Below are 72,089 nucleotides of genomic sequence, written 5' to 3' on the forward strand. Positions count from 1 at the left end.
GCTTTACTCACTGTTTTTGTGAAAGGAATGGTCAGAAAAAATGATCAGAGCAAGTTGTGGACTCACTGGCCAGACAGGCCAAAGTATTGAAAATATTATAGGCAAGTTGCTAATGTTGGACTTGGTGGAGAAGGCACTACCATCAACCTAACTCAGCAGCTCACTGGAACCATAGGTTCAGTGGATGTAAGACAACTAGATATGCATACACCAACCAGATAGGGAACAAATAATTGGATATGTAAGATGGAAGCCAAACTAGTATATATGCATTTCCTCTTTTTTACTAAGCCTTTTATTAGAGAAGGGTGAAAGGGTCAGTTCACTGGCCGAAGGAGGTAGTAGCTTGCATTTTACAAAATGATCACTTTTTTAGTAGTAAAGAAAGAGGTCTGATTAACTATTTGGGTTGGGTGCATAAGTTCCGATTACCATATGGAGCCAAGGTTGGTTTATGAAATTTCATACCAGACTAGGACCCGACCCGAGTTTTGGTTAAGATCCACAAATTTTTAATGTAAAAACAATAAGAAATGATTATTTTACTGGGTTTGGCCTCAGTCTGGTTTACTCTAACCTTATAGGAATCATGTATGGTCTTTTAACTATGGTAAGTCTTGTCAGAACGGTACCCGGATTCAGACAGAGCAACAGCACCTCAGAGAAGGTCCCACTCATGGACACACCTAAACTGCATACCATAAAGAGAAAAAAGGTGAAAAGACTTATTTTTCTTTCTTGAGGAATTATCCCATGAGCACACTTTTCATGCTTGTTGGAGTATTAAACCCTCAATCTTGGGTAATCAACTACCTCGAGGTACTTCTACCTCAAAAAACCAATGTACATGGTGGAGGCGTGAAGCAAAGCTTTATAAATAATGATATATTCGGTATCTCTTAGGACATGATGCCGGGGTGATTCAAAAAGAAGAAGAAAGGCAAGAAGAAGCTAGCTTGACTACTAGTTTTATGATTCATTTGGATCCACTTCAGGTCTATTTTATTTTTGGGTTATGTTTAGATTTTGAATTTATCCAAGATCCAACATAGGGCTAGAGTTTTCTTTTTCAAGTATAAATAAGTATTTTTGAGGGCTTTTGTAATTAGCTTGTTTTAATCATTCTAAACTTGGTTTCTCTTGTTTTTTTGAACCCTATTCTCTACTTTCTTTTTTGTAGTTGATAGTGTAAACCTTAGATTGTAGTGTAGATCTTTGCAAATCGGATAACTGATTTGCATCAAAGTGGTATTAGAGATTTCGATCGTCCAATCAAGAATCATGATGGTTCCTATTTCGAGAGGGAACTCATAGAATCTATAGATGAGAATGTTGATCACCTTGATCAAAACATGCAGGAGCTACGATAAAGGTTCGAGGAGAAGAGTTTGGTTATTGATTGGAAAATCGATGGGTTGATTTGGCGATTCGACGCGATGGATCAAAACTTTTTGACGATGGTGGAGATGTTCAGGGAATGATTTGAGCATCTAAAACAATGAATAAACGAGTTTGGCCTTTTACCTTTCAATACTGCCATCAATGTTGAACTTGATTTTGTATATCCACTTGCACCCCATGGTTTATTTTCCTTTGGGTAATGGGACCATCTCCCATGTTTGGTTTTTTTCAGGGCTTTTAGTTCATCTTCCATAGTTTTCTTTCACTTAGGGTCTTTTGAGGCCTCTTCAAAGGTAGAAGGTTCCTAAGACGAGTATGTGTGGAAGATATATGACTGATAGGAGGGTGAAAGGTGGTCAAAGGATATATAGTTTTATATGGGATAATTGGTGGACTGAGTTGACAGGTAGGTGTAAAAGTCTTTTAGTTTAGCGGGTTGACGAGTAGGCCTGGAGTATCTGCGGAGGATGGGAGGATTGATGACTGGGATATCCGGACTGAGTGAATCACCCGAGATGATCGCAGGGTCTTGGTTTTCAGGACTTTGGTCACGATTGACTGTCTCAACTTGATGGAGATTTTGGTGAGGAGAGGATAGATTGACTATATCATCCGACTGAAGCATGGGAAAAATAGGTTTGGGTTGTCTGACTATAATCTCCCCCTTACAATATAGATTGGATAGAAAGTATGGTTCATCTTCAAAAAAATTTACATCCCTGGAGACAAATAATTTTTTAGAAAGAGGATTATAACACTTATATCCTCTCTTAGTGGTAGAGTACCCAAGAAAGATGCATTTTGCAGCTCTTTTTTCAAGTTTGTACTAAAATTTATCTCGAATATGAACATACGCCTTGTAGCCAAAGACTCTCATATGTTTGATCAAAATCGGCCTCTGATATAGAATTTTGAGTGGAACTTTATTGTCAAGATTCACACTTGGGGTTCTATTTATAATATAGCATGCCATGGATATGGCATCGGCCCAATAACTTTTAGGAACATTTATGTGAAACACAAGTGATCTGGCCACATTTAGGAGGTGACATTTTTTTCGCTCGACAACTCCATTTTGTTGTAGGGTACCAATACATATATTTTGTGGCTGGATCCCTTTTTTAATCATGAAATCATGGAGGGCGGTATTGACATATTCACCCCCATTGTCAGACCGAGACTATTTTATCTTAACTTCATACTGAACAAGAACCATATTATAAAATTCTTCAAAAAGTTTTGGCACTTCACTTTTATTTTAAAAAAAAAATCCATGTATTTCGAGATTTATCTTCTATGAAGGTAACATAATACCGATACCCATAGATGGATTCAATAAGAGCGAGTCCCCAAACATTAGAATGAACAATGCGAAATAATGCATCCGACCGTCTACTAGTTTCATGAAATGGTAGTCTTGTGGCTTTGGCAAATTCACAAGCATCACATCCTAACGAGGTAGGAATCAACTCAGGAAAAAATATTTTTATGACATGTCTGGAAGCATGTCCTAGACGAGAGTGCCATCGGAAAAAAAAAATCATCACCATGAGTTATGAAGGCTGCAGCATCGACTTGGTTGAACATGTACATACCATTGCATTCTAATCCTCTACCAATCTTCTTCCTCGTTTTCATGTCCTGAAATATCACGTTCTTGGGAGAAAAAATAGCCAAGCAGTTGTGAGTTTTAGTAAGCTTACTAACTGACAATAAACTTGACGTGATTCAAGGTACATATAGAACATTTGTTTTACCTCATGATTCAGTAACTTATACATGTCAGTTCTTCTAACTGAGATTGGTGAGTTATTTGCAGTAAAAAACATTTTTTTACTCACCAAGGTCAGCTCTTTCAGAAGATTAGATCAATTTGTCTTATGGTTTGTAGCTTCGGAATCCACAACTCATTTAAAATTATTGTCATAGAGTGTAAGTGCATGATTTATACCTTTATTGTGTAGCTAAACGGGCTGATTAGCAAAAAGATTGGTCATGGTAAACTGTTCAAAAAATTTTGCAAGATCATCCTTGGTGACGAAATTTGCAGCTTCTAGTTTTTGTACACTCATTTTTAATTTAGGTGGTCTGCCGACTAGATCCCAACAACGTTCACACGTGTGGCTAGTTTTTTTGCAGTATGAACACGTCAGCCGACTTCGGTTCTTGGATTTGCCTTGACCGTCATAACCTTTACTGGTAGAAATCATGGCTGACAGCAGTGCGATATGAGACTTGAATGCCATCCGGTCTTCTTATTCCTCAATTGGTTTGAGATCTGGATTCATGACTCTCCTACGGGCCACTTTTCGTTGGATAGTTTGACACACCGTATTGAAGTTGGACAGCAAAGTAGTCATAAGAATCTGACTTTTAAGACCTTCGAAATCACTGCTAAGACCAACCAAGGCTTTGAAGACTTTATCTTCTTCTGTAAGATGGTTAATGACATCAAGATTGGAGGTGGACGGTCGGTATTGACCCAGTTCATCCCACATGCTAGCCAATGTGCTAAGGTACAAATTGATGGGTTTATCTTCACACATATATTTGGCTATGTCTTGCTGGAGTTGAAAAACTCTCGCCAAATTGTTGTGTTCACTGTATCGCTCTTTTAGGGTTTTTTCAGATTTTTTCAGCTATCTCTTTGCACAAAAGAGATTCAACGATATGTGGTTCCATGGAATTGAGAAGCCATGACATCACTAAGTGATTCATGGACTCCCATTCATCATATGCAAAGCCACATGATAATTTAGGGGCTTTGTTTTTTCCTGTGACGTATCCCAATTTTCCTTTCCCACTTAAAAATAAACTGACAACTTTAGATCAACTCATATAATTGTAGCCATTCAACGATGTATAGGTAATTTTTAAGATTAGGTTTTGTTCTTGACTCACCATCTTGTTGGCAGGATCAACCATCTAGACCTCAGACACAAGCGACAGAACAAACGGATGAGAAATGGTACCTTCAATGAAGAGGGACACAGTCATGCACAACCGTGAATGATCACCAGATCTTTTTCACGAGGGTGTTGAATGTCAAATGCTCTGATACCATATGTTACGATTTGCAAGTGACACCATATCACGATTTGCAACATGTTACGATTTGCAAGCCAGATTTGCTATCGTATCACGATTTACATGTTGTGGCTACTAGGGTTGTAACGATTTGTAAACAGTGTCATATCAACACGGAATATAATGTGGTTCGGTCAATATGACCTACATCCACGAAGGAAGCACTGGCGATGATTATTTTTTATTATTCTCAAGGAAGAGAGCACTCATATAAATACACAATATCATAATCCTGATAAGGATTAGAGGATAACCGAAAAAGGAAAGATCGATATCCTTGAGACTTAGATGTAGGAGAGAATCACGCTGGATAACAGTAACACAAATCTTATATTTTTGAGAAATTCGATTGTGTTATAATTCTTAATGTAAGTCAAATATATCAATACACTCTTAATGTAGAGCAAACACAAAAAGAGTAATGAAGCTCAACGTGGCATATCAGACTTTTTCTCTCTGTATAAGAAAACTCATCCAACCCAGGGAGCGAGTTCCTATGATTAGAAAGCTTCAAGACAAACAGATCATAAACAAGCACCACAAGTTGAGCGATCAAGTAGCATTGCTTCAGGTGTGATGGTATTGAACATCTCGCTTTCCAGTGCCCTACCTTCAACAAGTGCGTCCATCATGATGCTAACGGTTGAGAGGATGTTGTGGTTATTCGTGGCAATGATATTTACAGATTAATGTTTGGTTGTCCTCACCCAGATCCCCATTGTTCGTCGAAGCTGATCGCTACCCAACTCGAGGAGAATGATGCAAGGGTAGAGTGAGACCTGGATCACTCAAAAAAGAAGAAAGGCAAGAAGAAGCTAGCTGGCTGACTACTAGTTTTGTGATATAAATATGTTATTTCGAGGGCTTTTGTGATTAGTTCTAAATTTAGTTTTTTTTTTCTTTCTCTGGACCTATTCCCTACTCTTTTTTTGTTGTTGATAGTGTAGACCGTAGATCGGAGCTTTGATCTTCGTGAATCGGGTAACCTATTTGCATCAAGCCAGTTATAAACATAATATTATCATTAATGTTAAGATTACATTTTTTTCCAACCGAAATTTTCATGAGTTGACCATGAAAATCTCCTAACCGCATTAAGAAATATAAATCCATGGAATAAAAAAGTGATGAGTTGTAATAAAGAAATAGTTTGACTTTCAAAAGAGATTGTTTTTTAATTAACTACAGAAATCTTATAAAGAAAAGAATTAACTACAGGAACCAATGTGTCCATCCCTATGCATTTGTATATTTACCTCATACGCACGGTATGGGCCGACGGGGTCCGTTGCCCATTGAAATTAGAGAGTAAAGTGTTCCTCAAAAGTTCGCTTGAAATTTAAAGTATAAAAGAGAAAGTTCCGTTTTCATTTCTGCAGGAAAAAAGAAATCTATCTATGCGTTACTGGAGCTTCTTTTCCGCAGGGTAAGAGCCAGACCAGTTTATAATTCTCATGTCTGAGGGCTTCCCATTTCGAAGAATCCCAAAATAAGTGATGGGTCGTTCTTATTTTCTCTTCTCTCTCCTCCTCTTGTCACTGTTGGCTCTCTCTGCTGCTCAAAGTAAGCCTGATTTTTACCTGTTTTGCTTCTCTAACTTGGGAATTCTCTTTCTTTTTGTTTCTTTTTTTCCTTTGGTTTGTTTCTATTATCTATTTATTTCCTGTTTTCTCTTGTTCAGGACACGGAAGAAAAGAGATGAAATTCAAGAGAGATTCGTTCCTTCTCGCAAAGGTAGGCCCCCAGTTTAGTATTTCTTAGAATGAATTTGCAAATCTTCAGTTATTTGAGCATCCATCAGAAGTATCCTTTGAATTGCATAATTACAGGGCATCCATGCATGTGATTTTTCACGGTGCTGCATGCCTCTGGTGTTAAAATTTTTGGCACACCTTTCGGTGGTTACCTGGAATCCTGCCCTGCACTAGAGTAATCAGGGGTCCGATTTTGGAATTGCGAAACTGCCCCTCGATCCTTCTTTTCAATTCACTCATGTCACCCTCCAGTTGTTCTGACACCCTTATAGCTAGGGTGTTTTTTGTCATTTAAGCAAAATAGGGTTGCCCAGTATGGTTCATCTTCATTTTGCCCAAAGAGTTCATGTACGAAACTTTGATAAACTTCCAGATTTGTTTCGGTCGTTTAGAATTAGGCAGCCACCTGACCAAACTGTTTCAGTCAGCCGATTCTTTGTGGACTGGAGACTCTCTCTCTCTCTCTCTCTCTCTCTCTCTCTGCCCTTATGAGGCAAGCAAAATGACCAACTTCCCTTTTGTTGAACCTAGCAGGAAATTGAGATGCCAGAAAAGATGGGATTGAATTTGTACGATGAAGCAGGTAAGCTAGGAAGGCGAGAGCTGATTGCTTCTGTGGAAGATTATGCTGATCCAGGGGCCAACACCAACCCCAGAAATGGAGCCTTCACGTCTTCCCCGCCTCCCCCTTGAAAGAGGGAGAAATACATTTCCATTTGGTTCATGCCGTGCGCTACTCCTTTTTGTGTTTCTTCTGTTGTTACCACCCATGTACCACTGATGCATGACAGTGACCGCACTAGTATTGTTATATAAACAATAAGGGGTTGAAGTTTGCTTTGGGACTTGGTTTTAATTTGGGTATGGATTTTTGCTTTTTGGAAGGCATCTGTGTTTGTTTTCAATCTAAAAAGTGAATACGAAATTAGAATCAGATGTGTTGCACCAAAACCTCTCTCTCTCTCTCTCTCTCTCTCTCTCTCTCTCTCTCTCTCTCAATGTGTTCTGGTGCAATGGCTCTGCATAATATTGTTCAACGAATGAGTTTGTTGGGTATGTTATTTCTTCTATGCCATTGATGGAGTAACAGGAGTGAGTGGAAAATAGTGGAGCCAGTTACGGAAAGTCTTCATTGCTAACATGCACCATGATGAATGAAAACCCAGCATTCACACACAATATTATGATTAATGCTAACAAGCTTGCACACTCCTTGACAATGGAGTTTTTTTTTCAGCAATGCCTGGTTTGCTTTTATGTATGAATGCACCATGGATGGCATTTTACAGTTTGAACAGCTCCCACCTCTCTCTCTCTCACGCGCACACATTTTTTTTTAAAAACAGGTGTTCTTGGCACAAAGTTGTTGGAAACTAGCAAACCTTTCTTTACCATGGAGGGAAACATTTGTAAGCCACGTAAAATACTCTACTGTCGTTGTGGCTTTACTTGCAAAAAAGCTCAAAGGAGAGAGAGAGAGAGAGAGAGAGAGAGAGAGACGTGTAGGCCAAGTCTGGATATTTGGAGACTTAGTGGTGCATCTCAAATGAAGGTTGAGCACAACAGGCTTGGGTACCAATCTTGATTCTTATCTTCTTATTCTCAGCAACTTGATTTTTTTTTTCTATGAAGGATGGGGAAACCATCGCACTGGCTTAACCTTCCTGACAGTGTAAACCCATGGCACACCCCTTGCCCCACCGAAGTCGCCCGGCTTCAGCTGAGCAAGGGCCTTGCCCTTAATGCAAGGGGTTTGTCACTCATGGGAATGGAACCCTGACCACCCGTCTAGTGGCAAGGCCCCCCTCCACTGCAGTAAACCCCTTGGGGCTGAGCAACTTGGTTATTTTTAAAAGTGGCTACTATATAAGGTGTAATTGACGCATCAACAGCCACTGGAGCCGTCTATAGGACGAAAACATTTCTAGCTTTTCTTTGCTGAATTTGAATTCTGCCTCTGTTCCTGTCAACCTCAAAATGATCTATCCATCCATGCTACGAAAAGGTAACAGAAAGATTCCCAAATGAATTGGAGTTCCTAGGCAATTCAATATCAAGGACATATATTAAACTATTAATGTTTCAAAACAAGGCTACAGTCCTCTTACCAAAGATTTGCACCCCTAGCAAAATGAAGTGAACATATAGTTAGCAATATGTGAAATGACAAAAAATCACTAAACCATGAGTAGATGATTAAAAAGGTTTTGCATTAAAAAAGACATGAAAAAGCAAGGCATAAAAAATGAGTTACAGAAAGTCAACAAACAGTTTAGACAAGTATAATTCTATTTCATTTTTATATAAGGCGGCCAAGAAATGGACACAAATAAGATTTTTCCCTGAGAATCAACTTAAGATATAGGATCTATGCGATTCAAATTCAAGACTCAATATGAACCAAACTTGAGAACTGGTAAAATAAGATAAAGATTGAACTTATTTGAAAATGTTGTTTTTGTAAATATGATTTAGTTTTATTCTAAACGTTTCCATCAAAAGAATCAAGTTTGTTTGGTTCACTTTCTTTTTTTGAAAAAGACGGTTTCATTTGTCTTCTCGGTTTTCAAGGTATTATTGAAACATGTTTCAAACGGAGTTTCGATAACTAGGGTGAAACCTGGACAAGCGTGGGCAACTATGTGACTCGCATGGATACTCCATTTTGTCCCCTATATTCTGTCCCCATATATAGTCATATGAAAAACTTCATAAAAAGTAGCAGTATCTATGTGACATGGGTGGGCAACGAACTGAGTAGGTCAAGAAATGAAACTTGACTTAGCTTGGCATGAACTCAACTGGCTTATTAAACAAACTGAGCTGGAGTTAAAAACTGACCATGTTAAGCATGCATACAGGTACACATGCACACATAGACATGAACATTCAGATTAACACCATATTGACAACAATCAGTCTCACATATTTCAGATATCAACTTTGGTGAAAAGAGATTTTTATAACCAGCATATATCACTCACATATCTGCAAAATATATCACTATAAACTTGTATAACCAAAGTACAAGACCTTTGAAAGAGTACCTATGTAAGATCATAATACTCAATATCTTTTGAGTTTGTTAAAAACTCATTTTTAAAAATGATATATAACTACTTGATAGGAACCATTGTTAAATTCATCACTATATAGATATAGTGGATTTCCAAATGTTCATGGTTAACGAGCTGAAAAAACAGCTAGAGCTTGCTCGTGCAGCCCTAAACCTGCATTATTAGATTTTTAATTTATAGAACTTGAAATGAATTAAGAATATGCAGTATTAAACAGACTAATGCAACGTATGTAGCAAACAATTCAATACTTTAAATTGGTGATCGAGAGTGGGAAGGATAACCACCTCCCACATAACGGCAATTCCAGACTGATGAATGGCCTCGTGCAAACACAGATACGCACAACAAAAGGTCATGTTACTTCACCGACTGCTTCGGTTCCAGAGTCTTGCCACGATGAACATTTCCATAACAGAGTTCTATGATAATTGATATCCATGTCACACCCTGAAGCAGTTATAATATTGGGTTGCCGGAAATGGGTCAGTTTACATTTGGTATCTGCAAAAACAATAAAAGTTTCAAGCGCTTGAGACTTGGCAGAAGGCACTCTTCTGAATGAGAACCGCTTTGGATATGTCTGTCTGCTCCCGTTGGATTGATTTATTGATGCCTCGTAACACCACGGGAAAAGTATACAAGCAAAGAAGTCAACATAATTAGATACTTGTTCTAACACACTGTAAAGACAGGTGGCCAAAAGAAGCAGACATTATATAAGAGTGAGCAACAAACACAACATTTAATGCCAGCGGATCAATTTTGATGGGATCATAGTTGTCAAATATCAGAGCCACCAATAATAATCAGCCAAGAAAACAAGCAGAAAGTGGGACATGCATGCACATGTGCACATACACATACACCCACTTCAAATGATACACCACAGACTTCTCCAAGGAGCTCAGCGAAATTCAGCTCTTGATGAAAAGAGACTAAAGCGCTACATTTCTTGTTTTTTCAATTTGGACATTTGGTGTTGAGGTTACGCCAATAGTCCCATTGGGCAGCTTTGAAACCAAGCCCTCTTGATTGGAATTTGCAACGGACCAGAAGAAGCTGAAAAAGGTGCATAGGATCTGACCCGATCCATGTAACATGTAACCTGATCCATGTAATGACCATGTAACCATGTAACTATTTTAACCTTTATCGGGTCTAGATACACCAGACCCGGACCCATACTGTAATGTAACTTAAATACACAAGTTAGGTCACGCCGAAATCGATCTCTCTCCCTCTCTCTCTCTTCTCTTTCTCAATGCAGGTGCAGAGGAAAACTTTCATGGTATCAGAGCGTAGATATCCATCTAGGGGTCGAAGAAGATTCCAAAAGTGCGACAGGTCAAAGGTTTGAGGATTCGTTCATCTCCCTTCTTTTCTTCTTCAGATTTTTTTCTCTACCTCCATCCCCAATCTCCATCTCTCGTTTTCCCTTTTTTTTTTCTGTTTCTCTTCAGTCTTTTCTTTTCTTTTTTTGGTGGATTCACGCCTCACGTGAATCCCTAAGCTGTTCACGAAGGGAACCACGTGAAACCTGGTTCACGATATCCCTTATTCTGGTTCACGATATTCCTTCTTCTACTGGGCTGGATATCCAAGTCTGATCGTGCATTTCGGGGCAGACCTACGACATCAAATCTGTGATTCTAAACCCTTTTGATGTCCAACCTGCTGTGTGACAACCTCTTTTGATTCGACTCTCAGAACCCCTTTCTCGTATTATATTTCTTTTGACTGTTATGAGTGGGATCCACATTGAAAATACACTCTGAATTTTTTTTTCCTTTTCCTTTCCTCATTGCTTCCACATTGAAAAATACAGTTTGAATTTTTTTTCATTGCTTAAATATCCGACCTTACAAAAGTAGAAGAGAAAACTCAGTCTTGGAATACAATCTGAATTTCTTTTGACAGCCTCTGGTCGCCAATTTTCGAGTTTCACAGCCGCAAAAAAAAAAAACTCTCTGGCTGTAGACTGAGCAATCTGTGGATACTCTGGTAACACAAAAAAGGAGTTCCTTTTTCTTGTTAAAACTCTTGTTCATGGATCTTCATTCCTCTTCATCCAATCTTTCTTCAAGTTTTCTCACTCAACTCGTTTCTGAAAAGTTAACTACCTCAAACTTCTTGATTTGGAAGAGACAAATCATTCCTTTTATAAGGAGTCAAGGTCTCTTAGGTAACCTTGATGGAACCACTCCCGCTCCACTCGAATTTGTTACGAGAGAGGAAAAAGATGACAAAGGAGTAAGTTCAATTGTGTATGTCAAGAATGTAGAGTACCTCAACTGGGAAAGGAGAGATCAGTCGGTGGTTGCATATATCACTTCCACCTTGTCCCAAGAGGTCCTTGTTGCGATTCCCGACAATTGTACTGCTCTGCAACTTTGGGAAAAATTGGTTCAAACATATTCACAAGTTTCGCAGGCACGAATGGTTTTTCTCAAGAGGGAATTTCAAATGATGAGAAAAGATTCCATGACCATCATGGAATATTTGAACAAGATGAAGACTATCACAGACCAACTTGCAGTTATAGGATGCGCGGTGACCTTTGATGAGTTGCGAGCAAAATTGATTCAGTATGAGATGACTCTAAAAGGGTTCTCTGATGAATCTCACATTCACACAAATTCTCAGGAAGTTTTTGCCACAGGAGTGACTTATGGTAGAGGACAAGGGCGCAGTGGACATGGAGGGCGTGGTCTGCTACCCACTCCAAATATGTTAGCTCATGCGCAGGGATCAAGATTCATTCCTACTTGCTTCCTTTGTAACAAAAAGGGCATATCAAGGCGAATTGTTGGCATAATCCAGAGAATAAAGGAAAGGGTCCACAGACTAGAAAACAAAAGGAAGTTATCAAATAGTGGAGAGATTAAAGATCTGCTGATATCTGCCTTGTCAAAGCTGAAATTGAAACAGAGTGATGAAGGCGCTTGGTTTGTCGACTCAGGGGCAGCGACTCATGTGACAGGTGATGCAGGTAAGATTTCTAATCCCATTCCTTATTTTGGAAAAAGTAAGATTGTCACTAGAGATGGATCCCACCATCCTGTTTCTCATGTTGGAAAAACTGTCATTCCCATGTCATATTCCACTCTTACTCTTTCAGACGTTCTTCATGCTCCTGACATTAAGAAAAATATTGTCTCTGTCTCCAAACTTATTGATGATAATAATGTTTTAGTTGAATTCACTCTCTTCTCTGTGCAGGTCAAGGACCTACGCACGAGGGAAACATTCGCTGAAGGAAAAAGACGAGGCAATATGTATGTCTTTGAAGAAGCTCCTTGTCATGTTGTTCGCCCTGTCCACCTGAATTCAAAGCCCTCATTAGAGTCGTGTTCATCCTCTTCTGCTAATGTTTTTAGTATTTCTGAATGTAATAAGTCATTCTTATGGCATAGTCGGTTAGCACATTGTGGGAGTCATTTTATTGAGAAACTTGTATCTAATAATCTCATTCCAAAAGAAAGTCTCAATAGGGATGAGAACAGTCACAAATGCTCCAGTTGTCTTTCCTGCAAGAGTCATGTATTGCCTTTTCATTCCATTAATAAGAGAGCTTCAAAACCTTTTGAGATAATCTGTTCTGATGTATGGGGACCCGCCCCAATTGCCTCTGGATCTGGAAGCAAATACTATCTAATATTTGTTGATAACTATTCTCGATACACTTGGATATATTTCATAAAAAATAAGTCGGAAGTCTTTTCTTTGTTTCAAAATTTTCTTTCCCTTGTCAAAAATCAATTTTCTGAGTCCATTCAATTTTTTAAATGTGATGGAGGTGGGGAATTCTCATCCCGTGATTTTATTTCTTTTCTTCAAAATAACGGAATAGGAAGAAGGGTGTCCTGTCCTCACACCCCTCAACAAAATGGAATTGCTGAACGAAAACACAGGCATATCGTTGAAAGTGCATGACAGCAATCTTCCCATCAACCTATGGACAAAAGCTTTCCATTCTGCCGTGCATGTGATAAATAGACTGCCTATGGTTGTTCTGGAAAATAAGTCTCCTCACCACTGTCTTTTTGGAACTCATCCTAGTTATTATGATCTGCGTGTTTTTGGATGTGTCTGCTATGTGCATATCGATCAGTCCCTGAGAAACAAGTTTCAAGACAAGGCCCAAAAGTGCAGATTTGTGGGATATGCAGATGACTACAAAGGATATAGGTGTTATGATCCTACCAACAAACACATCAGAACCTCAAGAAACGTTGTCTTTGATGAACAAAATTTTGATCACGGAGCTGACACAACGAATATGCCAACTGAAATTTACTATGCTTGGCTGAGCTTAGAACTTTTTGCTGACTCCAATGAAGCATGTTCCTCAGATTGTGTGCAACAAGGAGAGGTGTTTGAGAACACTAGGACGTCGGGGTCATAGAATGCAAAGGAAGTACCGGGCAGATACAAAGGTATTGTCTATTCTAGACAGAGACCGACAACATCAAGCCATTCAGATTATGTCTCAGTCGCCAATCTTGCGCCTTCTCATACTCTTGCAGGCAGAAAATCAAACCGCATACGACATCCTATTGACAGGTGGGTCAGTTATAACAACTTCTCCTTGGATCTTCAACTGTTTTTAACTGCCATCAATAAGGACGAAGAGCCCATCATGTATTATCAGGCAGCCGCTTCTATGAAATGGGTAGAAGCCATGAATGATGAAATGCAAGCTTTGCATGAATGTGGAACATGGGAAGTTGTCCCCAGACCACCTGATAAAAATGTTGTCGGATGCAAATGGGTCTACAAAATCAAGTACAAGCCAGATGAAACCATTGAACGATATAAGGCAAGGCTTGTAGCAAAAGGATTCACTCAAGAAGCAGGGCAAGACTATGATGAGACTTTTAGTCCGGTTGTAAGAATGGGAACGATTCGAATCATCATCTCCCTGGCTGTTGAACATGGATGAAAGTTGAGTCAGCTTGATGTAAAAAATGCATTCTTACATGAGAATTTGAAAGAAGAAGTATACATGGAACAACCCCCTGGATATCAAGAACAAAATTGTAAAACCCATGTATGCAAGCTAAAAAGAGCCATCTACGGCCTGAAGCAAGCATCTCGCTCTTGGTTTGATAGCTTCTCGCTAGAGATTCAGAAACATGGGTTTTCACGTTCCATGCTGGACCACTCATTATTTATTTTTAAAAGCCCGCCTGTGACCACTCTATTATTAATTTATGTCGATGATATTATCATCACAGGAAACTTTGCGGACCACATCCAAGAAATAAAAGACTTATTAGGTCAAAGGTTCAAAATGAAAGATCTTGGAGTTCTACGTTATTTCCTTGGTGTAGAAGTTGATAACCAGGCTCATGGCTTGACACTCACTCAACACAAGTACACCGTAGATGTTCTCAGCAAGGCAGGCATGAAAGACTGCAAACCTCTAAGAACTTCGCGTGTACTTCATAAAAAACTTAGCGCTCATGATGGAGATCTGTGTGATGACCCCACCAGGTATCGTAGCATAATATGAATGTTACAATACCTCACTTTCACTAGACCTGATATTGTTTATTCAGTCAATCAAGTGTCTCAATTTATGCATGCGCCACGTACTGGACATATGAAAGCAGTCAAGAGGATCCTTCGATATCTGAAAGGGACTATTGGGGATGGATTGATATATTTACCACGGTCATATGGCCAAGACGAGCACGAAATTACTGTATATTGTGATGCAGACTGGGCAGGAGATCCTGACGAACGAAGATCTACATCAGGATATTGTGCCTTCATTGGAAGAAATTTAGTCTCTTGGAGCAGTAGAAAACAAAAAGTTGTCGTTAGATCAAGCACTGAGGCTGAATATAGATCCATGGCTGCTGCCACTGCCGAAGTCACATGGATCAGGCATCTTCTAACTGAAGTAGGAGAAAAGATCTCCCACACTACCTTGCTCTGTGACAATCAAAGTGCCATCAACATGTCTTTCAATCCAATACATCACAGTCGTGCCAAGCACATTGAGATCGACCAACACTTTGTGAGATAGAAGGTTGAAGAAAAAGAGATTGAGCCTGAGTTTGTCAACACTGAAAGACAGGTTGCAGACATATTTACCAAAGGGTTAACCAAGGACCGCTTTTGGATGCTTAAAAACAAGTTGTTCATGGTTCAAAACCATAATCAACTTGAGGGGGGGTGAAAAAGGTGCATAGGATCTGACCCGATCCATGTAACATGTAACCCGATCTATGTAATGACCATGTAACCATGTAACTATTTTTACCTTTATCGGGTCTGGATACACCAGACCCGGACCCATACTGTAATGTAACTTAAATACACAAGTTAGATCACGATTTCATTTTACTGAAATCGTGACAGCCGAAATCGATCTCTCTCCCTCTCTCTCTCTCTTCTCTTTCTCAATGCAGGTGTAGAGGCAACTGTCTACTAATTGCTTTTCTGCAAATCTTCAGCAAGTATTTCATGCCTAAATTATCAAATGTTCACAACACAAGTTCTGAACAGATAGGCTATCAAACAGAAGTTTTGAACAGATCAACTTTCTCTAAAATGTTTCGTGCCTCCTTCCAAAAGGTGCATCCGCAAAGCTTCCTATGTTATAAAGACCATAAAAATCTTAATGATTTGGTAAACAAAGGAGCCTCCTTGTTGTTTAAGCTCCTGCTAAAGTTCAAACATGTGTAACCACAGAATTGACCCTCAAAATAGAAGAAATGGTATTCATCTTGAATATGATTCACCAAATGACCCATACCCTAGGTTTATTCAATATCTTAACCAAACCAAGAGAAGCCAAATATTACACCAGCTTCTGGTTCACAAGTTCTCTAACATCTTTGTGGACTTTTACCAGCAAGGACTTCTTACATATCGTTTACCACATCAACTGCTTGATTAAAAGAAATGACACCCAACTATGATATGCTTTCTTATCCATCAGCAAATTTTGAGGCTAATAAAATCACCCATTTGACTAAAAATAATAGCTCTATAATTAGCCAGGTGTATGGTTGACAAAGGCTGCATATCTGAGAATTACTCCCTTTGATCAAAATCCATATGCTTTGGAGGAGAGATGGTGAGAGAGGATAGGAGTCTCACTCATGGTGGACACGGTAAAGAAATGAGTTTCTATGAAGATGTTCACTAAATCACCAAAAGTGGACACTTAAAACAGTTTCACCAAAATACCAAAATGAACACAAAGAACCACAAATAGGTTCACTCACAATCACCCCCCTAAAGAGACAAGAACAAGAGCTAAAAAATAATATTTTTTATTGATCTCAACACATGCAAGAAGCATACAAATGAGAGGGGGTTACACCCTTATTTATATACAAGAGTCTCCAAAAGAGACATTGGGAGAGATCCCAACGGCTCTAAATAGAGTTGTTGGGTACACTCCAATGTCTCTTGCTTTTAGTCAACAAGCGTTGACTTTTAACTAAAAAGTAAAGAAAAAAATAAACTACAAACTAACCTAGTTCTAGCTTAGTTACCATGTATATATACAAATATGTATATGTATACACATGTATGTATATATACATTATATATATTTACATTTTTAATACTCCTCATCAAACTTGCATTTCGATAACCGAAAGTTTGCCTAAAAGAAAGTGAAATCTATGAGCAGTGAGAGGTTTGGTGAAGAAATCCGTCAATTGATATTCGTGACATATGGAAGATCAATAGTGCTATGTAGATACTCCTCTCGTACATAGTGACAGTCTATCTCTATATGCTTGGTACGTTCGTTAAAAGTTCGGTTACTAGCAATGTCACAACACATCCATAATGCTCCGATAATCTAGACTCCTATGTCAGCCCACAATCTTCTTATCCAGATCATTTTCATAGTGGTTGTATCCACGACTCGATATTCTACTTCAGTCGAAGAGAGACACAATGCTGCAACTTATACCTTCATGAAATCAACGAGTTACCTAAAAACACACAAAAACCAGTGGTTGAGTGTCGGTTATTGGAATCGCTTCCTCAATCAACATCAATATAAGCAATTAAATCTAATGATGAATAAGTATACAAGAAAAGTCCTATAAAAATATAAGTTTTAATATATCTAATAATCTGCAAAACTGCTTTCATATGAACAGAAGTGGGAGCATGCTGAAACTGACTTGTTGTATGAACTGCATGCGCTATGTCAGGTCTTGTAATTGAGAGATAAGACAATGCTCCGATAAGTTGTTTGTATGGTGTTAGATTTTAAGTGGTTTTTCATCATCAATCTTCATTTTGACATTGACAACTTCGAGAGTATCAACCTTCTTATTATTTGAGATACCCTGGCAACAATATCTAAAGCAAATTTAGATTGAGTCAGTAAATAACCTCTAGAGGAATAAGCAACTTTTATATCGAGAAAATATTTTGCAAACTCCAAATCAGTCATTTCAAAATGCGTTTTGAAAAGCTTCTTAATGTGTTCAACTCCTGTGATGATCATGTCTCTACGTAGAGAAGAAGAATAATAATACCTGCTTCAAAAATCTTAACAAACAAAATTGTGTCAGTCAAACAAGATTGAAATTCAACATCAAACATAACTTGACTAAACCTGTCATACCAAGCCTTTGGTGCTTATTTAAGGCTATACAGAGCGTTATCTAAACGAAGAGTCTTTCCTTTAAGGATAATTATACCAGGCGGTATTTGCATATAGACTTCTTCAACCAAGTTTTCATTAAAAAATACATTCTTAACATCCATTTAATATATACGTCATTTCTTTACAGAGGCAAGGGCTACTACTAAGGTCCTAATTGTGGTCATCCTAGCAACTGGAATAAATGTTTCCTTATAATCTATTCAATACTCTTGGGAATATCCCTTGACAACTAATTTGAATTTGTATCTTTCAAGAGTTTCATCACTCTTAGTTTTAACCTTATATACCCATCGACAACCTATAGGTTTTTTTCCTGAAGAAATATCTTGAACAGTCCAAGTATTTGCCTTTTCTAAGGCATCTAATTCTACTCTCATGACTTTTATCCATTCAAGATATTCTTTTGATTTAACAGAGTTGAAGGGTTCTATATATGAATTTATTAAAGCAATATAGACTTGATACTTAAGTGAAAAGGACTTATAAGACACAAATTTCTCAGGGGGTTTTGATACTCTAGATGACCTTCTAGTTTATATTTCTACATGGTTTTCATCATTGGTATATTTTTCAAGAGCATATGGATGTTCAGAATTACTATGCCTGGTAGATCCTTATGAGATTGTTCTTCACTCATGTCATGAGATTCTTCTTCACTTACTATATCATTTTTAACTTTCTAATCTTCATTAATATCACAATCACCAATCTTTGGAATTAGTTTAAACAAAATAAAATACTCAGTTATTTCCTTAGTTTTCTCAATTTCAAAAAAATATTGGATATAGCCTTGATCCTTATGAGATTTTCCTTCACTCATGTCATGAGATTCTTCAATTACTATATCATTTTAAACTTTTTGGTCTTCATCAATATCACAATCACCAATCTTTGGAATTAGATCCAACAGAAAAGAATACTCAATTATTTCCTTAGTTTTCTTAATTTCAAAAAAAAAATCTTTTTCTAAAAATGATACATTCCTTGAAACATATAGCCTTTTATTTTTAAAATCAAAACATCTATAGTTTTTTTTATTATTTGTGTACCATAACAAGACACAAGGAATAGCACGAGAAGAGAGTTTGTCATTTTTATCGGTAAAAACAAAACATTTACACAAAAAACTCTTAATCTAGAGTAATCGGAGACTTGATTAAAAAGTTTTTCAATAGAAGATATGTTTTTCAAATAAGAGCATGACATTCTGTTAATAGGATAAACTACAGTTAATGTGGCTTCAGCATAAAATTCTTTAGGTACTTGATTTGTAATAAACAAAGTTCTTGTTTCTATAATATGTCTATGCTTTCTTTCAGCTAAACCATTTTGTTGAGGGGTGTAAGGACAAGATTTATGATCTATGATACCATTTAAATCTAGGTACTTTTTAATTTTTTTTATAAAATCCTCCTCCTGAATCAGTGTGAAAGATGAAAATATCATTCTTAAATTGGTTTTTGACCAAATTGTAAAATATTTGAAAATGTGATAAAACTTTAAACTTGTGTTTGAGGAAATAAATTCAAGTGTGTCTTGTAAAATCATCTACAAAAATTACATAATACATAAAACCACCCTTAGATATAACATGTGTTGGCCCCCAAACATCATAATGTATTAATTCAAGTAGTTGGGAAGAAACAAATGTTCTTTCTTGAAAAGGTAATCTCTTCATTTTGCCAATACAATTTTCACATGTGAAATTTTCAGAATTACAAAAAAAATTCATCTTTGGAAAATACTGAATCTTGAATATATTAGGATGGCCAAGTCTCTTATGCTATAAATCCAAATATAATTTCAGAACATTGAAACAAAATGTATTCTTGGGTATTTCCAAAAAATCCATGGAGTTAAGCTTCATTCTCTATGGCCTTCCCCAATCAACTTTCCTGACTGATGATCCTGCACTCGACAACCATGAGAGGAGAAAGAAACATTATGCCCATGGTTAGATAATTGAAAAACAGATAAAAGGTTTAAATTTAATTTAATAATATATCTAATTTTTTTAATAAAAAATCTTTTTGAATTTTGAGAAATATTTTCAAAATTTCCTATTCCTTTTATCTCAAAAGATGTTGCACCAACAATAAACACATCTGACTCACTTGAGTTATCACATTTAGATAACATATCACTATTTGGTGTCATATAAAAAGAGAAACTTGATTCAAGAGCCAGAGATTTACTGGGATCGAAGAAGCCAAAGGAAGAGACTGCGACTTCAATTGATGATGATGCTTCTTTGAGTAGAAGTTGAAGAGCTTCCACTAAAGGAAGAGACTGCGACATGTTTCCAATGAATGGATCTTATATGATTTTTAAATCATTTGACTCTTGTGAAGGTCCAACAGAAGCAACCTTCTCATATGGTTTCTTTAATTTAGGACAATATGTTTGACAATAATAGTAAATAACTTTCTTTCTCTCATACTCATTGCCTTGCTTTCCATAATGTTAATTATTTGGCCTCCCATAGTGTGGTGGTTTGTAGGTACGAACATAATTTTTCGATCTACATACAGCTAAAACCGAGTCATCATCACTCTTAGAGATTCACTTTTTAAGCCTATTTTCTTCTATACTTAATTCTTCTATAGTGTCATCTATTGAAGGAAATTTCCTTCGATGAAGAAGAGTCGATCTGATGGATTCAAAATCCAATCTCAAATCATTAATGAATTGGTAAAAATGTTCTGTGTCTATTTGATTTTGGCGGATTTTTATATCTTTCGGATAATGCCATTTTGGTTCAAAAAAAGTCAACTCTTCCCATAGTTCGGACAATCCATTATAGTATTCTCTAATACTTTTGTATCCTTGAGTCATATTCGGTATCTTGTCTTGCAAGTTGCACACATGTGCAATATCTTTAAGAGAATACTTCTCTTAAAATAATCTCATGCATTGTTTGCATGTTCGAATTTAGCACGACTAAAACACTTTTTAATGTTAACACTACTAATGAGCCAAGACATAATCTTGACATGCCCCATTCTCCATTCCTTCCACTTCTTCTCATAAGTGGTCATTTCCTTATTTTTTTCATCCTTCGTAAGAGACACCTCTTTCTCACCTTCTACTTTGGTAAGGATTAGTTTGGGTTCTGAATTTGTCTCATCCACTAGTCCCCACAACCCTTTTTCCCATACGAGGTGCTTCATAATTGAAGCTCATGTTATATAGTTTGAATCGTTGAGCTTGATGGGTTTTATGATGACATTTTTATTGTCATCTATTTTTAAAGGGTAAAGACAAAGAAAAAGACTAGAGAGAAGGAGAAAAAGATGAGAGAAAAGAACAAAAGTAAAGGTGGAAATCACGAGCACTCCACCACCAAGCAAACACCACCAATCTATTATTTGAAATACAATCACGATCTTACTAGCACTTGAATAGGGATTGCAAGAGAGCTTCAACACTTTTAAATTTGACGTGACATGCTTCCCAATGTACCAAAACAATTTCAGCTTGATCACCAAGTTTTGATACCATGTAAGGAAATGAGTTTCTCTGAAGATGTTCACTAAATCACTAAAAGTAGACACTCAAAAGTTTGTTCCACCAAAATACCAAAATGAACACTCAAAGAACCACAAATAGGTTCACTCACAAACACCCCCTTAAAGGGGACAAGAACAAGAGATAAAAAATAATATTTTTTATTGATCTCAACACATGCAAGAAGTATACAAATGAGAGGGGGTTACGCCCCTATTTATATACAAGGAAGAGTCTCCAAAAAAGACATTGGGAGAGATCCCAATGGCTCTAAATAGAGATGTTGGGTACACTCCAACGTCTCTTGCTTTTAGTCAACAAGTGTTGACTTTTAACTAAAAAGTAAAGAAAAAATTAAACTACAAACTAACCTAGTTCTAGCCTAGTTACTAAGCATATATACAAATACGTATATGTATACATATGTATGTACATATACATTGTATATACATTTACATTTTTTAACAGACACCCTGATACAGGTGATCCCAAGTCTAGAGAAGAGGACGTCCAAGGCCCCAAGGAGGGGCCTAAAGGGCATCACACCTGGTCTGAAGTGGTGGGTGCTAAGGAGTCTTTTCAACCGAAGGGAGATCCGATTCGATCTGTTATGATCAAGGACCACAGTGACATCTATGTTCCAGAGAAAAGCTATGCAGATATGGTGAAGCCTTTTCAATGGACTTTGATAGCAGGTTTTGTTGGGGAAGAGAAGATGAAGCGGATGGAGTTCAGATTCTTTTTTGAGAATCTGAAAAGAATATGGTCCAGCAACAAAGAAATCCAGTTCTCTCCTAGAAAACATGGTTTCTTTAAGGTACAAAGAAGAAGACATTAGGGTGTGATCCTTCAAAGAGATGCTTGGAAACTTGCAGGCCAGACTCTAATCGCAACAAATGGGTTCCTGACATGGAATGGAAGCTAGAGATCACATCTGTAGTCCTCCAGTAGATTTGGCTTCCAGATCTATCTGTGGAGCTTTGGAATAGAGATTTTTTTCTGAGGAGATGCAGAGCACTCGGGTGCTAAACTACTTGAGATTGATGAACCAATGAGGACTCTTGGCAGAACTCTGTATGCTAGAATTTACATTGAGGTTCCCATAGGGTTCTCTCCTAAACACTAAGTTGAACTCATCATTAAGAAGGGGAGATCCTTTACACAAAAACTAGAATTTGAAGCTAGAGTGTCTTTTTGTTCGCTATGTGGATCCACACATCATGCTCAGGGTGGATGTGTGAGGAGAGCTGAAAAGGCTCAAAAATCGGCTCAGGCCCAGGAAAATGGTTGGCAAGAAGTGAAGACCAAAAAGATTTGGAGGAAAACAGAGGTGCAAAAATCCAGAATAGGTTTGAAGTTCTTAATGATGTTGATATGGAAAAGTCTAGGCAAACAGAGTCTAATGAGGATGATGACCACACTGCCGACCTGGGTATGGTGCAGTCAGATGCTGGGACAAGGGACGCTGTTAATGTCCAAAATGACGTTCCCATGGAGCATGTGTTTCTTGAAGAAGAGGTGACTGATGGCCACCTTAACAGAAATGATCAAAAGAACCTAAAAATTTCAACATCTACGAGTTTTCAGGCTTCCTCCTTGCCGGTCTCCGACGTGGAAACTGCTAGTGGAGATGCTAACGATGAGCATCATGCTGACATGGAGCAAATGAAGTTGCCTTACCTATTGGCTGGTGTTTCAAGGAAAGGCAAATCATTATCAGATATGAAAGGTAATAAATCTTTGGTTATGAAGGGAAGTTCTAGCAGTAACTCCCTTAGTATTATCCCTGCTAATTCAGTTACGATCCACATGGGGAAAGAAAATCTTATTGGTGGCCCAAGTGTAGTCCGAGCCAAAAGATCTAGAAGAGGCTCCCCTGATGGATTGGGCAGTAATTTAGCATTGATTCTGGTAGATAAATGAGCAGGGGATGTTGGATCAAGGAGTGGACCCAAATCCAAAGTCAAAGGTGTTAGAAAAAAAAAATGCACTGGCAATTCGAACAGAGGTATGGGCTTGGCTAAAAGCAAAGGTAGTTCTAAAATACAGGATGGATCCATGGACATTGATGGAGGAATTGGTTTGTCAAAAGCCAGTGAAGAGGATGTTAACTCCTTAACTAACACTTTGAACTTGATAAGATGAAGGTTCTTTTCTGGAATATTTGGGGCCTTGGCCACTCGTGGGCGAGAAAAGATATCAATGCTGTGTTGTGAAGAATTCAATTGATATTGTGTTTTTATATGAGGTAAAGCTTTCCTGTGGTGCGGCGAATAAAGAAATGTGTAGTTTTAGTCAGTATCATTTTGCTGGGAATTTTGAAAGTTCCCCTTTTGTCGAATTATGTCTGGAAAAAAAGCTTCTCTTGGGTGAAGGTTATTTTTGCTTCAAACCAGGTTATGATAGTGTGTGTTGAATTGCCTACTGGGCCAGTCTTCATCTCTGGAATATATGGTTGCAATTATAATGCAGACAAAAGATCGCTATGGGCATGACTTGAGAAACCATGGAATTGATTACCCATGGTTGTTGGTGGGTGATTGGAACGTAGTTCGTGAGGCCTTGGAGAGGTGGAGGTTGTTTTTGCTTCAAACCAGATTATGACAGTGTGTCGAATTGCCTATTGGGCCAGTCTTCATCTTTGGAATATATGGTTACAATTATTATGTGGACAAAAGATCATTATGGCATGACTTGAGCAACCATGGAATTGATTACCCATGGCTGTTGGCAAGTGATTGGAACATAGTTAGTGAGACCTCAGAGAGGTTGGGAGGACATTTTCAGCAGAAGGCGAGTGATGAGTTCAATGGCATGATTATGAGATGTTGTTGGACGGGGCTTCCGTGTCCTAATGCCAAATTTACCTGGGACAGTATTCTATAACACTCTATCGAGTTTGCTAGCTCTAAATGCAGCTCCTTGCTGCCTATTGAACTCAAGGTCTAGAATGCATTTGATTTTGGCTACTTAGATCAGTGCAAGAATCGACTCTTAGAGATTCAAAACAAAGTGGAAGAAGGAAATATATCTTTATTAGATGAGTAGGGTTGCGTTCGTGAGAAGCTTAAAGAGCTCCTGATGTATGAAGAATCCCTATGGAGGCAAAAACTTCGTAGCAAATGGATAAAAGATGGGGACATGAACACTTCTTTTTTCCATGTTAGATTCCATCAGAACATCATGAAGAATAATATCAAATTCCTATGCAGGGAAGATGGTATCAGAGTTTACGATCAGGCTGACCCAATCCTAAACCTAATCGAGCCTACCTGCTGCCTTAAAAAAACCTTGTGACAAAATCTAGATTGACAGATGACTCTAAGCATGTAGTTTCCATGGAGCCAAATGTGAAGCTAAGGTCCACTGATGGAGAAGAGTTGGATGATCCAATTATCCTCAGGCAGTTAGTTGGGAGTTTGATATACTTTATCATTTCTAGACCAAACATTGCTTATGCAGTTTATGCAGTGAGCCAATTCATGAGCTTTCCTAGGATAGTTCATCTTGTTGCCATTTTGAGGATCATTTGATATATGAGGGACACTATGCATTTTGACATGCTTATTTCTTAGTCATCTTCCATAGAGCATAAAGCATATTGTGATGTTGACTTTGGAGGGTCTACATGTGATGGAATTTCTACCACTAGATTTTATATTTTTCATGAGAATTTTTTTATTTCATAAAAGAGCAAAAAACAACAAAGGGTCACATTATCCAATGCGGAGACAAAATATAGAGCCATGACTCACATCACAACAAAAAAAAGTTTGGATTAGATGGCTATTGAAAGAATTTAGAGTACTTTTGCATGGAAACACCTCTTTGTATTGTGATAATATGAGTGTCATTTATATAGCAAAGAATTTTGAATTTCATGAACAAACAAAGAAAATAGAGATAGAGTATCACTTTGCAAGAAGAGTATATGAAGATGGGACTATCCCACTTGGGCATGTGTGTGCCAAAGAGCAAATCGCCAATGTGTTTACTAAAAGTCTTGCACCCTCTCATTTCAAGACATTTCTCTTGAAATTTAGGATGATTCCTCTTGCATCATCCCAAGTTAGCGGTGGAGTGCTCAGAAATGTGAAACATTGTATTACTAGTATATGGGGAACCCTTTATTGTATATTACATTATTTATAAGGGGCATTTCTGCTCATGCTGAAATTCTATTATAGCAATCAAAAGTCAAATAGTCTTTTATGTCCAGTTTTGATATTGTAGTTAGAAAGATGGGTCGACCCCCATATAAGCTTGTAACAAATTCTTTCTCAAGTAATGAAGTTTCTTTCTACCATATTCTTGTGCTCTCTTTCTTGCACTTGACTGTGCTTGCTTGATAGTGGCACAAAGAAGACAACATTCAATTTCGCAGATAATGTATACACAACACTTAAATCCTCTGCATGTTATAAGCATGCAACCAGTCAACAAATGCCAATTGAAGCAGTTCATGATCGAGCACAACTAAAATAACTTCAGTAAACTAATTATTTCAGGCATAGAATAAAATCAGATATCCATGTGAGAGAAGCAAGAACGAAACCTGTAAAAGCTGACAATTCTCCAGAGTGCTCTTTCCCCCCTAAGCAGTACAGGGCTTCACTAAGCATTGTTTCTCTTGAGTATAGCAATGGAAGACAATAAATCAACTTTCAAGAGAATGAAAAGGAAAAATGAGGAAAGCGAATCTCAAGAATTTACATCGGTTGAATGTAGTAAGCTTATATTCCAAAAGTTGAAGGAATATACAATTGTTTTATCTAGCTTAAAAGAACCTTTCTAAAGATTCAATGATGCTGAATTGAAGAATGGCAGATTCACAAGAATGAAATGTATCAGAAATTATGGTTTTTGATCCCTACGATGGTGATTTCTTGTAATCTCCTTATCGTACCCAACCTGGAAACGACTCCTCACCCTTGATTTCCCAAATCCTGAGCTAGGGAGCCCTTTGGCAGCCAAGATACATTTTCTTTTTCGGTTTTAATGGTAAGAAGTATGTCATGCCTTCTCTCTTATAGATATTTCTCTCTGTCATGCTGTCATTTGGATTTAAAAACTCACTTTTTCCCTTCTCAAAGGAAAAAGGAAACATAGGAGTTCCAGCTTTAGGTTGACTAGGTTTGGTTTAAGTTTGAGCTTTGAGTCTGGCCATCCAATTCAGACCATGGATTGGACCAACTTGTGACTTTTACATAAGTTGAGCTTAGATTACAATGGTAGATAGCTGATTGGATCGTTGCAGCTTAAGCCCTAGGATGAGAATAGGCAATTTGAAGTCCCTATACTCGAGTCCTAATTTTTGATTGGTTTTATTTTTGCATCCAAATCAGAACTGAATTGAACCGTAAACCATTCTTCCAATTCTTCGCTCCTTCTTTACATTAGAACTCATATTCAATCCAATACAATAATAAACAAACCAAAAAAAGGAATCATTTGTGTTCCGAGAGGAAATATTAACAATGTGGCTTCACACATGAGAAGTAAGCGTTCCAGTTCAAAAGTGAAAATTTCCATTTCATCTACAGATAATCTTCGCTTAAAGGGTTTTGAACGGACGCACCTAGCCAGACAATTGGGATGAGTTGGGATAACACAGACAAGTGGGTGATGGCGTATTTGGATGCACCCACTTATCCGAATAAACGAGACACAAGTTGGTATACTCCATTGCAAAGCACAATGGAAGACATAAAAAGCCAATCTACCCTATTAGTATGAAAGAATAGGTTGTGCATCCAAACGCTCATGAATTGTGAGTTTGGTGGCACCCACTTGTCCAGATATTGCATCATGGAGCAAATGCAACACCCCATCAACTAACCTCATTGCTTCAAGTCGGGTGCCACTTATCCGAATAAGCGGGTGAAACGCAGAACCCGAATGGATTAGTAGACGATGAGAGACCTCTAGAAAAAGAAGGCGCTTTTCTCGAACCTTCCTTCAACAGAGAAGTGTAACAAAAACCAAGAAGAAAAGGGATGATTGTTGGTAGCAGAGAGAGAAAGAGAGAGAGACAGAACCTACCGAACTGCCGCGAGGGGCGTCGCTTCCCTCCTCCTCTACTACGCCGCCGGAGGTGGCCGGAAGCTTCGCCTACGAGTGACGCCTCCAATTCCCACCACCCAACCGACGGGCCTCGACGGCACGGCTTCCAATCCCACCACCGACTTCTCTTCTTCCCGGAAGAGACGACGCCAACATCTCCCGCTTCTCCCTTGGACTTCACGGACGGATTGGTTTTGACCCGCAAGCTCTCCCACAAATGAGTTTGACTTTTATTTTTAAAATAAGGTACGGCAACGTGAGAATTTTCCATTTCTTACTCTGTCACATGAGTACCGGGTACGAGTGCAGGTTAGGAGGTACAACACACATTAAAAAAATATGGGTTAATTAGGAGAGGGTTGTGAATCCCACGTTCTGTGTTCGGGGCTTTGAATGAGCACCATGTATACAAGCACATGGGGCTCGTATTCCCGTGTATGTTGACATAACTTTGCATCGGACTATGGTGTTGTTGCAAAGACTTAAGTACCCTTTCTTGTTATTCTTCTCATAAAGTAATGGTTTAAGAAAATGACAAAAATGCCCTTTATTCAAAAAAGAAAAAACAAACAGTTTAAAAAAAGGACGAACATGTCCTTCATCCAGAAAGTCGAGGATGATGTTGACTCTTTAAAGTTTTCTTTTTTTTCTGTTCAAAAAAATGACAAACATGTCTTCTTCTTCTTTCTCCGTAAAACACTGTAAAACCCTCTTTCTCTCTAGAGAAGAAATCAAGGGAAACAAAGAGTTGAGAAGGCCATAAACAACAACCATCTCACTCTCTCTCTCTTCTCTCTCTACTTCTGTGCACATCCAACAGACGATCCTACATTGCTCCATCGTCATCTTCTTCTTCTTCCTTCTTCGTAAAACACTGTAAAACCCTCTCTCTCTCTAGAGAAGAAATCAAGGGAGGTAAAGGGTTCCTCCTGGAGAAGGCCATGGACACCAACCCTCTCACTCTCTCTCCCTTCTCTCTCTACTTATGTACCTGATTTAGAGTTTTTGCCCTTACAGGAGGGGGGTCCGGGGGTTCATCCCAGCGTGGGTAGTATCATTTAACTAAATGAGTTGTAGATCCTGATTCAGAGTTTTTACCCTTATAGGAGAGGGGTCTGGGGGCTCCTCCCAACGTGGGTAGCATCATTCAACTTGAAGAGTTGTGGAGTCTGATTCAAAGTTTTTACCCATTCATATTTTAAGGCATTAGATCTCATGTTTGAACATCCACGCATATGCAGTTTGCTTTCATTATGTTCAGTTGCTTTCTAGATTATACTTTGAATTCTTGTGCATTTTAAATCTATCGATTTGTATGTAATCAGAGCTCATTTTAATTTTGAATTTTTACTGCAACTTCATGCATATGTCTTCATGCTCTCCACAAAAAATCAGATCATTCTGAGTTTGTTTGACCCACTTTAAAAATCGAGATTCAAAACCTGTTATTTTGCACCGTCAGGATTTTAGCAGAATCAGGACCAACTTGCGGAAGTGATTTCTCCCTAACCAGAGATGATCTTTCCAATCCGTAAAAAGGGTTGTTTTTTAAATTGAATCTAGTTTGTTCATACCAAATTTCAGCGATTTCTATGGTGTTTTCGTACCAGTTTCGGGTCAAAAACCATAACCCTGTCACCCTGTGTCATTTTAACGGCTCAGATTTTGATCCATTTTGTTTGAATTTTATTTTCCTAATGGAAGATCATTTTTCAATTCTGTAAAACGGGTTCTCTTTGTTTATGTGTCTAGTTCATCCCTGTAAATTTTCAGAATTTTTCATGGTCAATTACTATTTTATTTTGATTAAATACCAGAACCTTGTATCCAGATTTTATAAATGTTCTGATTTTGGCCCCCATATCATGACTGTTGTAGCACTTCTTCAACAAATCGTTATTTGATTGACAATATTCTTCAGCAAATTATTGTTATGATTTTTTTGAGTCTCTAATGAGTCTCTACTATGATTTGTAGTATTTTTGGGTCTCCAACGAGCCTCACAATGATCTATAGTGTTTTCGATCTTTTAACTATGATTTATAGTGCTTTGGAGTCTCCAACGAGCCCCACAATGATTTGTAGTGTTTTTTAGTTTTTTAACTATGATTTATAGTGTTTTCAGGTCTCTAACGAGACCCACAGCGATTTATAGTGTTGTTGGACCTCGCTATAGCGATTTGTAGTGTTTCTCGCTAAACACTACAGCGATTTGTGATACAAATCGCTATCCGAATCATGACCAACTTGTCAGGGTCATATCTCCCTAACCAGAGATCGAATTTCAAATCCGTAAAAAGTGGTGGCTTCGTTATGAAGTCTAGTTTATTCCTGTAAATTTTAAGCGATTTCTATGGTCATTTGATACCTAATTTGGATCTAAAACCAGACCCCTATCAGTCTGCCTTATTTGAGTGACATAAGTTTTTATTTCATTTTGTAAGAGTCATATCTCCCCAACGGAAGATCATTTTTCAAATCCGTAAAAAGGGTTTTCTTCCTCTATGTGTCTAGTTTATATCTGAAAAGTTTTATAACTTTTTATGCTCATTTGTTATTTCGAACCTGTTAAAAACCGAGATATATTATAAAATGTTATAAAACTTAAAAAGTTTGAAACTTCCTCTATGTGTCTCAATTTTTAACAGGTTTGAAATATCAAATGAGCATAAAAAGTTATAAAACTTTCCAGATATAAACTAGACACATAGAAAAATAAAACCCTTTTTACGGATTTGAAAAATGATCTTCCGTTGGGGAGATATGACTCTTACAAAATGAAATAAAAACCTATGTCACTCAAATAAGGCAGACTAATAGGGGTCTGGTTTTAGATCCAAATGAGGTATCAAATGACCATAGAAATCGCTGAAAATTTACAGAAATAAACTAGACTTTATAACGAAGACACCACTTTTTACGGATTTGAAATCCGATCTCTGGTTAGGGAGATATGACCCTGACAAGTTGGTCCTGATTCAGATAGCGATTTGTATCACAAATCGCTGTAGTGTTTAGCGAGAAACACTACAAATCGCTAAACACTACAGTGATTTGTGATACGAATCGCTATCCGAATTAGGACCAATTTGTCAAGGTCATATCTCCCTAACCAGAGATTGAATTTCAAATCCGTAAAAAGTGGTATCTTTGTTATGAAGTCTAGTTTATTCCTATAAATTTTCAGCGATTTCTATGGTCATTTGATACCCCATTTAGATCTAAAACCAGACCCCTATCAGTCTGTCTTATTTCAATGACATAGGTTTTTATTTCATTTTGTAAGAGTCATATCTCCCCAACGGAAGATCATTTTTTAAATCCGTAAAAAGGGTTTTCTTCCTCTATGTGTCTAGTTTATATCTGGAAAGTTTTATAACTTTTATGCTCATTTGATATTTCAAACCTGTTAAAAATCGAGACACATAGAGGAAGTTTCAAACTTTTAAAGTTTTATAACATTTTATAACATGTCTCGGTTTTTAACAGGTTCGAAATATCAAATGAGCATAAAAAGTTATAAAACTTTCTAGACATTAACTAGACACATAGAGGAAGAAAACCCTTTGTACGGATTTGAAAAATGATCTTCCGTTGGGGAGATATGACTCTTACAAAATGAAATAAAAACCTATGTCACTCAAATAAAGCAGACTGATAGGGGTCTGGTTTTAGATCCAAATGGGGTATCAAATGACCATAGAAATCGCTGAAAATTTACAGAAATAAACTAGACTTCATAACAAAGACACTACTTTTTACGGATTTGAAATCCGATCTCTGGTTAGGGAGATATGACCTTGACAAGTTGGTCCTGATTCGGATAGCGATTTGTATCACAAATTGCTGTAGTGTTTAGCGAGAAACACTACAAATCGCTAAACACTACAGCGATTTGTGATACAAATCGCTATCCAAATCAGGACCAACTTGTCAGGGCCATATCTCCCTAACCAGAGATCGGATTTCAAATCCGTAAAAAATGGTATCTTTGTTATAAAGTTTAGTTTATTCCTGTAAATTTTCAGCGATTTCTATGGTCATTTGATACCCTATTTGGATCTAAAACCAGACCCCTATCAGTCTGTCTTATTTGAGTGACATAGGTTTTTATTTCATTTTGTAAGAGTCATATCTCCCCAACGGAAGATCATTTTCCAAATCCGTAAAAAGGGTTTTCTTCCTCTATGTGTTTAGTTTATATCTAGAAAGTTTTATAACTTTTTATGCTCATTTGATATTTCAAACCTGTTAAAAATCGAGACACATAGAAGAAGTTTCAAACTTTTTAAGTTTTATAACATTTTATAACATGTCTCAGTTTTTAACAGGTTCGAAATACCAAATGAGCATAAAAAGTTATAAAACTTTCTAGATATAAACTAGACACATAGAGGAAGAAAACCCTTTTTACGGATTTGAAAAATGATCTTCCGTTGGGGAGATATGACTCTTACAAAATAAAATAAAAACCTATGTCACTCAAATAAGGTAGACTGATAGGGGTCTGGTTTTAGATCCAAATGAGATATCAAATGACCATAAAAATCGCTGAAAATTTACAGGAATAAACTAGATTTCATAACGAAGACACCATTTTTTACGGATTTGAAATCCGATCTCTGGTTAGGGAGATATGACCCTGACAAGTTGGTTTTGATTCGGATAGCGATTTGTATCACAAATCGCTGTAGTGTTTAGCGAGAAACACTATAAATCGCTATAGCGAGGTCTAACAACACTATAAATCGCTGTGGGTCTCATTAGAGACCCGAAAACACTATAAATCATAGTTAAAAGACCGTAAAACACTACAAATCATTGTGGAGCTCGTTGGAGACCCCAAAGCACTATAAATCATAGTTAAAAGATCGAACAACACTATAAATCATTGTGAGGCTCGTTGGAGACCCAAAAATACTACAAATCATAGTAGAGACTCATTAGAGACTCAAAAAAATCATAACAATAATTTGCTGAAGAATATTGTCAATCAAATAACGATTTGTTGAAGAAGTGCTACAACAGTCATGATATGGGGGCCAAAATGAGAACATTTATAAAATCTGGATACAAGGTTCTGGTATTTAATCAAAATAAAATAGTAATTGACCATGACAAATTCTGAAAATTTACAGGGATAAACTAGACACATAAACGAAGAGAACCCGTTTTACAGAATTGAAAAATGATGTTCCATTAGGAAAATAAAATTCAAACAAAATGGATCAAAATCTCAGTCGTTAAAATGACACAGGGTGACAGGGTTATGGTTTTTGACCCGAAACTGGTACGAAAACACCATAGAAATCGCTGAAATTTGGTATGAACAAACTAGATTCAATTTAAAAAACAACCCTTTTTACGGATTGGAAAGATCATCTCTGGTTAGGGAGAAATCACTTCCGCAAGTTGGTCCTGATTCTGCTAAAATCCTGACGTTGCAAAATAACAGGTTTTGAATCTCGATTTTTAAAGTGGGTCAAACAAACTCAGAATGATCTGATTTTTGGTGGAGGGCATGAAGACATATGCATGAAGTTGCAGTAAAAAATTCAAGTTAAAATGAGCTCTGATTACATACAAATCGATAGATCTAAGATGCACAAGAATTCAAAGTATAATCTAGAAAGCAACTGAATATGATGAAAGCAAACTGCACATGCGTGGATGTTCAAAAATGAGATCTAATGCCTTAAAATATGAATGGATAAAAACTTTGAATCAGACTCTACAACTCTTCAAGTTGAATGATGTTACCCACGCTGGGAGGAGCCCCCAAACCCCCCTCCTGTAAGGGCAAAAACTCTAAATCAGGTTCCACAACTCATCAAGTTGAACGATGCTACAGTTAGTGTGCAGGTCAGTCGGTGTTTGATGGAGAAATGTTGGATCGTTTGTTGGATGTGCACAAAAGTAGAGAGAGAAGGGAGAGAGAGTGAGATGAGGTTTTACCCCTCTCTTGTAAGGGTAAAAACTCTGAATCAGGATCTACAACTCATTTAGTTGAATGATGATACCCACGCTGGGAGGAGCCCTCAAACCCTCCTCCTGTAAGGGTAAAAACTCTGAATCAGGCTTCACAAGAGTCAATGTATAGGTCAGTTGGTGCTTGATGGAGCAATGTATGATCTTCTAATGGATGTGCACAGAAGCAGAAATAGAAGGGAGAGAGAGAGTGAGAGGGTTGATGTTCATGGCCTCCTCCGGGGGAGATTTCTTTCTCGGATAATCCTGCAGTGCAGAGACTGGGTCTTAAATAATCATCTTCGGGGCACTTAAGTCTTTACAACCACTCCTTTTCAAGAACCGTCATTTTTTTTGCACCAATGGAGGAGAGGGTACTTAAGTCTTTGCAATCTTATCAAACTCCAATGCTAATTAATGCTGACAAACATGGGAATACGAGACGCACATGCTTACATACGTGGTGCTCTTTGGGACCCCCGATCATGAGATGTAGCTAACTGCCCTGTTCGGGGGGGAACATATAACCTGCTTCGATTAATTAGAGTGGAGCGTTGCTGTTTGAAAAAGCAAAAAAAAAACAAACATAAAAAGCAGTGCCAAAATGCTTTAGTGACACTCTAATTGCACCAATAAATTGTCTTCACTAATTAGAAAGGTGGTTTCTTTCGTAGAGAGCTCTCTTGGTGTATCATGTGTCTGTCTGAACTCTGAACTCTGAGACACACTTACCCTACTCTTTAGCTTTAATAGGAAGAAGATATGTGTTCCCTGACTCTTCTTCATTTATATATATCATGTCAGTTACCACATCACCTCTTAGACCTTCACTTTGAGTTAGGAGGCTCCCTTGACTAGATGTTAGATCTTGGGATTCTGAATTTGGTGCCTCTTCTAGATTTTGGTTCGTAACAGCTCCACCATGCTCTGGTACACCTTTCCTCTAAGGTTTGAAATTTGAGAACCTCCTTTTCCGGTCAAAATTTTCATCCCATGGTTTTGATTCTTTTTTGCCATTCTCTCACTCCACAAGATGTTTTCACATCATCCAATCATATTTTCTTAATTGTTTGGTCTTCAATATGACAATAGGTTTTGACACATGATCTTTATCATGGGACACATCCACAACCTTCAAAGGCTCACCATGGAAGAGCTTGAGGCAAGACACATAAAAAACATGGTGAATTTTTTACCTTGCCGGATAGTGTCAGTCGGTAGGCAAGTTTACCTATTTGTTATTTCACCTGGTACGAACTGTAATACTTTGGTAGGAGTATGTGAGAATTGTAAGACCCACAAAAAAATCAGTAAATTTAAACAAGACTTTCTGAGAAAATTTCATTTCACATGTCCAAGTTAGTGTGTAGGTGTGATGAATTCAAGAAATCAAGAAAGTATCTAAGTTCTGAATTTTTCTTAAGTATTGTGATAATTATTGTTTTGACTAGTAACTGAGAAAATAATAATAATAATAATAATGAGAAAGTCAATCAATTAGCCAACCAAAGAAAAATAAAAAATTGGTTATAATAGTAGATTAATAGTTTGATAAAAAAATTTATTACCTAAATGCATTGACCAAAACTATGGTTGATGAAGACTTATACTAAGTATTAAATAAATTAAGCTTGAATTGGATCAGATCCAATTGGAGATCCAATATGAAAATTACCTAATTGAGGATTTCTAAAATAAGAATAAATGAAATAAATATTTTTAAGTACAATAACTATATTACATAATGTAATGATAGAGTTGGTTGGAATTAGTTGGAATAGAACCAACTAAGCCAACCAAGGGGAGGCAATTTTGCTTAGAGAGACAATTTTGGAAACCATGTGAAAGAAGGGTGAGACTCAAGGAACATGGGATCCCAAGGAATGATCTCTACTTTCTCAAGGAAAAGCAAAAGTAGTAAGAAATATGGTAAGGTCTTATAGTGTCTTATCATTTTTGTGAAAATTCTTATACGACTTGAGAAAAAAGAAGTCAAACATGTGAAAACTTTTTTAGAGTAGAGGGTTGGACTCTACCACAACCCTCCATCTTTCCTCTTGTGTGCACAACCACACATCTCACATGGCTTAAAATTTGCCTATAAATACCTCTCAAAAAGTAAAAGAGAGTCATTCCTTGTCTCTCTCTCTCTCTCTCTCTCATTCACCTGATATTTTTAGGACTCTTTCCCTCTTTTTCAACTCAAGTATAGTGTGGGTTACCTTAGAGGGACTTCATCCTACACGAGTTTGTGAAAAGGGATTTTGTAAGGTCAATCGATATTTAGTCTAATAGTGTAAGTTAATCTTTTACTCAATTTCAATACGAAAATGAATGTTTGCAAATATATCAAGGAAGTTGTTTAATGAGAGATTCATGCAAAGGTTTCAGTCGAAAGAATCTCAACAACAAGTAGTCATTTTGGAACTCTATGCTTTCCGCACCTAAGAGATTATACCCACCACAAACTCGAACCACAGTCTTTACTGTGTGTTTTTGTGGGTTACAGTGCATCACACAAAGGCTATAGATGTTTATATCTTCCAACTAGGCGAATCTATATCAGCCGACATGTCTTATTCAATGAATATGTTTTTCCTTTCAAAGATCGGTTTTTTGATAACAATACCTATACATATGTGGAGCAGGCTTCATTTGATGAGTGGGTGCCAATCACATACAATCACACTTCAGATTTGCCAGTCTCTCAGGAAGCGCCACCTATAATGGATTATCGCTACCGAAGTTCTGCAGGTCCTATTCATGACAGTTCAGGAGGTTTCTCCCCATCACTAATATTTTATAATGAGCAGGCTGACACCTCCCATGATTCCCACATACCTCCTTTAATTGCAGATCATCACACAACATTAGAAGATGTTTTTCTACCGGTACCAACTACTCCACAAAGTATTGAGCAGGTTGACACATCTACTGCCTACCACATGATCACCCGAAGCAAGGATGGGATCCATAAACCCAACTCCAAATACCTCTTTACTGTTGGTACCATTGTCCCTCCAGAACCTCGCACTGTCAAAGCAGCTCATAGTCATCCTGGCTGGCGACAAGCTATGATTGCTGAAATGCATGCCTTAGAACAAACTCAAACCTGGGAGCTTGTTCCACGACTTTCTCATCAAAATATCGTCGGCTGTAAATGGGTTTTCAAGTCCAAACTCAAGGCAGATGGAACTTTAGAACGACTAAAAGCTTGACTCGTTGCTCATGGTTTTTCACAAATCTTCAGGATCGATTTTTTGGAGTCCTTTTCTCCTGTCATTAAGCCCACAACTATTCAGATAGTTTTAACCATTGCTCTTGCCAACGGCTAGCCCATTCGATAACTTGACATCAAAAATGCTTTTCTACATGGGCATCTTGAAGAATCCGTGATTATGGAACAACCACTGGGATTCAAAGACCCACAAAAGCCTGATCACATCTGCCGACTCAAGCGGGCTTTATATGGGCTTCGCCAATCCTCCCGAGCTTGGTTTGACAGGTTTGGTTCCCATCTTTTAATTTTGGGGTTTCATTGCAGCCTCGTTGATTCATCCTTATTTATCAACCATAAACCTTAAGGCAACATCTTCCTACTCCTTTACGTCGATGACATTGTCATTACCGGCAACAATATGAGTCTTCTTCGCCATGTTATTGATTCTCTCAGCAAGGAGTTTGCCATGAAGGATTTGGGGCCTCTTCATCATTTCCTTGGGATTCAGGTCAGTCAATTTAATGATGGACTCTTCTTTAATCAAAGCCGCTATGCCTATTAAATACTAGAAAAAACAAAGATGACAATTTGCAAACTCATCTCCATTCCTATGGTGCGCAGGCCCTTTTTACCAGATACTTCAGCTCCATTCGTCGATCGAAAGCTTCATCAAAGCATAGTCGGGAGTTTACAATATTTAACATTTACTAGACCTGATCTAGCCTATAGCATCAATTATGTTTGTCAATACATGTATGCACCCACCAACTATCACTTTCAGTTGGTCAAACGCATTCTTAGATACATCAAAGGTAGCCTCAATCATGGCATTCGACTCCTCTCTCATAATCCCATAGTCCTTTATTATGGTTTCTCTGATGCAGACTCGGTCGGGTGTCCCACCACTCGACGTTCTACTACCGACTACTGTATTTATTTGGGCGAAAATTGCATCTCATAGAGCATAAAGAAACAACCTGCAGTCGCCAAGTCAAGCTCAGAAGCTGAGTATCGAGCTCTCGCATCTACTACTGCAGAAATTACATGGATCACCTATATTCTTAAAGATCTTGAAGTCTTCATTTCACAGGCACCAACTATTTATTGTGACAATCTGTCTGCTCTTTACATGACTGTCAATCCCGTCTTTCATAATCGCTCCAAGCACATAAAGATCAATTATCACTTTGTGCGAGAAAAGGTAGCCCAACAACAATTGATTGCCTCCTTCATTCCATCGACTTTACAAGTTGCTGACATCTTCACCAAGCCTCTTGCTAAAGCTTCATTCCATCACTTACGAGTCAAACTCGGCCTGTGGACTTGCCCCAAGCCTCGTTTGAGGGGGAATATTTGCAGCATCGGATCACATAAGCATAACAAGGATAGATATCCTAATCACGATAAGGATAGAGGATTTGCACAAGGCAACAAGATCGGCAGCTGTTATGATAGTGAAAAGGATAGTTACCTTATGAAGAGGATATGTAACAGCAATCCCTAATATCAGGGCTAGATAGCTGTAATAATTATTCCTACATCTATATATGTATTATCGCTTGTAACATAAAAGAGATGTAGAAGAGAAGAAGCAATACAATGATACCCATTACCGTGGACGTAGACACAATTGTCGAACCACGTTAAACCTTGTTTTCTATTTCTTTAATATGGAGGCTACTGTTTTGGATCAATACTTTTGAAACAAAACCCATTGGAATCAATTAAGCACATGATACAACACGACCAAAGAAACATCACCTTCTGTTCAGGCAAGTTTGGACAGTATCTTACTCATGCTCAAGTATGCCTGCAGCCATTTGGACTAGTTCCATCGGCTGATGCTCTGCCGTGTTGGTTACTTGATGGGGGGACTTACAGTCTTGCAGTTTGCACGTTGAAGGAAGGTGATTGATGAAAAACTCATAATAATATTTATCTAAATTATTATTTAATAGTTATTTTTTTTTAAATTTTTATATTATTAAAAAAATTAATAAATAACTCAAGCCCATCTAACATGAACCTGTCCCATGTATATAACAGGTCGGATTTCAGCCCGATACCTAATAAGCTCGGGCCTAAAATCATGACCGAAACCCTGCCCATGCATCGGGGCCTGGCCCGTCGTGTGGACGGGTGAAGGATTGATGGAAGAAATACCCAAATGGTTGTACAAATGTGAAAGCGAATGGCGCATTCCTTTCTAAGAAAATTCTACGCATGCGCCCCATATTATCCGACCCATGTTTCTTATTATAATAAAAATACAAACAAAACAGAGAAAGATACCTGCACACCGTCCTCAAGATGTAGATGAAATACATGAAAGAGTCGGATAACAGCCAAAGTTTGGTTAGACCTCCTCCATTGTGAATCCGACCCATTTAAATCCACAGTGCCGTGCCAATGGATCATCTCAAGTTGGTTGTCCAAGTTGAGGCTGTTTGTTATTAGGCCTGGTGGGTGTGTGAAGATTAATTGGCACAGGACTACCGGGCTGACTTTGAAGCTTCGGTTGCTCCCATTAAGGTCTGTTTTTTCTTAAGACTCATGCAGCTGTTGAGTAAACCATATATATGGGGCCACATGAAGTTTCGGTGACTCGCGACTTAGGTTGAGACAGACACCTTCATGTGGTACTACTGTTTGTGGCAATGTTGTTAAAATCGGTAGACCCAATCGGCCCTTTAACCAATTCTCAATTCATTTTTTAGATATATATTTTAAAGATTATTATTTTTTATTATTATTTAATGACACGTGTCAATGATGGTAAGAAAAAAGTTGACGATTCAGGATTCAAATTCGATTCTTCGTTTTTTTTTTATGAAACCGATTCACTTAGTAAGCCGATTTTAACAACTTTGGTTTGCGGCTATACAGTGAATCGTGGACCATTCTTAAGAGGCCAACAAAATCTTTACTGTTCAACAATGGAAGGAAGTTTCCTGATAGATTATCTCAAAGTCTCCCTCAAGCTACCCCACGCTCTTTCTCACGAAAGCCTTTTATAAGTCTCCTCTCTCTCTCTCTCTCTCTCATATATATATAAATAATTGTTGGTTGCATTCAACAAAAACGAGAGTAGACCAAGAAAATTCCACCGCAATTAATTTTACGTGTTGTGGAACCTTTGCGACCATTCTAAGTCTTCTGAGCACCGATCGGAAGTCGCCAAGCAACTTCTCCTGTCGTGCCTATAAAACCGAAATCGCATGCCCTCCCCCACTTTCTCAAGGACGACCAACATCAACAAGCAAAATTAACTGTCCCAGCAGAAATTCATGGGTGCAGTACTGGAAGGCGCGCCATCAAACATGTTTTTCTCTGCCAATTTCATTGGTTTCTTCTTCTTTCGCACAGTCATCGACTGGGTGCTTCGGTTTCAGAACTTGTATGAAAGATTTCCTTCACTTCTCGGGAACCAACTTCATGGTTCTCCCTCTTTTGATGGGAAGAGGTGCCCTCCAAAGGTTTGCTTCAATGAAGGCCTGAAATTGAGGGGAGAAGATGTGGACGTTGTGATGAAGAGGTTGGGGTTGTCGAGTGAGGAAGACAGAAGCCATTTTTGTGAGATCGATGGTCTAGAATCTGATGAGCTCTCCGGGTTGTTCGAAGAGAGGGAACCCAGTTTTGAGGAACTACAGGATGCCTTTTGCGTGTTTGATGACAACGGAGATGGGTTCATCGATCCGGTGGAGTTGCAAAGGGTGCTCTGCAACCTGGGGTTCAATGAAGGATCAAACGTGGAGGAGTGTAAAAGAATGATTAGAATCCATGATGAGAACGGTGATGGGAGGATTGATTTCAAAGAGTTTGTCAAATTCATGCAGAGTTAGCTGCAAACGCGATACATAGGACACCATACTTTCTGGATTCCCATCAATTTTTTTTATTCTTTCCTGCTCTTATTGTAAACAAAAAGAACGGAATATTTCTTTATATATTGTAAAGCAAAAATCCTATAATTTTTTTTTAAATATATGCCTGGTGTCTAAAAACAGCATATGTTTGTTTGAGCGCTATGATTTTTTTGTTAAGTTAAAAAATACAAACTACATATATCTAATTTTTTAAATTAAAATATTTACATCAAAACACTTGTGTAAATACATCTAACATGAAGTTCTAAGCATGGTAAACACATAATAAATCAAGCATGATGCTATAACATGTTATAAAAATCAATACATGCTTTTGCCAAGATCTAAATCACACCTTTAAAAAAAACACCTTTTTCATAAATTATGGTGAGATTTTAATAAAACCAATCATTTTCAAATCTATCAAATCCTTATTCACAATAATTTCAACATCATATTTCATCCAAACATGTATACAAATAATTGAGCGTGCATTTTAAAGATCGATTTGCATCTCTACAAGACCACTTTTTCCCCGAAACCAATTTTGTTAAAATCCTGAATCAAATCTTGTTTTTAAAGAAATCAATATTTTTGAAGAATATCAGCATGAGTATGTCAAGTACAAACATTTAAAACCTCTCTAATGCAAGATCTATGTCTGATCCAATATGGATATTGATTATGCATTCTCTACGTACTCGAAATTCATTTCTAAGCCTATACACTACAAAAAAATTATTAATTAGCGACGGATTTTTTCCGTCGCAAAGTTACGACGGATTAGCGAGAGAAAACCATCCGCCGTAAACACTTAAAATATGTACAAACTTAGCGACAAAAAAAATTTTGTCCTCAAATCCGTTGCTAATTAGCGACAGAAAAAATTTTGTTGCTAAATCTATCGCTAATTAACGACGAAAAATTTATGTCGCAAAACCCGTTGCACATAGCGATGGATGTGGTGACAAAAATTTTTCGTCACTAGTTAGCGACAGTGTTTGCGACAGAAATATTTCGTCGCTAATTACGCTCGCTAGGTAGCGACAGAATATTTATGTCGCCTATCCGTCGCTAAATGTCGATATAAAACACCCATCTAGGGCACAAAATCGATCTTTTCCTCTCTCACCCGCGCCGCTCTCCGGCTACCGCCCCCTCGCTCCCGCTCTTCGGCGATCGCCCCCCTCCTGCTCTCCGTCGACCACCTCCTCCCGTCGGCCTCCTGTTGCCCCCCTGCCCATCGTTGTCGACCCCCCGCCCCCCTCCTGCTCTCCGTCGACCACCTCCTCCCGTCGGCCTCCTGTTGCCCCCTGCCCATCGTTGTCGACCCCCCCCCCCCCTTTCTGCCTCCTTTTGCCCCACGGCCAGCCGACCGTCACCCCCCTTCCCGCCGCCTATCGACCTCGGACCCACTGACCCCCTTCCCGCCTCCTGTCGCCCCCCAGCCTGCCTTTCTTTGTCCCCCCTTCCCGCTGCCTGTCGACCCCCGGCCCGCCGCCTCCTGTCAGCCCCCATTCCTCCCTCCTCTTACCCCTGTCGCCCGCCGCCCCCTTCCCGCCCCCTGGCCTGCCTCCTGTCCCCCCCCCCCTCTTCGGCAGCCTTACCGAGCCCCTTTCGCCATGCACCCGACACCCCCGTTCAGACATCCCCTTTTCCCCTCATATTCCGAACATCCCTAACACTTTTATTCTGTCTCCGGTGACCTCGCAGGTAACCCTCCAGTCCGCCTCCCTGTATTATACTGTATATTTGTGCTTCGCAGGTATTTTGCTGAGTCAAAGACACGCGATGCTTAGTGCTAAGCATCACATGTGGCTAAAAATGCAATGCAAAATCGAGTAAATACCCTTAGTGAGTAAGTGATGCAAGCACATCACATATTATTTAATTTATTGGATGCAACACTTTTATGTTCACACACTCACATAGTTGTAGATATCTAGGACTGTTTTGATGGAGTTTGGAGATCATGCTGAGTATGATTTTAAAGTATGAGTAGAAGTGTTCTTATTTTTGAAGTACGAATTTCATGCTCAACATGGTAGTAGTTAGTGGGATATTGGAGTGTGTTTGCTGCAAGTACATGTTTGATATATATTTTGATATGAATGATTTTAATGTATTGCAATGTTTGATGTTTATGTATCCATGCTTGCACGAAGTTATTTTCTATTTGATTATGCCTTACATGTGGAATTGTATCATAAATTTTTTGTTCAAATGAATATATTTGTGTCATCATAGTATTATTAAGATTTTCTTTTAACTGGTGATGAAAATATCTGTAATATTTTAGGACAAAATGACTGCAAACCGTGAATGGATGTATCGTACGATAGTTGATAATGAGGTGTCGCATGAATATATGGATGGTGTTGACAGTTTTATTGAATTCACAACTGCAAGTGTCAGTACAATAGATCTTACCGGTCGGATCAGATGCCCCTGCACGATGTGTAAGAACAATCAATTTGTAGAACCTCATGACATTAGACATCACCTATACAGAAAGGGTTTTGTTAGTGGTTATCAAAATTGGATGCTTCATGATGAAGAATTTTTGAATAATTATGATGCAAAGGTGGATGTGGTGCACGATAATCCATATGTGGACCTGATATTTGATGCCGTAGGACCAGAAATGGGTGTTTTTTTGGGATATAGTGATGCACCAACTGGGGTAGAGGAAGAAGCAACAACCGATGCAGCTAGTACATTCTATAACTTACTTAGAGATATTGATGAACCACTGTGGAATGGTTGCGAGAGTCACACTATTCTGTTTGCAGTTCTTCAACTACTAAATTTGAAGTGCGAGTTTAATTTGAGTCAATCATGTTTTGACTGTATGTGCACTATTGTGAAGAGTATGTTGCTCAAAGATGAGAAATTGTCACAAAATCTCTATCGTGCGAAGGTTATGGTCAATGATCTAAATGATTAGAATGATTTGAATATATTGAAATGTATTGTATTGATTTGAATATATTGAAATGTGTTGCAATGTTTGAATGTCTTGCATGAAGTTTTTTTCAATTTGATATGAATGATTTGAATGATTAGAATGATTTGAATATATTGAAATGTATTGCAATGTTTGAATGTCTTGCATGAAGGTTTTTTCAATTTGATCTGAATGATTAGAATGATTTGAATGTATTGAAATGTATTGTATTAATTTGAATATATTGAAATGTGTTGCAATGTTTGAATGTCTTGCATGAAGTTTTTTTCAATTTGATATGAATGATTAGAATGATTTGAATGTATTGAAATGTATTGTATTGATTTGAATATATTAAAATGTGTTGCAATGTTTGAATGTCTTGCATGAAGTTTTTTTCAATTTAATCTGAATGATTTGAATATATTGAAATGTACTGTATTGATTTGAATATATTGAAATGTGTTGCAATGTTTGAATGTCTTGCATGAAGTTTTTTTCAATTTGATCTGAATGATTAGAATGATTTGAATATATTAAAATGTAATGCAATGTTTGAATGTATTGCCAATATATTTTAATTTGTTAGAATATGGTTTGTGGAGGACACAATCGTCAAGCACCCAGTGGTAGCCAGTCTGAGCCTTCATCTTCACGGGCTCCTTTGATAGGTATATCATTTAAATAATTGTATATTTGATTAGTTGAAATTTACATTATATAAATTTCTAACTCATTGTTTTGTAAGTGTTGTTTCGCCTACACATGACCCACATACACCAGATGCAAGGTCTTCTCCGTGTGACCCACGACAAGTAATTCAAATAGTGTATATCGATGGTCGACCATAAGTATTTCATTGTCACTTGTTCAATATTTAACTTATAAAAAATGTATATTGACGGTCGATTGTTAATGTGTATCTTTTCATGTGCAGTGCGAGGTTTGAGCAACAAGAAGTAATACGAGGAATTACGAAGTCATTACTGCATCATCTTCCAGGACCAGTAGCACAATAAAAATAGTACCCGAGATAGGTGTTGGACAACTTAATTTCCTCATTCATGGTATGCAATCATTTATCATAACAAGCAATATTTTATTAAAATATGTGCTAATGTTCTAAAAGTATTTGTAGGCCTCCCATCGCTTCGCGAGTGCAAAGGAGGAGAAGGATGTGAGGGTAGTGTTGTAGAAAATGGCTGCCAATCAATTTGTCGACATGCTGCACAATATGAAGACTGTAGCAAAAAAATTAGGTAGTGGGATAGATGATCCACTACAGTGGAAGGGCCATGGTCCGGCTACTATCATAAGAGATTATTGGGAGGGCATGTGCGACAAGTGGTCGAGCAATGATTTTCGAAACCGCTCAGCAAAGGATGCACAAAACCGAGCAGCGATGCCCGATGCGCATCTACACACAGGTGGATCTAAGACTTTTGGGAGCCACCAGAAGAAAATGGTAAGTCATCAATATATATATATATATATATATATATATATATATATATATATATTGTCAAATTTGTGAGTATTTCTGCATACTTATTAATCCATTTTTTATATCATGTCACATTGCGAAAAACAGAAAAAGGAAGCATTGTGCCTTACAAAGATGTATTTGTTGAAACACATAAACGTAAGAGCACGAGAGATTTTGTATCAGAGAAGGCGAGAGCGACAATGGTATATATATATATATATTGTATTAATAAACATTGTAATATACAAGTTACTTTGAATTATGTTATCATAAACATTATAATTTTTAATTATTAATTCATATTCTAATTATTACTTTGTAGGAGTCATATGAGCAGCAAATGATACAACGATATGGCGATGACTCCACTCAACATCCGTCTTTTGATCCTATAGCATGGGTGACTGCTACAGGTGAACCCAAAAAGGGTAGTGTGTTTGGGTTTGGGAGTAACATAAACACCACACCAGTCGTTGCCTCCTACAGCCTGGGCTCACAGAGTTCTCCCGTCAGCATGAACTCATAACGTCCTATTGACCCTACTGTGTCTTGGGATGGTGTTTATCAGCGTCTTAAGGACAAAATGCAACACTTTTTTAAATAAAGTCATTCCCAACCTTGTCCGTAATGAGTTGTGCAACTTTTTTCAGGACAATAGAACTTCATCTGCATTCAACATGAGCTCAGGTACCCGTCAGGTATGCATGATTGAATTGCTATAATTTTTTTTTTATATTTTGTTAATGTCCTTCAGTTTATTACTAGTTTATCTGTCATTTAGCCATTTACTTTGTTGCATTAGATTATATGGATTGCATATAATTTATTTCATTATATTTTGTTTATAAATACTAACATTTTGGTTCTCTTTTGTAGGATGATGAAGATGACCAACATAGAGGAACTGATGGAGGCATGGAGGAAGGGGCAAATCGAGAAAATGAAGAGGATGGTGCCCAAAATCTTGGCGAGGATTAAATTTTTTTGTTTAATTTGTTTGACAAACTTGTAACTAATTATAACTTCGCAAGGACTGTACTTGGTAGTTAAAGTTTGCTTAACTTAGCATTTCTGTTTAATTTGTATGCATTTTTTATTTATACTGTTTTTTTATAAGCAGAATATATGAATTGTAGAAGATTTTTTTCTCGATTTTCAAAATATTTCAAAAAACAAATTTAATTTTTTTATTACAAATTAGCAACAGATAATATCCGTCGCTACTCCGTCGCCAATTTGAGGTAGTCGTCGGTTTGTGACAAAATTTAAGCCGTCGCTAATATCCGTCACTAATTAGCGACGAATATTCATCTGTCGATGAATGGTAGCGACAGAAATAGCGACATATTAAATTCTGTCGCTTAACCAAATCGATCATCGTTTAACGATGAATTTGCGACGTGCATGATCCGTCGCTAAGCAGTTGCAACATAGCAACAGATTGACGAGAGATAATTTCTGTCGCAATTTAGCGACTAGGGTTATGTGACGGATGATATCCGTCGCTAGTCTATCACAAAATTTGTCGTAAACATGTACAACGATGGATTAGGGACGGATAGCATCCGTCACCATTACACATTTTTCTTGTAGTGACATGACAGAAGTACCTACCTCGAATGCGAATTCTAACGGTTCAAATGTCTCTTCCTCTTGATGCAACTTCTTTTAACTACTCAAATGGTTGCTGAAACCTCCTGTAAGACTTGAAGAAGAAGAGAAGCTAAGAGAGAGGGATAGAGAGAGAGAGAGGAATAGAAAGAAAGATAGGGTAGGATGCCCCCCTTGAGCTCCCCCCTTTTATTGAATTTTGGGACTAGCTTAGCAGCTTAATAGGCTAGATATAGAGGGTTGGTTGACCCCCCTTCCTTGCCACTTTTTTATTTTAAAAAATCCAACACAAATTGAAATTTTAAAATTTTCAAATCTCTTTTTTTTTTTTACTTTCTTCTTTCTTTGTTTGATTTTTTCCTTTTTTTCTTTTTATATTCTCAAGTAGGTAAGGATATCCCATATGGGTTTTCTCCTTACTTGGTTGCCAGTTGGCATCCATATTGGTCTCAAGGCTTCTCAAACAAAGCCTTGATTCCAACATGGCAAGTGTTACTTTTTTCACCAATGCTTATTTACTTGATTTTTCAAAAGGGATTTGATTTTAGAAAACCCAAAATCCAACCAAGAGGAGTGGGCCCACCTAAGTGGACGTCCTATCCTTTTAGGCTAACTTGCTTCTTTATATTAATTAATGTATTTATTAATTTTGAGAAAGATCTAAATTTTTAAATTGGATCTTGGATTTATATATATATTAAGTCTTAGATTTCATACCAAATCCAAATCCAATAAATTTTCAAACCTAATTCGGATCAAAACCCATATACTAAATCCAAGTTTTAAGTGAAATTAATTTCAAACCCAATTTCAATTTAAATTCTATTTAAATTCCAATTTGCATGATTTTAACGTCGGGTTAAATTCAATTTTCATTTTAACTTTGGATAAAAGTCTAATTCTCTTTAAATTGCATTTCGAATAAATGTCTCACATAAATTATAATTCACATGCATATTTAAATGAATAAAAGTTATATTTAAGACAATAAATTATTTTTATTTATTTAAATAATTATAAAAAATTTGCAAGTATTACATTTTCTATCATCTGGCCCCCTTTCAATTTTCGAAGCCCTTTTCTGGTGAAACCCTTAATTTTATTCGACCGGCCCTCCTGGATTCAACGTACTGAAAAATCAGGTTTGCTCTCTCCTCTTAATTTATACTTGTTTTCTCTTTCAGGTTTTTACCCTTTTTTTTCAGCTGCTTGATGTTCTTTTTGTGAGAAGAGAGATTTTTGGTTTTCTTTTTGTTTTTCAACTCCCTGTGTTTTTTAGTATGTTTTTGTGTATTTTCTTGGCTTGCGCATTCATGTGAACGTGCGTGTCTAGTGGTTTGAATGATGTGACTGTTTCTATAGCGCAAGGGCAGTGTGCAGGACCATCATAAGTGAATGCACAGGACTGTGAGATCATGCACACATAGCGTTCTCATAAGACCTGCTATTGGTGTGTTGGTTGTCATGGTTGCTGCGTTCGTGTGCATATATTTAAAATTACAAAATCTTGTCTCATTTTAGTTGGTTTTTGCAGATTAAACTCGCTTGAAATTTTGTAATCTTGTAATTTTATATGGAATTGAAGAAGAGGTAGAGGTCGCCCCTCTCTTGATCAATCAATCGAGCTCAGCCCCCCCTGACGGAGGCTCAACCTGAACCTCCCCTGAGGCGGGGTTGCCTCAGGCCCGGGGCTTGCTCAAGGCCTTGGCTGAGCCATATTCTCGCTGAAGGCAGAAGCTCACAACCTCTCTTTTTTCTCTTGCCTGAGGAAGGCGGATCCGGGCAGAGGCTCGCAGCCTGACTAAGTGCCACAGGTCTGAGATTTGTCTTCGAGTGATCAATTTTTGGTAAAAAATGACCAATGAAGGCAAAAATATTTATAGTATGCCTTCTAACGAATTTGTTCCATGGTGGACTTGATATGTGCTTCTTCATGATATTCATACTTCCAAGGGGAGTTTGGAGATTTTTCTGTATTCTGTATATTAGTTGAAATCACTTGTCATTTTTCTGTAACATTGTCATCTTTGTGAAAGAAAAATTATATTGTATTGTGTGCGCTTGTATATCAACATTTTGTCTTCATTTTTTTAATTTGTTTCATCAGTATGATTGCACCATTATTGTGTATTATTAAAAATTCTTAACTACTTTTTTTTTCTCGCAGGGATTTGGAAACTTTTCTGATTGTTTTGGTTGCCTACTCTGATTGGGTTTCAACATTTGAGTATAAGTTGGTAGAATTGATGATTGGGGCTTCAATGAATGCGTCTCTGTGCGTGTGTGTGGACTCACTATTAAAGAGGGCAGTGGTGTGGTAGCTAGACGGTGGCTCATGTGAGAAGGGGATGGCTTGTTTTGGTGATTCTACCCTTCACATATGGATGGTTTTGTAAATAATGCATATTATGAAACAAGAATTTTACAAAAGGATATATATGTTTTTTATCCTCTAAAATTTTGTATGTGATATGCACTCAACTCTTGTATCAGGATTTCCGAACTTTCCAAATGTCATGGGGTTGCTTGGTTCAATTATGAGTTTAAGATACTTATCAAACTGGATTTTCCACCAAAATGTATTGATGTACCTGCGCCAACTTTCTACTTGTGTGTGAGCGCAAGCATCCATCTGCCTATGCATGGTACATTTGGTGTTGGTGGAAGGGGCACAACATACTTGGATGGCCCATTTCTCAGCTTTCAGAGATGCATGGTGGGCAAAGAATGCATGGGAAATACAAGCACAGATGACTCTCCAAGCGCAAGTCCTTTTTTTTTGAAAGGTAGACACCCCCAAGCTTTATGCATTGTCTTGTTACTCTTTTTTTGAAAGGCCAATCGTCTAAAAGGACAATCTATAGCCCTTCAGATAAAAAAGCATTTCATTCAACTGACAATCTCCAATCTGCCTATCTCAAATCATGGGCACTACAAATCAAGCAACCTTCAATGGCCAATCATTCTATAACTGCTCGTCTTATGCAAAAATTTGACTGCTGTAAAACCAAAACTTATGGCTGTAAAAGAGCACCTCTTGGTCGGTTTTAGTTATCCTGAAACATTGAACAATCACTTACTAAAAAAATCCATTGAACAATCATTTTGCTAAGAAATTTTACTATTTTTCAAAGAGCTAATTGATTTTCTGATTACGACATTGAATGGGTTATGGGCCGTTGGATAGATTTCAATGAAATATTAAAAGGTTCATGCTTTGATGAAAAATATTTCTCAAAAGTGACGTGAGAAATTGCCAAAACTGATCCTCATGGCAAAAATATGGGCCTTCAGATTCAATCAAATAAAACCAAATGAGAGAAACTCGCTTCTTGAGAGGGATTTTTTCTAAACAAAAGAACTGATTATTACTTTCAAGTGATGAATGATCGCCAATGATTAGTTTAGTATTGTCAGTATCCTGTTGTAAGGTGTTACTTCAAATTTATAGCAAAGAAAAACACACTTTCAAAAGTAATTTTTTTGTAGTTCATGGTTACAATAAAGTAGGAGATGCAGCTAGTGTACACTGTTGAAAGAATATTTGCCCATAAACATTCGTTTGTTTATGGAATTTTGCCAATCTATACAGAAACATGAACCCATTCAACAAGAAAAGTCTTCTTTTTTAACAGTCTGTCTTGAGCAAAACCAAATCAATAAAGAAAGAAAAGCCAAGAAAGCTCTCCTTCTTTAGCAATGTGTCTTGAGCAAAACCAAACAAATAAAATTAAAGGTGGAACTATGTGAGTCTGCTGAGAAAGTAACTCGGTTTGAGATTAGTCTTCTCCCTCGATATGAAGCATTGAAGATTATAAGAAAACCCAACTTAAGTTGAAGCCTTCTGCCCTCTTTATATGATCAGAGAGGGTATATTGTAGCAAAGGATTCATGAATTTGGCAACACAACTGTACTTAGAGATTGAGTATTTCATGTACACTGATGTCAATTTCCCCACACCCACATTTCTGTGAATCTCCTCAATCAATTTCACACATTCCCTGCAAGAAAAGAGAAATGTTGTAAATCTTTGTCCAATGCAGATTCTCATGTTTTGTCAGTAGAGACCAATTTAAGTCCCCAGTATAGGAATGAACCACAATTCTAGTAGCTTCATCAGTGAAGCCACAATTCTAGTAGCTTCCAGTGTATCTTGTAGCAGCAGCAATCAATGATAGTGGAAAATTTAGCATATGATGTTCCACCATACACAACTCTATTAAATAGAATGATACCATTTTCAACTGGACAAAAAAAGCTACAAACATAACAGCAACACTTACCTACATTTTAGTGTCATAAATATGAAAAATGATCACAAATTAACGCATGAACTAACTGAAACATGGATTTTGAGACACATTTTCCATTCAAACTGTTAAGAGTAAGAGTTGTTACGTACAATGGTTTCTAAATAAACTTCTTGTAAGCAGTACACTCTGGTTGAACCTTGATATATTGTGAACGAGGCATACCAGTCAGATTTGAAAATGGTGACAAAATTCTTGCTGTTTAGACAAAATCAATCCAACAATAGCCTATTGGTTCATTAATCAACTAAAAAACAACACAACAACAATAAAGAAAATGCTTTAAAAGTCTAGTAACAATCATGAGGCAACCAATCATTTGAATTCTCTTCAAATCATCTCCTGCTTGGTGTTCGACTGTGCAAACCATTATGCAATCCAGAACTTCAATGTGTATCCAATAACCGTGAGTTTGTTCACATTTATTATTTCGTCATTTTAAACAGCTATTGTTCATTCACTACATAGGATCATCATGAACAATAGTTGTTTACAATGCTGAAATATTTTTCTTGATATTTTATGTTGTTTATGGAATTACATACAACCATGCAAGCATATAGGCTACCTGAATCCAATTTGCAGGATAATTTCTTTAACAAACTTTGACATGTAATAGAAGAAAAAAAAAGCACCCACTTGAAGAAAACAATCCATTCAACATGTATTTGATCAAATTCATCACCACGTCCTGTATTTTTCAGGATGATGCTAGTCACACCCTTGCCAAAGAGCCATTGTCACACGCCCCTTTCATTTTCAGTTAGATAAACTTTTCCATTTGTATGAACCCAAACATATAACACATAAAACCTGACATTTCACAAAGTCAATAAGCATAAGATACACATCAAAAAAGGTAACCACATACTACCAAACAAATCTATTTATGCATCACTAAGCCCTCTTTTAGACGGTGCATTTCTTAAAAGAGCAAACTACATGAGATATTTATAAAACCAAAATGTTGTGACAAGCATCCCGTCACGACTCATCTCAATCTTGAATGAATGAGAACTAGCAATTCAGTCTCTACGCCAAGCAGCTGAAAAAAAGGGTGGAAACCTGAAAAAAAAAATGAGCAGAAATTAGGGGTGAGAGAGCCAACCTGATTTTTCAGGACTTTGAATCCAAAGAGGCCGATTGCAGAAAATTAGGGGTTTCACGAGAATCCCTAACCTCCTGGACGCTGAAAAAACATGTAGGGTTTCGAGATCGAAAGAGGAAAATCGATAGGGGAGAGGTTTTCCCTACGATCGATCCCCGAAATGAGAAACCCCTTTCGAGAGCCCAGATCGGGTGCAATATGATTGCACAAAATTTTGTGCATTAAGCACTCCATCGCCCTCCATCAGGTCTTGGGTCCCACACCTAACAGGCCCTGTCCCCAAGATGGAGGGTGATCAGGTGCTTAATGCACAAAAGATTTGTGCAATCATATTGCACCTGATCTTTTCACCCCTTTGATCTGCTGCTCATCAGGGAAGAAGAAACCGAGAGAGATCTGCTGTTCGCCTGGAAAGAAGCAGAGAGGGATATACAAAAAGCAAGCGATCCACCCTCTCTCCAATCAGGAAAGAAGAACAACCTTGATCTGGTCTCCTCCGATGCAGTGTTATTAAAAACGTGCCTAAGGCACAAAAAGCGTGCCTCGCCTCAAGGCGAGGGGCTTCATGCCTTGAGGAAAGCGTAAAACCCTCGAGGCATGCACCTCATAAGCCTTGAGGCGTACACCTCGATGTGAGGCGTGCCTCAAAATGAGGCGTACAGGCCTTGATTTACTTGGTCAAATGAGGGTCAAAACTCTCATTCGACCAAAAATTAGGGCTTAAACAAAGCCCTACCAACTCCCTTATGTTCTTTTATTTTTTTCTCACCCCCTATCTCTGTTTTTTTTCTCACAACCTTCTCTCTCTCACGACAACCATCTCTCCCTCACGGCAGCCATTTCTCCCTCACGGCTCTCACAGACTCACAACATTCTCTCTCGCGTGGTGGAGCCCCAAAATAGGCAATTTTTTTTCTCTCGTTCTCCTCTTCTTCTTATCTCTTCTCTCGTCTCTCGCGTGATACAGTCACCACTCTCTCTTTTTTCATTTTTGTTTTTTTTTCACCCCTCTCTGTTTTTTTCTCATTTTTGTGATGGCATGTGATGAATTTTGTTTCTCTTTGTTTTCATACGATGCATTCAACTATTCTAATTGAGAAAATATTGTAGTTCATGCAGAAATATATGATGTTTATCTTTTTTTTATTTTTCTGTTTTTTTAATTTTTTTTTTCTGTTCTTATAATGTATTAGAGTTTCAGGATATTGTAATTAAATATTTTTATGCTTGAAGTTTATTTTTAAATATTTTCATGGTTGTGATTCTTTCTAACTATTTTTTAATGTTAAAGTAACATCTTATTGCTCCCATTTTTGTTGTTATCGTGAAGCTTTTATTATGGCCAAAACTTTTGGTGTGCATTTTAAAATGCACTAAAATTTAAATTTTATATATACCTATATTTTCTTGATATTTTCTTGAGAAGAACTAGATTTTTCAATTTCGCTGCAAATATTCTGTTAGAATCAGATTTACGATTATGTTTTCAATTTCGCTGCATTAATGTTACTTTTACATGTTAATCTCATATTTTTTCAGTATTTATTTGAGATTTTTATTTCCTGTTGGTTGTTGCTTCATCAATAAAGTTTTTTTATTTATTTATAATTTTAAATATTTTTTATAGTTTTTTTAAGTTTTTTTAAAAAAATTGAGGCTTATGCTTTACGCCTCGAGGCTTATGCCTCATCTCAGATTTTGGTGGAGCGCCTCTCTACGCCTCAACGCTTTTCACAACACTGCTCCAGCGTCAATGGCAGAAGAGAGAATTCTGAGTCCATACAATCTTTTTTACTATTTTTTTTAACATTAAAAAAGGCAACACTCATGCCAGAACAAAGTTGAACATCCATCACCAACAATTTTTTTACAAAAGTTCTTGAAGTAGGGCCTGTTGGGGTTAAAACGGATGTACCGGGTCTCCCCACAAGTGTGAATCGATGAAAACAATAAAGCAATGACAGTGAAAGAAATAAAACCAACAACTGAAACAAAACAACACACAATGATTTACATAGTTCCCTCTCAACTGAGGTACGTCCACGGCGACCAATAGGTCAGCAACTTTCACTTTCTTCAAATAAAGATTACAGAGTGGCCAAAAGGCATAAGCCTTACAAACACACAAGGTGTAACAAAATGAACAAGAGAATATACCTCACTGAGGAACAAAGAACGAATGATCTGAAGAACCAGCTTGACGAAACTGTCCTAAAAGAAGTGTAGCAACACTTCTTTTTTTGCTCTCATCCATCTCTTAAATAGAGTACGAGACCCACATTTAATGTGGAAGACTAAACGTCTTGCACAACTTACAATGCGCCTGAAGCACATTAGCACAAATCGCTATCCACCTGAAGCCACAAATCGCTATCTAGCAAGTACTATAATTCACTATCTAGTGGCTACTATAAATTGTTATGCAGCGATACCACAAATCACTATGCAGTGATACTGCAAATCGCTATCCAACGAGTATTGCAAATTGCTATTCAGGTTAAAGCACTCTTCGTCAAATCGTTATCGATAAATCGCTGATCCTCAAACTCTAAACAGCTGAATCATCATTCAACTGAGAGGACTTCTACAAATCACTATCCAGCGAATATGAAAATCGTCCTTAAGAAGATCAGACATCGTGCTTGAAATTCTGCAGCGATACTGAATGTGCATCGAACCAATGAATCCCACAAAGGAGGGAAACCCAAGAGGCCATACCTCCATCTCCAAGGATGCTCCCCAAAGTTAAATTTCTCATTGAGAAACACCATCCATTCGATTCAAGGGTGTACATGGCCGACCATCATTTCCCAAGTAAACAGATGTTACAGTTCTTCGCAGTCTAGATACCAAGGCCTCCCCTTTCTTTCGATCGGCACACAAACTTGGTTCCAATTTATGTGCGAATGCTTGTTCGTGTTGCAGACACTGCGCCATGAAAAAAGTACGAGTGATAGCGAACCAACTGCTCCTGGACACCCCTAGGGAGTAGATAGACTGATGACATTAGTTAGATGATATTGATGATAGCGCATGACGCACATGACTAGGGAGGGACAGGTGAGTCACCTTCCACAAATCAAGCTTTGAGGAAACCCTATCAAACAACGGTCTCTCCCACGATAGCCTGGTATTGCTAATAGGCATACCGAGGTAGAAAAGAGGAAGCTAGCCGGTAGGACAAAAATCTTGGATGCCCTATTCTCTGCATTGACCACAAGATGGATGGCCCACCAGGAACACACCGTATCCTTAACCTATTCTTTTCCTATTTTCCATAACCCAAATCGCATCCTGCTGAAAACCTAACCTACCTGATTGACCCCTCCGGTAACCCCGAGTATTCATATCCTCTCTATCAGACCAGCCCTTGTCATCAAACCCTGTAAGTTTCATTGAACTCCGGTGATATCTCCTTGATCTAAACTCTCTAACCCTACTCAAAATGATCTTACTGATTGGGAAACTGCATGGAGTTTTGAATGTTTGACCTTATCAACCGTCTTTGAAGTCTTGTTATCCCAGACCTCTGAAACTTATACCAGACCCCTTTACACTTCCCAAGAACTCTAAAATCCCTAGACCAGGTCGTCCTATAAGTTTTAGATCCAGATTTTTTTATCCGAACCCCTCATTGAGCCAACACCGTGCTTACTTGGCTAGTAAATTTGACCATATCCCACTGTATCTCTTCTCTCATAACCCGAGAACCCCCACAACCTCTTTCCCACCATACCTACAAGGGTGTTGACCCTAAGACCCATAACCCATAGGCCCAGGACCTAAGACCAACATGTTTGATTCATTTGAAATCGAGGACTTTTGATTGAAATGCTCGCTCATTATAAATCCAGATCTACTAACCAGGCTCAATTTTGACTCTATCTCTGGTGCGTCCAACACGAACCTAACTTTTATAAAGGGTGCAACAATATTGGTGTTACAACAAAATGATCATTTGAACAAAATCTATAGAGTTAAATCAAAAGTGGGTTGTCTATAATGGTAAACCTTGTTCTTCATCTTGTATAAGTTTCTCATTTTGATATATGACAACAAACTTCTTTGACAGCAAACCCAATTTGTCATCTTAGGCAGCCAACCTTATTTTCCTCCAACTATCCCCGCATGCATTTTATGAGCGAATCTCTCCCAGGAAGGTTCTAGAGAACCCTACCTCTATTAATTTGTATGGATAGACTAAGATCCATTTGGAGTAGATCTAAAACCCAAAACTTATGACTCATATCCCATTCCTAAAAACTAAGAATATGAGGTGACTCCTAGGATATAACTCATCTAAGAGACCTATACTTGAGCGTTGATACTTGAGAGATGTAGGCGAATACCCTGCAAAAACAACATGAAAGGGAGCGTACCTGAATTCGCCATTGTTCATGTAGGAAGTTTGGCGTTCTCCTCAGCCGGTCGACGCCCACAATGAGCCCAGGCCTTAGGTCGACGGTGAGCAGGACCGTTTCCGCTAAGTCTGAATGCAGAATAGAATTCGGGCAGGATAATGACTATGAACACTCATCATTTTTGTAGCCCCTAACCCCTTATTTGTAATGGGAGATTAGGCAGTTACGTGAATGTGGTCTCTCCACATTCATGTAACTCCCACCAACTATCTCCATTACTTGGCCACTTACGTGACCCACTAAGAGGGTGTCAAACTGGGTCACACTGTGGGTTGGACCCAAAACCCATAATGTCCAACATTCTCCCACTTGACCCATTGACACCAAAAGTGTACTAAATGAGGTGTATACCGTTATCTCGATTTAATTCTTCATGTAGGTTCACATGCCACCCTTTATCACAAGGATGAATCGTATGAGTCAAGGATATGAACACCCCTTTATGAAATGTCATATTTCCTTGTACTACACTACAATTCACCTCCAGTGCTTAGGCATGTAAAGAAATTACCTTTATGAATAGGTTGGTCTCTCACCTATTTTATTGGTCCTTTAATATTGTTATTCTGCTATTCTCTCTAACCCATATGAGAGATTCTTTATGCAAAATCAATAATGACACAATACCTTAGAGAATCAAAACATAAACACAAATGTGATCACATAATGTATTGTCATACATCAGAAGGAATAAAAAAGACCCATCCACTTTACATGTTGGGAATACAATCCCGGTGCTAGCTCTTTAGTAAGGGGATCCACAGTCATTTCCTTCGTGTCAATTGTATCAATACATACTAGATGATTCTCAGTCCTTTCTTTAACAACAAAATATTTTAACTCCATGTGTCGACACGATGTTGAGCTCTTATTGTTATTTGAAAAGGACACAGCTACTTCATTGTAACAAAAGATCTTTAGTGGTCTCTCAATAGAGTCCATTATACCAAGACCCATAATGAAGTTTCTTATCCAAATGGCCTGTGACGTAGTCTCGTATAAAGCAATAAATTCTGCCTCCATGGTATGAGCAGCAGTGGTAGACTGTTTTCCACTTCTCCATGAGACAACACCACCCACTAGAAGGAAAATGTATCCAGTAGTGGATTTTCTACTATCAATACACCCTCCTAAGTCCGCATCAGAGTATCCAACGACCTCTAGGTGGTCAACTTTCCTGTAGGTCAACATATAGTCTTTCGTTCTTTGTAAATAGCGCATGACCTTCTTTGCTGCCTTCCAGTGCGCAATGCCTGGATTTAACTGATATCTACCAAGCATTCCCACAACAAATGCTATATCAGGTCGAGTGCAAGTCTACGCGTACTGTAAACTCCCAACTGCTGAAGCATATGCGACATCATCCATCTGAGCCTTCGCAATATCATCCTGAGGACAGTCCTTTAAGCTCAATTTATCCCCTTTCACTATAGGTGCCGAACTAGGAGAACAATTCTCCATTCCATATCTTTTAAGAACCTTAAGGATATAGAATTTCTGAGATAGGCCAAGGACACCCTTAGTTCTGTTACGATGGATCTTGATTTCAAGGACATAAGTGGCCTCACCTATGTCTTTCATATCAAAATGAGAGGAAAGAAAGTCTTTTGTTTCATGTAAAAGACTCAAATCATTAGTTGCAAGAAGAATATCGTCAACATATAAAACTGAAATTATGAACTTACTCCCACTAGTCTTAATGTAAATACACTGATCAACAATGTTTTCAGTGAATCCAAAGTTCATTATTACCTGATTGAACTTTTTATACCACTGGCGGGAAGCCTGTTTAAGTCCATAAATTGACTTATTCAATTTGCAAACTAAGTTATTCGAGTCATCTATATTGAAACCAGAAGGTTGTTGCATGTATACCTCCTCATCCAGATCCCCATTCAGGAAGGCAGTTTTCACATCCATCTGATGCAACTCTAAATCAAAATGAGCTACGAGGGCCATGATTATCCTCAATGATTCCTTAATTGAGACAGAAGAAAAAGTCTCATTATAATCAATGCCCTCTATCTGTGTGAAACCTTTTGCAACAAGCCTAGCCTTGTACCTCTTCACATGACCTTTAGAGTCTGTTTTGGTTTTATAAACACATTTACAACCAACAGGTCTAACTCCATCAGGTCGAGGTACAAGATCCCACACTTAGTTCTTTGCCATAGAGTCAAGCTCTTCTTTCATGGCATTGATCCAATGTGTTGATCTTTCACTTTCAATGACTTCTGCAAATGTGAAGGGATCTTCATCAATGTCTATGAAATCATTCGACTCTTGTAAATACACCACATAGTCCGGATGGATAGCAGATTTCCTAATTCTGGTGGACCTTCATACAGGTGCTACAGGTGGTTCAAAATGAGCCTCTGTATCCTGTTGTTGTTGTATATCCTCATCAACAACCGGATCTAGTTGGGATTGATGTTCATTGACTGGACTTTCTCTTACATTACTCGAAGGAACAATAATAGAAAAAATCGGGTCATTATCCTTAGCAGGTGTAGAACCTGAATCCTGCATTTCCTCAAAATCAATATTTTGAGATGCATCTATCCCAACAGAACCATTTTCAAGAAATCTTGCTTTATCTATTTCCACTATCCGTGGTGTATGAGATGGACAATAAAACCTAAAGCCTTTCGATCTTTCTGAATAACCAATGAAGAAACCACTAGTTGTCCTAGGATCAAAAGCTTTTATATGTGGGTTATACAATTTAGCTTCTGCTGGACATCCCCATATGTGCATATATGACAAAGAAGGTTTTCTATTTGTCCATAACTCGTAAGGAGTCTTTTGAACAACCTTCGTAGGAACCTTATTCAAAATATGCATTGTTGTCCTAAGAGCTTCACCCCACAAGGTCAAAGGGAGGTTTAAGTGATTCAACATCGCTCGAACCATTTCTTTAAGCGTACAGTTTCTCCTTTCAGCTACACCATTCTGGTAAGCACTACCAGGCATGGTATACTAAGGTACAATGCCTTCCTCTTTTAGAAATCGTGCTAATGAACCTTCCTTTTGTCCCATCTTAGTGAAACGACCATAATATTTGCCACCTCTATCTGACCAGACAACCTTAATAACTTCACCGGTTTGTTTCTCTACTTCTTTCTTGAAGTCCTTAAAAACCTGAAAGACTTCAGATTTTTCAGATAATAAGTAGAGATACATATACCGTGAGTAATCGTCTATAAAGGTGACAAAATATTTTTCACCCATATAACATGGTGAAAAAGGGCCGCAGACATCCGTATGCACTATTTCTAACTTTCCATTGCTGCGTTTGACATCTTTCTTATATGTGTTAGACTGCTTGGCCTTTATGCAGTCAACACATGACTCTATATTCGTAAAATCAAGGGATCCAAGAATTCTTTCTTTCACGAGTCTTTGGACTCTCTCTTTCGAGATATGTCCTAATCTTTGATGCCAAAGCAAATAGGATTGATCATCCTTTAGACCACGTTTATTGTCAATCATTGTGTTCTCAATGGGGTGAGATTCCTGAATTTGGAGTTTGGTTCTTAATCGATACAAACCATCACACCTATATGCAGAACCTATATTCCTTGAATTTTTCATAATAATAAGTTCAAAATTTTCAAATTTAAATACAAAGTCAAACTTATCAAGTTTTGAAATTGAAATTAGGTTTCGACTATAAGATGAAACATAGAAAGTATCGACCAAATCCAATATAAATCCTGACTCCAACACAATTTTGCAGGTCCCAACGCTCTTGACATGCGAACACATCTTATTTCCTGAGAAATTGCTTCTTTCATGCTTCGTTGGTTCCCTTTTGTTCAGAAATGCCAGCAAAGAGTTGACAATGTGCACCGTGGCATCAGAATCAATCCACTAACTATGCAATGGAACATGAATTAGATTGCACTCATGTGAAACGAATGACCTATTACCTTTATTTTCGAGCCACTTTGTGAACTTTAAACACTCTACCTTCTTATGCCCTTTCTTTTTGCAGAAGAAACACTTTATAGAAGGGCCTCCTGACTGGGATCTAGCTTTCGCCTGAGAGTTTGAACTCTCCCCAGTGGCTCTCTTCTGATTCTTTCTTTTGAAAGAGCTTTTCTTTGACCTCGACCTCTGTTTATCCTTATGAGAGACCATATGTGCACTTGGCACCTTCTCACCCTTCAATCTCTCCTCTTCCTCAACACACTTACTAAAGAGGTCATTAAAAGACCACTCATCATTATGTGTGTTGTAGGAGATTTTAAATGGTTCATACTCAGTAGGTTACGAGGTTAAGATCAGATGGACTAAAAAGGAGTCAGAGATGACGAACTTCATGTCATTCAGTTGAGTCGCAATATTCCTCATTTTCAAAATGTGCTGTCGGATGTGACTGTCACCAACATATTTCATAGACACTAATTTGGACATGAGCGTACTGTCCCTTGCCTTATTAGAAGTGACAAACTGAGCCTCAATGGCTCCCAGAAATTCCTTAACCGTCCTACAATGAGGAATGACGCCTCGAATGTTCTTAGCCACTCGAGATTGCAAAAGCAACAGACTAAGTTTGTTCGAGCGCTCCCACTTCTCAGAGGCAACCTTTTGATCGATTGTGCTCTGATCTGTAAGAGCGGGAGGTTCGTCAATTCTAAGGGCCATATTTAAATCCATATAGCCCAAAGTGAATAACACGATTTCTTTCCAATCAGAAAAATTTGATCCGTCTAAGATAGGGATACTACTTGAACCATCGATATGAAAGGAACCTGATAAATCAAGGAACGAAAACGGAAAGACATTACTATTATTGCTCAGACGAGACTCGTGTTGAAAAGGTAAAAGTGAGACTCTTTATTTTCACCTTTTCTGAGACAAGCATAGTTGAGCCATTATTGTTTCACTTTGGTGAAAACGATAATACTCATAATTGCTGAAATACACATTTACTATTACTACCTGTGTAAATTTGGAACACAATGACCTACCTTTGGGTAGAATCGATGTTTCATAAATTCATACACTATCATAATTATGAATCTTAATACGATCCAAAGAATCCTTAATTAACACGACTCAGATCACTTTGGTGATAACATGAATCGGTCAATCAAAATCTTTTACCGAAAATCCTATTTGTATTATGAAGCACGCCCATGCACACATTTTAATGCATGTATATTCATGACATAATATCAGTTCATACTTCAACAAAAATGCATAAACTAATTGTCATAAATTTAGTTACAATTCATGCTTAAAATCATCATGCATAACTTAACCAACGCAAAATACATGAATTAACATGCATAAGTCATGCATTATTCAAAATAAATACTTTATAAAGCATGAAAAAATAACAAAATCATGCTCATATGGGTAAAACCCATGGTCCACAAGTAGGAACCGATCTAAAAATACTCTGAACCGGTCTGAAACCGCCCCAAACCGGTCATCTAAGGGTCCGAACCGGTTCTAAACCTTATAAACCGATACTTAATATGAACAAAAGTTCATAAAACCCTATGACCGTATGCCAAAATCCTTGTATTGCTTTATATTTATGAAAACAGGGTCTCAGCATCTCGGAACCAGTGAAAAACTGAAAAGAACCGGTCAAAAATGGCTCTGAACCGGTTCCGGAAGGGGTCAGATTAGGTTCCTGATCCGATTCAGTCTCAATAGTGTTTGGATCCTGCTTTTATGGATCCAACCCAGTTTAAATGGGATCCGGGTCTGACCCGACCCATACTTAATACGGGTCAGACCCGACCCGAACTAAAACCCGGGTTAGACCCAATCCATAACAGACCCGGGTCAGACCCGGTCCATAACAGACCCAGGTCGGACCCGGTCCATAATAGAACTAGGTTAGACCCGGTTCTAAATGGACCCGGGTTCGATGCGGTCCAAATCGGATCCCGGGTTCGACCCGGTCCAAACCGGATCTCGGGTACGACCCGGTCCAAACTGGATCCCAGGTACGACCCGGCTCATCATGGACCCGGGTTCGACCCGGTTCATCATGGACCCGGGTTCGACCCGGTCCGAAACGGACCCAGGGTACGACTCGATCCAAACCGGACCCGGGTACGACCCGGTCCTTCATGGACCCGGGTTCGATCCGATCCACAACGGACCCCGGGTTCGACCCGATCCTTAATAGGTCTGGATCAAACCCGATCCAAAAGCAGACCCGGGTTCGACCCGGTCTTAAATGGACCCGGGTCGAACCCGATCCGAGATAAAGACCCGATCCTTTTTGGATCAGACCCAGACCCGATACCTTTATGGGTCCGGGTCAGATCCAAAAAGTGAAAAAGCAGACCCGATCCACCCAAAAGGGTTTGGATCGGGTCTCCTCGCCTGACCCGATCCGGTCCCTTGAATGAAATTAAACAGAAACTCGATGGGTTTCTTTTTAAAATTTTAGGGAAACCGAAAAGGGGTTTCCGCCCTTTTCGGTTCCACGGCGACCCACGTCGCCGTAACGACGACTGACGCCGGACCCCGGCGACCTGCGTCACCCCACGGTGACGCCGGTCCGGCGACAGCCCCCCCGTCAAAAGACGTCACCCCACGGCGACGCTTCACGGCTGCCATTTCCGGATGCCCTAAAATTTGTCGGCGACATCCCAACGGTGCCAGCAAGGCCATCGGCGACTGACGACGACAAGCTATTGCCGGCACCGGCTACCTGCTGGAATCGACTGCAGATGCCCAGTTGTCGGCAACTCATTAGCAGCCTGATGGAACGTCGGGCAGTTGAAAAAAGAGGGGTTTTCAGGCCCCAGACGCCAGCCATTCGGCGTTCAACCTCGGCAGCATCTCCGGCAATGAACCCGGCGACGACAAATCCACCCTGCAGCCCAACGGCCACATGTATAAAACAATTATTTTTTTATGAGATTTGCCTGAACCGGGAAATAGATGTTGCCCTTTTTTTTGGTGACATTTGCCGGTGATGACTGTCGCCCCACGGCGACAATCTGCCTGCTAATCGGTGGTTGTCGCCCCACGACGACTCCACCGACGTCGAATCATCGAAAGGGCCTACACGGCCACACGCAGCGGAAATGCGTGGCAGTGGGCCCATAACCCAATGTTGGCGAATACCCTGCAAAAACAACATGACAGGGAGCGTACCTGAATTCACTATTGTTCGTGTAGGAAGTTTGACGTTCTCCTCAGCTGGTCGACGCCCACAATGAGCCCAGGCCTTAGGTCGACGGTGAGCAGAACCCTTTCCGCTAAGTCTGAATGCGGAATAGAATTCAGGCAGGATAATGGCTATGAACACTCATCATTTTCGTAGCCCCTAACCCCTTATTTGTAATGGGAGATTAGGCAGTTACGTGAATGTGGTCTCTCCACATTCACGTAACTCCCACCCACTATCTCCATTACTTGGCCACTTACGTGACCCACTAAGAGGGTGTCAAACCGGGTCACACTGTGGGTTGGACCCAAAACCCATAATGTCCAACAAGAGAGTGAAAAGCTGTAACCTTACTCTACCTCTCTTCAGCTTCGATTTGGATCTACTATGTGAAGGTGTTATAGGATGCACTTACATGGAGGTGTTGTCAGACTAAGGAACGGAGAACTCTTAGATCACCCTACCAAACCTAAGAGGGGGGCTCTGAATTCTTGAGCATAAGAAGCTAAACACACTGTCAGTTAGGACAAAGGTATAATAAAAATCCATTGCATAAGAAGCTAAACAGACCCTCACTTTAGAAAAAGGTATAATCCAGATCCATTTCTTTATTCTTGCTTTAATTTAGCTTTTAGTTTGATTTTTATTATTGTTGCTCGTTTACTTGTATATACTTTTGCTTGATTTGCATAAAATATCACTCTATGGGACTGGAGCTCACTAATCTGAATTTTGATGCATCATGGACCTCAAACTATGATGGTCAAACCTATTTCAGCTTTACTTTTTATTGGAGGAAAATAGTCAATTCATGAAATGGGCACCCCTTATATTATAAATTGATTTTAAAACAAGAATTTTGTGAATTCAAAGTGAAAATTTTCGTTTACATCATGACAACGAGTTTTTTTTTTTAAAGGCAAGCTGGGGTTAGGCAGACCCCTACTAGATATCGCTTAAGCCCCATGTGGCAGAGGGATTTGAACCTGGGCCTTCAACTTGGCACATGACCCTGCTTACCACATGGGATACCACCTCGGTGTTATGACAACGAGCTTCTTATACCATGTTGCTTAAGAAAGGCCAAAAAATCCTGAACTAATAAACTTTCTTGCTCCATCACTATGAAAAATCTCCTAACTTGCATTTTAATGATAATTTTAAAGCTTTCAAAACATTGCAACTTATTAGATTTTCTAGCCAAAAGAAAAATTCAAAGGAAATCAAGTAGTATATAACAACTGAACCCATCTCGATATAGATGAAGCAGGTCCCCACAAATCTGCATAAATGATGTCAAGAGTGAAACTAGTGCTACATATTGAAATATCAAATAGTAACCGATGCCCTTTTCCAAGTGCACAATTGAAACAAAATTTGAGTGGCAATTTATTTTCTACTAACCTTATTTTTCCTTAGAAAATCAAGAATCCAAAGATTTGGATGTCCTAAGCGGCAATGGCCAATGTCAATATTTGTTGCAACTTATTTCAAACCAAATTTACTTGAGCCACCCAATTTTCCTTCCTCAGTTGTGTTGTGACACTTCCAAGCAATATAATCCTCCATCATTTAGTCCTCTTTGAAGTGTAGCCCTACTTTGTTGATCCTATAGGGTCCATTCCTCCATCTTGACTATTTGTATCCTTTTCTCTCTCTAAAAAAAGACTATTTTCATCATTTTATAATTATGAACAAACTCTACCCAAAATGTGTTGATGAACAAGGGATCGCGATCACTGACTATAATGCAAGGCATACCGTGTAGATGAAACAACTCTCATATAAACTTGTCTATGGTCTTAGCAGTATAGGGATGGAACACGGTGATGAAGTGCCCATACTTTGACAAATGATTTACTACCACCAAAATTATGAACTTTCCTTGGTCGACGGATAGGAGCCCATGGAGATATCCTCCCATACTCGGTTGGGTATCGACATGGGCTGCAGTAATCTTGCGGTTGAGGCTGCTTTGTACTTGACCCTTTAACACACATCACTCTACCCTACGACCTGCTGCACTAGATTTTTCATGCCCGTCCATAGGAACTCTTGTCTCAACCGTCGGTACATCCACTGAACCTCTCATGTACCAGATCATGCATAATATTCACATTTTATTCATCTTCATTTATGCATGATCTATGATAAAATTGCATTAAAAATTCATCTTTATTGTTGTTTTCGAGAATTCGCTTCGAGATTAAATTTATGGGAAAAATCACATTTTCTGGTTTTGCCATACATTTTTTGGTATTTTTATTAGTTTTAGAATTTTTTTAATTATAGTTTAGTTAGATTAGGACTTAATTAATTGTTTTTAATTAGTTTAAAAAAAAAACTTTTGAAAAACATGTTTTTAAGGAAGACCTTCTTTGGAAATTACAAAAATATTTTGGACCTTTTTTGAAAATTTGTGTTTTGACCTAGAATAGCTTATAAATACTTCTTTTTTTCAGCAAAGAAGGTGTTTTTTCTCTTGGAAAAAATGTCCTCTACCTCCCTCCCTCTCTTCTCTTCTTTCCCCGTTTCACTCTTGGTTGGTTCCTCCCTCGGTTCTTCTTTTTTCTCCTTTTTATTCATCGGGCTTCTAATCCCTGTTGTCGCCGACTTCTCCTTATCCCCATCGTCAAAGGTACGTGCAGCCAGAGAGGAGATCATCTTCTTTTCAACCCATCCATTAGAGGTAAGCCATCAGGTTTGCATCTTCTCCCCCATCTCTGTAGCTTAGGATCATATCATTTCATACATCATAGTTGATTTTTCGCATCTTTATTGCATCTAGTGTAATCTGAATTTTATTTACTACGTTCTCGCATTGTAGAATAGCTTATATAAATTGTAAGTAATAGTTTGTGTGTTTTTAGTTCAAGTTTAATAAATAGAGAATAATATTTTTCAGTAGCCTGTTGTGGGCGTGCAACAAACCTGCATGAATGAAATATTCATGCAGGGCTGTTTGATTTGATAGAATGCCCAATATTTTGGAGGAATGCATGTAGCGTGAAAGGAGCAGATTTAAGATCACAACGATTTACCCTGTTTCGCTTGATTGTTAAAATCTAATTTGGTTGATCAACAACGTGCTTATCACGTATTATGTGCGTGATCAGCAAGCTGCGTTGTTCATCTTCAGCTAAATCGTAACAGGAAATTTCAACTCATGCGACAATACCTAGCATCTTCCATCAACAACATAAAACACGGTTCAGCGTAATAGATGTTGAACCATGGTTGAACCTGCATCGTTTAAGTGTTAAGATTTCTTTAGTTTAGGTCAGCATGTTAGTCAAATTAAATAGATAGTCGTTTGAATTTTTATTTACTAGTTAATTAACGCATGGTGTCTTACGTGAGGTAGTGATAGTTAATAGGTTAAAAAAAATGTCCACTTACCTAATTGTGTTGGTTATAGATCACGTTGATGTTTAATGGGTATAACTCGGTTTTTTGTTTTAACGTCTCCTTATAGTATTTTGTAGTCCAACTTGATCTTAATAGCTTTAATTTAGTTAATTTAACGTAGCTAAGTGGGATTCAATTAATAATGTTCCTTGTATTAGTCTTGTATACGTCAATCACTAAGTTTATGTAATTAGTATAGTTAATATTAATAATTAAGATAGATTAGTTGTAGTTTTTAATCAGCCGTAGTATGATTAATCCATGATGATGTTAACTAGTAGTTAAACTCATCATTATATAGAATTAAATTTAGTTTAAATCTGGAATTTCATTTAGTTTATTTTCTTGTTTTCGTGGTTAGAGTGTTGATCTAGTTGATAGCAAGTTAGTTTCAAAAAGTGTTATAAGTTTGTTAAGTAGTTTTGCTATTTCGTCATTTAGTGTTTTAGTTAAATTGTTTAGTTCTTGTTTAGAGTCATGTTTTTATGATTTTTCTTTGAATTAATATTGAATTTTTTGTCTAGCTTGTTTGCGTACTACTGTGTTTTGTTTTTTATTTTTGCAGGGAAGCGTTTGAACTTGCGGTGAGCCTCTTTTCGTGCCCTCTGAGGTCCCCTCAAGCCCTCAAAAGTGCCCTCAAAAGTACCCTCAAGGAGCCCTCAGAGAGCAAAAAGAAAACATAGCCTACACATAGACATAGAGGGAAGGACAAAGGGAATCAAATCAATTCAAGAAGGAACTAAAAGCCTCAAGCACTGAAGATTTTTTTTCTTTATTTTTAGATTAGGATTTCATTTATTTAATTTATTTGGGTTTGTAATAAGGCACTTTATTTATTTATTTAAATCCTCTGTAGGGGCAATACTCTCTTGGTTATTTAGTTAATTAATCTTTTATTTTTCAAGGCAATAAAGAGTAGTTTAGATTGTGTGTTGAATACAAAGTATTTTTCATTCCCTGAGATCGACCCGGACTCCACCACTAGTGTGAGATGGTTTTTATATTTTGGTATCGGGCTTTTACTTGATTTTAATTAAAAATATTGTTTTAAAAATCATTTTCCAAAACTCACATCAGTACCACTGATGGAGTGTTGTGGTACTGCTCAGTCAATAATCCTGCAAGATTTGATTCAGGAGAGAATACTATATGCCTGTGGTGCATCACCAAGTTCTCCTGGATCTCAAATCTGGAAGCCTCCCCACTCTAAATTTGTGTACAAATAATAGAGAGGAAGTCATGCACCTTGTATTCCCGTCAAAGATCATCCAAGAACGGGAACATCACCACTGTCATGCTAAAGCGTAATAGCTCATCCTCATGGCTGCATCACAAGAGCACATCCGTCACCCGATTGGTATTGCCCTGGCAATACTGGACCTCAAAGTCCTAGCCAAGGAGCTTCGAGATCCACTTCTACTGACTAGGGGTACTCACCCTCTCCTTGAGCATACCGGCCAATCAAGTACGACCACCACTTGCCCATGTCGAGAATAATGGCCAAGAACTCCTTTTCGTACACCGAGAGTTTGTGCTTCCCCTCCATGATCACCCTGTTGAAATAGGCTAATGGGTGCTCCTCCTACATGAAGACAACCCCTATACTCAACCCAGAAATGTCTTTCTTGACCATGAACGCCATCATAAAATTTGGTAGCCTCTTCATTTATGGTGTCCTTCAAGGACTCAAAGGCCATGGTAGCCTCCTCATTCTAGTAGAAGCCCCCCCTTCTTCAGTAGGATATTTAGGGGCTCGACGATCTACGTGTACCCTTGTATAAACTTGCGGTAGTACCCAGTAAGGCCAAAGAAACCCTGCAATCCCATAAGTGTCTATGGCCTCAATCTTCTTACTGTCAACCTCTACCCCCTGGTCTGAGATGACGTACCCCAAGTACTAGACAAATGTCTGCCCAAAATTATATTTAGAGAGTTGGACATATAAGTGGTGCTCAACGAAGGTGTCTAGGGCAATCTGCAAGTGCTGCAAGTGACCTTTCCAGGTAAGACTATAGATCAAGATGTTATCAAAGAAGACTAATATGAACAAACGAAGCTAAGGACAAAATATGTCATTCATGAGACCCTAAAATGTGGTGGGGCATTGATGAGACTGAAGGGCATCATCAAGAACTTGTAGTGCCCATCATGGGTTTCAAATGACATCTTCTAGATGTCCTCTAGGGTCATCCATATCTGATGATAGCCAGACCTGAGATCCATCTTTGAAAAATAGTGCACCCCATGCAACTCATCCCACAACTCATCAATCATAGTGTAGACACCCCAATTTTGACCCATTTGGATCGTGGGTAAATTGGATCTTGGATTGGATTTCTCAAACAAGTCATTTCAAGTCCAAACTAAGAAAAAATTAACTTGCAACATTATTTTGACCCACAAGAGGACATTTTTGACATTTTTACTATAGCAAAAATATTTTAGAATGTTTTGCCTTTCAAATAAAAAAATTTTAGGTCAAAATGGATGCTCTTAAAGAGATTTATTGCCATGATAGTAAAGTCAATCAAAGATTGACCTTGATTTTTAACTCGGCCCCACTTATAGCAATTTTTTGGCCTATAAAATTATGTTTTGGGTCTTAAAATGAAGCTAAAGTTTTATATAAACATTTTATCTGTTAAATAAAATAAAAATTCTGTCAATATCAATTATATTTTTGGAGATATGATGAAAATGGTGAAAATTATTTTAAACGTGCCATTTCAGACCTATTTTGCCTAGGAAAATGTGTTTTAGCCCAAACCACCTTACCTAAATCATGAATTCTCGAGTTTAGAACTTCCAAAACATTAAGATAAGCCTAGTGATCCTTTCAAAATGATTCCTTTAGGTAAGCCATAGAATATCAACCTTTCATTCAAAGACAACTCATTTAGGAGCCGTCCATCTAGATGAATCACATATACATGAGAAACACATTCAGATCCTTCTAAAAAACTATAAATAGGGAGCCACCCATCTATTTCAACATTTGGAGTTCATTTGTTTATACGTTCTCATTCTACCATAGTCTTTACAAGGCCCAATCTAGTCAACCTAGCTTAGCCTATGACCTAGATCCCTTGTCTCACCCCATTTTAGAGCTTACACCTAACTGAAGTGTTGCACGTGCCCCCCGTGGTCATCAACCATAGAAAGGATTATCTAAGTCTGATGTGAGATTTAATTTTCATTTATGTTTGTATTTCATTTATTTTGTATATTTTTCTAAGTTTTGATAGCCCTAACGTTCATATGTTATTTGCTTTTGTATCTTTTTTTTGAATTTTGGTGGCTCCCGCTACTAAACTCATTTTTTTTAGGTCTCACATACAAGGTATAAATCTCCGTAATGCCACCATTCTAAAAAAAAAGATAAAGAGTTCTTGGTTCAGTTGATCCCCGCTCATCGGAGGAGGAAAGATACTTTACCTTGAAGAGTGATCCCCACACTCTCTCAAAAGTTCGAATCCGGTTTTAGGTCAATTTCAAAGAAAAAAATATCTTTTAATGGAAAATCTCTTGTTTTTATTTTCAAAATCCAAGAGGAATCTACACAAGGATCGATACTTGTCCTTAACTATAATCTGATTAAGGGCTCTATAATTGATGCAGAACCACCCATTCTTTTTTGCTAACAGAACCAGAGAAGAGTACAAACTATTGTTGGCCTGGATGATTTTGTCTTTGAGCACCTCTCTCACCAGATGCTTGATCTTCATCTTCTAGACATGTGTATATCGATACAGCCAGATGTTTGCCAGTTTGGCTCTCCGTATGATGGAAATAGTGTGGCCTTGTGATTGTGAGGGAGGAAGACCTTTTGGCTCCTTAAACACGATGATGAACTCCTAGAGCAAGGTTTTCAGGTCCTCTTGAGTTTGCTCAGGAGCCGTGGGCATCCCATCCACTTCCATCATCATGTACATCTGGAGCACTGTCTCCTATACTATATTGGCGAGTTGTTTAGTCTCAGCCATAGCTGAAGGCACACAAAGAGGTGTGCTGATCTCCATGGTCCATCTGTCATACTCGAACTCTATGATAATGTTCTTAAAGTCACCAGACATACCCTAAGGACTACATCCACTACATCCCCAACATGTCGTTTGTGCCTTTTATGAGAAGCACATACATGTCCATAGTCAAAATTGTTCCCTAGATCTCGAGCCAAATTCAAGGACAGCAGGCATTGCATCTCAGCTTGCTTTTGTTCTCAACTACCACCTCCAAGGGATGTTGGGGTATCATCCTACACTTGGTCCTCTTAGCCATCTATATGCACAAGAAGTTATGTGTTGACCTAGTGTCTATCGGAATCAAGATATTGCTAGCCAATTCTCCCAGGCACTTGCATTGTCTGTAGTACCTCAATGCCAGCTAGGGCATGGCAGAAAATCTCTGGGACCTCTTCCAGAATGATCTCACCTGAGTCCTCTAACTCAGCATTACTGCTCTCGCTATTCTCGTTGTCCTTGGGCTCACTGTCGTACAAGTTGAGGGCCTTGCACTGGTGGCCCTTCACCCACACGTCATCACACTTGTAGCAGATGCCCTTCCAATGATGCTCCTCCATCTTCTAATGGGTGAGTTGCTTCACCTGCACTACAGGGTGCTCTTCTGGTTTATGCCCGAATGGCGGGTACTGATCCATGGCCCATTCTGCAAGCCGATCACGATCGGTTTCCCCCACAGGAGTGGAAGTTGCCCTAATGGGGTTTGGTTCCATTGGGATGTGTATCTTTGATTGGACGTCCGCTATCCTTGACCCAATGCAAGCTTAACTGGGATAGCTTCTCCTCTGCCACGCATGCCAACTCGAACCCTTTGTGTTAAGGATATGGGTCTTGCAGTTTGGACCTTGATATGAAGGTCCAGCATGAGCCTGACTATGAACATACCAATCAAGGATTCTTGAGACCACCCTGTCACAGGTTGATTAGCTACTCAAACTCAACCTAGTACTCCATGATGTTGCTATGTTGGCGGATCTTGGACAGCATAACATGATGGTTGTCATAGGCAGAGGGGCCAAATCATTTTACCAAGGCA

At 38.3% G+C, this 72,089-nt stretch overlaps 1 protein-coding gene and 2 long non-coding RNA genes across 3 annotated transcripts; 2 read left to right on the top strand and 1 right to left on the bottom strand.

The window, feature by feature from the left end:
* The first annotated feature begins 5,602 nt into the window (after positions 1–5,602).
* LOC149847055 (uncharacterized) lies at positions 5,603–7,193 on the top strand. Its single transcript, XR_016430586.1, has 3 exons — positions 5,603–6,051; positions 6,170–6,222; positions 6,777–7,193. It is a non-coding gene; the product is annotated as an uncharacterized LOC149847055 (long non-coding RNA).
* Positions 7,194–9,184: 1,991 nt separating this feature from the next.
* On the bottom strand, positions 9,185–27,709 carry LOC149847056 (uncharacterized). The gene is made up of 3 exons (XR_016430337.1): positions 27,522–27,709; positions 26,035–26,108; positions 9,185–9,823 (listed from the first exon to the last, which is right to left on the bottom strand). It is a non-coding gene; the product is annotated as an uncharacterized LOC149847056 (long non-coding RNA).
* Positions 27,710–39,957: 12,248 nt separating this feature from the next.
* On the top strand, positions 39,958–40,713 carry LOC149847057 (putative calcium-binding protein CML46). Its single transcript, XM_089998277.1, has one exon. The coding sequence runs from the start codon at positions 40,017–40,019 to the stop codon at positions 40,569–40,571; it is 555 nt and encodes a 184-aa protein (XP_089854403.1). The 5' UTR covers positions 39,958–40,016; the 3' UTR covers positions 40,572–40,713.
* The last annotated feature ends 31,376 nt before the right edge of the window (positions 40,714–72,089 follow it).

Source organism: Nuphar pumila, chromosome 2 (genome assembly GCF_984573655.1).
Source record: "Nuphar pumila chromosome 2, dmNupPumi1.hap1.1, whole genome shotgun sequence".
In the NCBI taxonomy this organism is placed as follows: Eukaryota; Viridiplantae; Streptophyta; class Magnoliopsida; order Nymphaeales; family Nymphaeaceae; genus Nuphar; species Nuphar pumila.

Bases quoted from the DNA above. Each gene is read 5' to 3' on its own strand.
- LOC149847057 (XM_089998277.1), top strand. From the start codon at position 40,017: ATGGGTGCAGTACTGGAAGGCGCGCCATCAAACATGTTTTTCTCTGCC.